We start from the raw sequence: 72,089 nt of genomic DNA, 5'->3' as shown, positions 1-72,089 counted from the left end.
TCCCCGGCGAACGAAAGCTCTGCGATTCCGTCTTCTCCGATAATCCATCGATCTCCGCAATCATCTTCAGCAACCTCGCTCGATCGGTGGTGATCCAACTCCTCACCTTCGCCGACGCGATGGTATTAACTCGGCGATCTGCGGAGAAGCTTTTCAAATACCTCGACATGTACGAGGCTCTCCGCGATCTAATTCCGGCGATCAACGAATCTTGCTCAAAAGATAGCGGCTGCGAACTAAGCTCCGAAATCTCCGCCGCCGCCAATCGGATCGGCGAAGCCGCGGTGTACATATTCTGCGACCTCGAAAACTCGATCAAAGGCGACGCCTCGAAAACACCAGTCCCCGGTGGCGCAGTACACCCACTGACTCGCTACGTCATGAATTATCTAAAATACACCTGTGAGTACAAAGACACACTAGAACAGATCTTCAAAAAGAACAAGACTCTCGTCCGAACCGTCTCGTTAGCCAAATCTGACGGTCCAAAAGATAAACAAAGCTCAACTAACAATAATCAAACGGCTGGCAACGAATCATCACCGTTCGCAGTACAGCTAATGACCGTGGTCGAGCTCTTAGACGAAAATCTGGACGCCAAGTCAAAACTCTACAAGGACCCATCTTTACGGTACGTATTTTTAATGAACAACGGTCGATACATACTCCAAAAGATCAAAGGGTCCAGCGAAATCCTCGAATTGGTGGGTGACACGTGGTATAGGATGAGGTCCACTGTGGTGAGGCAGTACCATAAGAATTACCAAAGAGAAACGTGGGGTAAAGTGCTGCACTGTCTGGGACATGAAGGGTTGCAAGTGAATAGTGGGAAGGTTCAAAAGCAAGTTCTTAAAGAGAGGTTTAAGAATTTTAGTATGTTGTTTGATGAAATTCATAAGACGCAGAGCACATGGGTTGTGAGTGATGATCAGCTTCAGTCTGAGCTGAGGGTGTCGGTATCGGCGGTGGTGATACCGGCTTACCGGTCGTTTCTCGGGAGGTTTCGGCACTACTTGGACTCGGGAAGGCCTGAGAAGTACATAAAGTATCAGCCTGAAGATGTTGAGACTTTAATTGAGGGACTGTTTGATGGGAACTCTTCTTCGATGGGTAGGAAGAGAACATAGTGTTTTTATTATGGAAAATGTCTCGTAACTTAAATTTTGTAACTTAAAAGTGGTTTAAATGGTCAAAACGACATCGTTTTGGCCATTTTTATGTTGTTCTGTACTCAAAACGACGTCGTTTTGACCATTTGAGTCATTTTTGAGTCACAAAATTTGAGTTACGTAGCATTGTCGTTTTGTTATTTGGAGATAATGAAGAACAAAGGTGGTGCTGGTTGTGAGGTTTTGTGTGATACTACACGTCATTTGAGATCTTGATTGTTCATTTGTTCATTTTTTATTTTTTATTATTATTTTTTTAATTTGGTGATATAATAATACAGGACAATTTGCTACATATTTATTTGTTTGTTTTGTTTTGTATAGATGTCACTGATTAGCTTTTGAGCATATGATACCCATAAGTGAACCCTTGATCAATTTGATTTCTTTAGTTAAATTTTTAATTGAATCATATTAGAAGTTCATGGCTGAAGCACGCTAGTTAATCATACCCTAAGAAATTTTATGGCATCATTTTGATTTAATTTATCGATATAAAGAAACAATAAAGTATCATTTGATAACGTCGTCTTGTGAATTTTTATTTACCAAAAAATAAGAGATCACTGTAGAGGTCGACAGGGGAGATGCTCACTACTAGAGTTGTACTTCTAGCATTGCTCTTAAAAATATTGATAGAGAATTCATTGAAAATTTTGATTTTATATTATTGTAAGAAACAGACAAAAATTGTTCTAATTTAATGTCATTGGATTCAATATCAACTCTTTAAGTTAAAAAATTATTCAGTAATCCTAAAACATGTTTACATAATACTTTAACAAGTTAGGTTTCAAATCATGTCATTATCAAAAGTTTAAACTTTTTTTTTATTATTTAATTTCCCAAGTTAATCAAAAGAATATTCTTGGAGGTAGAAATTAGCGTATGTTTGGTTTCAACAAAATAAAGTTATTTTTCAAGTATTTGAGTGAAAAACATTTTGATCATTATTTGCACTTATTTATTTATATAATTGAAAAAAAAAAAATTGTTTTTTAACCGAATCTATCCTTATTTTTACATTTTAATGCTTGACATGAGACTAACTTAAGTATTTTTCATCTGTTATTTAGACAACAATTAAGAAAAAGAATAATTTAAATTAATGTATAGAATTTAGGAATGCAATTAAAATTGGACATTAAAAAGAAATCAATGATTTATTTTGGACACCATTTGCATAATTTATCATAAAATCATCAATGGGAGAAAACAAGTTTTATAAAGCAAATTTACCTTAATCATAAGGGAAAATATTAATTTAGTATATATTTACAAAAATAATTACACATTGGTAATAAATTTTATAAATATTAATAATTAAATTTATAAATTTTTTCATTAATTTATAATAATTGTAGAAATACCACTGGGCGGTAATTTCTCCTAATCATAATACTAAACAATACAAGCTACTTGTTAGCCTTTGTTGATTTAGAGCAATTCTAAGGCCTCTTTGAGAACTTTCTATTTTAACGAAAAAGCTAAAAAATTAGTCAAAAGGCCAACAATCCATATCAAAAAGTCAAAGATTCTCTTTTTTTTTTACTTTTTGCACATCTTTTCATAAAAAGTCAAAAAGTCATCCCAAACATATTAGTTTTTTTTAGCTTATATTTTAGCCAAATAATCAAAAAATTACTAAATTAATCTGTCCCCAAACGAGGCCTAATTATACTTTTCATTTTTTAGTAGTTAAAGTATGAAAAATATACATTCTTTACTTTATTTAACTAGTTTTTTTTTTTTTTTTTTTTTTGGTTCAACACCACTTTTTATTTTACATATTTATTCACATAAAATAATTTAAATAATCTTTCAAAACTCTCCAAGATGGTCTGAAATATCTAATTAAAATAACTATATCAATAATTAGTCCGTGGAAAAAAATAAGGCCTTGTTTATCATGTACTAAAAAAGTCAAAAAGTCATTATCCTATCACATCATCTTATTCAAGTCATATCACATCTCTACCATGTCACTTTAAACCCAACCCAAACCCTATCTATATTTCATAAAAAGTCAAAAAGTACACTTATTTAGAACATCTCAAACCACCACCCCAACTATAAGAACTATGCTCTTATAAAGCAAGCTTGACCAAATCTAGTGGGCCTTAGAACAAGGAATTCGGATCTTCGGTCGCCCTTTCCTGCGGCCGTCCCTGCCGCGCATAAAAACAACGTCGTTTTAAAATTTTTTTTTTTTCACCTCTTATTTTTCAGCCCTTTTTCGTTGTGACCTAGCCCCTCTGATAGATAAAGACGAACAAAGCTGGACAGATCGAACGGGAGAGGCAACGAACGCGAGGGCGAGAGATGAAGACAGAGAGGCGATGGACGAACACACATTTGGTTTGACGAGGTTCATTTAAACTCTCTCTCTCTTCCCTTCTTCTATGATTCATCCAAAAAGAGCCTTCAAACTACCAAATTTTGTTGACTTTTGTGAAATTGTGGTTGTTCGGTTGAATTGAGTCAGTTATTCCACAGGTTTAGAAGCATAATTTTGTGATGTGTTGATTTTTGTGAATTTTTGTGTTGATTTGGCCGTTATGTGTTGATTTTTGTGGGCTATTATCAAAGTGCTCTTCGGCCTTTCGAATTCATAACAGTTGGTGTAGTATAATCTTACTGCTACCATCACCAACATTGCCTTAGTCACTGATTATTGTCACGACCCAAACCCGGCCCTATGGGTTTAGCACCGTAACCGGCCAGTAATCCGAGATTACCGAAGGCCTGCAGAACAGTAATACAGTAAAACAGAGTACAGGGCCTGGCGGAAGCCAATACAGTAATTAAACAATGCCCAATGAGCTGTGACAGTCTGTATGCCAAAAAGATTTTTTTCATGCATTCATACATATACAGTACAGAACAGTATACACAATATTTACAATCATTCAGACTAGGGACTCGACCCTATATAACCGTACAGAAAACATTCCGTCTGTACAAACAGTACGGTCTATACAAAACAGTGGAACAGTACAGAAGGGGGAATTCTTAAACACCCCTAAGCCTTAGCAGATAGGCTCGGAACCTCGCAGTGAGGCACAAAGGCTGGCTTGACAAAACTGGAGTTACCCTGACGCTCCTAGCTCCGATCTGGTGCCTGTACACCTACATATATATATGAGCAGTGAGCTAAAGCCCAGTGAATAACATAAAGCGTAAAGGGGTTTAGAATGAATGTCCTTACCGTAATGAAAACAGTCCAATTCAAACAGTATTTCAGTTGTTCAGTACAGTAAACAGTCATATGTGGTACATCCATTAGCATAACAGTAACAGTAGGTCTTAAAAGACCGAACAGTAATGATGGCCATCAGTCAGTAAACAGTAGTGGTTCCAACAAGGGAACCGACAGAGATTTCTGTCACAGTAACAGTAAACAGTAGGTGCTAAGGATGCCACAATACAATTCAGAATATAGGACATACATTCATTCAGTTAACAGTAATCAGTTCAGAAAACAGTACAGTTCAGTTGTTCAGAAGATAATCATTTGTGAACATATCTTTACACAATCGTTACTCACAGAGTTCGGGCTACAGTATGCTAGAGCGTGTCTCTCCAGTCGCCAACCCTACACAGTTAACAGATTGAACACACTAAGCTACACAGTTGGGAAATCTCATAACTTAATCCCTAATTTGCCTTGGTGTGTTCTACAACGATATCCTCATCTAAATGTCTTAAACTAGGCCTAAGAATGCCTAGGATGGGATGAGGATGGAAAAAAATGTACATTTAAAAGTATTTTCAGGATTTTCAGAAAAACAGAGTCCCGCTCGAGCGCAGGTTTCCCCGCTCGAGCGTACAGGCAAACAAAGATACACGCTCGAGCGTAAACTTTCCCGCTCGAGCGTACTGTAAAAGTACTGGATGGGTGAAATCCCCGCTCGACGCCCGCTCGAGCTTGAGACAAGACTCCGCTCGAGCGCCCAATCCTCCGCTCGAGCGGACGGCCAAACAGTGCAGAGAGATGCTGGTTGCTCGAATTCTACGCTCGAGCGGCACTTCCTCCGCTCGAGCGGAAGTGCGAAATCTGGAAAACCCAGATTCGAGCTCCAGGTTCAAAACCAAGCTCAAAAGCATCAAAACCAATCCTCTTGGGCCCATTTTCTGGAAAACATTTATAAACACATAGAATATCAGGTTTCAAAGCTCAATTTGAGAAATCAAAGCCCAAGGGTGTTTAATTCAAACCCAATTTCAAACCAATTTCAAATCATTTTCAAGAACAATCTTCAAACATGACATGCATGATCTTAAGTCATTTTCAAAGCTTCAATGCTGTTTCAAAAGAGCTCAAACCTTCAAAAACAAGATGAACTCATGGACTTAGACATAGTTGTGAACATGCATGTAACATTTTGCCATGACTCAACTCCAAATTCAACCAAGAACACATGCATGCAAGAATTGAGCTTCATTTAACAACAATGGACCAAAACATGACTTAGTTCTACAATGAAGCATGAATCATGCAAGAACTAGTTCAAACACATCAATAAAGGTTGAGTTCTCTTACCTAGAGCCTCAATTACAAGTGTAGGACCACAAAGCAACAATCAACCTTCAATTCTCTTCAAATTCTAAGCAATATTGAAATGAACTCAAGACTCTCACTTCCTCTCTCTCTAAATTCGGCTAGAACAAGAAGAAATGGCTGAGCAAATGTGTTTTGATTCAAGTATAAGGCTCAAGTGTGTGTATTTGAGATAGTGGCCCACTCAAGGGCATAACGGTAAATAAGTCCAACTCTTCAATTAGCTTATTTTAATCTAATTTAATCATACCTAAACAGTTTTCAGGTAAATATACCGTAAAATCACATAAATTACGATGATCATTAAACATCAATCAGTTTCTAATTCGGCAGCCGATAAGGCCTTCAATTAGCAGTTTAAACATATAAGTATGAACAGATAATCATACAATCAAACAGATAGAATGCAATTTAACTAACATATACTCAATCAATTCGGTTTCCAGTTTCAGTCAGTCAGTTCAGTGCTTTTAATCAGTTCAATTATCAGTCAGTTATCAGTCATTATCAGTCTCGTTTAACAGTAATCGGTGATCAATCGGTCATTAATCAGTAAACAGTATGAGGGTTGTTACAGTCTCCCCTCCTTATAAAGAGTTTAGTCCTCTAAACTCGAGTTACCTTCATTCTGGAAGAAAACAGGATTCAGTGGAAACAGTTCAGGATATCTTTTGGCCATGTCATCTTCCCTTTCCCAAGTGGCATACACACCACCATGGTTCTGCCAGTCAACTTTCACTAGCGGGATCTCTTTGTTTCTCAATTTCTTGATCCGTCTGTTAACAATCTGTATAGGCCGTTCCTCGTAAGTGTAGTCATCACTCAGCACTACACGAGTAGGCTCTATTACATGGAAAGGATCCCGAAGATAGTCTCTCAACATAGAGATGTGGAAGACGTTATGCATATGCTCCATTTCAGGAGGAAGCGCAACTTGATACGCCACCGGATTGATTTTCTCAATGATCTCATATGGTCCGACGTATCTCGGTGCTAACTTGCCTTTGACTCCAAAACGAGTCTGGCCTTTCATTGGTGTCACTTTCACAAAAACGTGATCACCCACTTCATATTCTCTGTCTCGTCTTCTGACGTCAGCATAACTCTTTTGTCGGCTCTGTGCAGTTTTCAATCTCTGTTGTATCAGTTTCACTTTCTCAGTTGTCTCATAAACAATCTCGGGCCCAAGTAAAGGCCCATCTCCAACTTCTGCCCAGCAAATTGGAGATCTACATTTTCTGCCATACAATGCCTCGAAGGGCGCTATACCAATACTCGAATGGTAGCTATTATTGTAGGCGAATTCAACTAATGGCAGATGACTTTCCCAGTCTCCCTGAAAATCAAGGACACACATTCTCAGTAAATCCTCCAGAGTTTGGATGGTCCTTTCTGACTGTCCATCTGTCTGGGGATGATAGGCACTACTCAGCCTCAATTCAGTACCCAATGCAGTCTGTAGACTCTGCCAAAACCTCGATGTAAACTTCGGATCCCTGTCAGAAACAATAGACACAGGCACTCCATGCAGTCTCACAATTTCATCAATATAGATAACAGCCAATTTATCCGCATTATAGATTGTCTTGACAGGTAAGAAGTGAGCAGATTTGGTTAGTCTATCAACAATAACCCAAATTGAATCCATACCTTTTCTGGAGCGAGGTAACCCCACGATAAAATCCATCGTAATATGCTCCCATTTCCACTCTGGTATAGGTAAGGGTTGCAATAATCCGGCAGGTCGTTGATGTTCAGCTTTGACCTGTTGACAATGAAGACATTTGGATACAAAATCAGCAATTTCTTTCTTCATTCCCGGCCACCAGAAATTCTGTTTCAGATCTTGGTACATTTTCGTATTCCCGGGATGGATAGACAATTTCGAATTGTGGCCTTCTTGCAGAACTCTTCTTTTCAGTTCAGTATCATTTGGTACACACAGTCTTTCTTGAAATTTCAGTACATTATTCTCAAATTTGAATCCCGGTCTCGGTTTGGATTCTCTTTCCTCGATGATCTTCTTCAAGAAATCATCCAGTTGCTGTTTCTCTTTAATCTCTTCAATCAGTGCCGGTTGAGCAGAAATAGCAGCTAAGGTTCCACCTTGTTCTCGTAAAACAATTTCGATTTCAGATTTTTCAAGGTCACAAAGCAACTCTTTCTGTCCTGTAAGCAAACAGGCTAAGTTTCTAATCGATTTCCGGCTCAATGCATCGGCAACGGTATTGGCTTTTCCCGGATGGTACAATATCTGTAGGTCATAGTCTTTAATCAGTTCTAGCCATCTCCGCTGTCTCATGTTCAGTTCTTTCTGTGTGAAGAAATATTTCAAACTCTTGTGGTCGGTATATACTTCACACGTTACCCCGTATAGGTAGTGACGCCAGATTTTCAGTGCAAATACTACTGCAGCAAGTTCCAGATCATGGGTCGGGTAGTTCTTTTCATGTGGTCTCAGTTGTCGGGAAGCATAAGCAATAACTCTCCCATTCTGCATTAAAACACATCCCAAACCCTTATGAGAAGCATCACTAAACACAGTATAACCATCCGTACCTGAAGGTAAGGTCAGAACAGGTGCAGTCACTAATCGAGTTTTCAACTCCTGGAAAGCAGATTCTCTTTGGTCAGTCCAGTCAAATGATGTCCCCTTCTGAGTTAACTGAGTCAATGGTAGAGCAATTTTGGAGAAATCTTTGACAAATCTTCTGTAATATCCAGCCAATCCCAAAAAGCTTCGGACTTCAGTCACATTTGTTGGTCTAGGCCAGTTCACCACAGCTTCAATTTTCTGCGGATCAACAGAAATCCCGTCTTTGCTAACAACATGCCCCAGAAACATAACATGGTCAAGCCAAAATTCACATTTAGACAGTTTAGCATACAGTTTCTGTTCTCTCAAGGTTTGTAGGGCAAGTCTCAGATGATGTTCATGTTCTTCTATACTCTTGGAGTAAATCAATATGTCATCAATAAATACAACAATAAAGTTGTCAAGGTATGGTTTAAAGATTCTGTTCATGAGGTCCATAAATGCAGCTGGTGCATTCGTGACTCCAAAAGGCATAACTAAAAATTCGTAATGTCCATACCTCGTTCTAAAAGCAGTTTTATCAATGTCTTCCGGCTTAACCTTCAGTTGATGATATCCGGATCTAAGATCAATCTTGGAAAATACTTTAGCACCCTGTAACTGATCAAACAGGTCATCAATACGCGGTAACGGGTATTTATTCTTTACAGTTACCTTGTTCAATTCACGGTAGTCAATGCACAGTCTCAGTGAGCCGTCTTTCTTCTTTACAAACAAAACCGGTGCACCCCATGGTGAGGTACTGGGTCTAATAAACTTCTTGTCTAACAGTTCTTGCAACTGCGCCTTCAATTCTTTCAGTTCAGTTGGAGCCATTCGGTAGGGAGCTTTAGAAACTGGCTGTGTTCCGGGAATCACGTCCACGGTGAATTCAATCTCCCTGTCAATCAAATCCCCTGGCAAATTGTCTGGAAAAACATCTGGGAATTCTCTGACTATAGGAATACAGTTCACATTAGCATTATCATCAGTAGATACAGTCAGTACAGAACACAGATATCCTTTACACCCCTTTCTAATTAATTTAACAGCTTTCACTGACGAAATCAAATACGGAGGAGGTACTACTCCACTCCCATTAAACACGAATTCAGGCAAACCAGGTGGACGGAAAACAACTTGCTTGGTCACACAGTCAATAGTGGCATGATATTTTTGTAACCAATCCATCCCCAATATTATGTCAAAATGATCAATGTTCAATGGCAGTAAATCAATAAACAGATGCATATCCCCAACAATAATTTCACATGCGGGGTACATATAAGCACATGTCATGGATCCCCCTACAGGTGATGATACAGCTAGCAGATAGTTCATAGGTTCTAAGGGTCTATTCAATTTCCGTGAGAAAGCATGCGATACATAAGAATGTGTAGACCCCGAATCAATTAATACATATGCATTTTGTGCACAAATAGAAAGAATACCTGACACAACGGTCTCGGTATTCTGCACATCTCCCGGTACTAGTGCGAACACTCGGCCTTGCCTCACAGGCTCTTTCCCGGTAGCTTTAGGGTTAGGCTTTAGTGGAGCATTTGATACTGCGCCGCTGGCTGCAGCTTTGCTATTGCCCTGAGGAGCAGAAGGGCAATCTTTAACCATGTGGCCCACCTTGCCACACCTGTAACAGGCTCCAGATAATTTGTGACAAACCCCTTTGTGCCTGTTGCCACATACAGAACAGGGCGGAATGAACCCACTCCCCTGGCTGGGGCTAGTTGTCGACCCCGTATTCTGTTTCTTGTTGGCTGGGTTGTGCTTGCCTTTCTTGAATTTGAAACCCTGCCTTTTACCATGCCATTCAGTTGTTGGTGTTTCAGATTGTTTCACCGCTGCAATGTTCGACTCGGCCATCAATGCCCGGTCGAGAACACCCACAAAAGTCGGTAATTTCAAAACATTTATCCGGTCAAGTATTGCCACATTAAGGCCACCTTCAAATTTCCTGGCCTTCTTATATTCAGTATCCACCATATGCGGTGCATATCGGGCAAGTTCGGTAAATTTCGTCTCATATTCTGCAACGGACATTGTGCCCTGCTTCAGCTGTTCGAATTCAGTCACTTTCCTATCCCTGACACACTGAGGGAAATACTTTTCAAAGAAGGACTCCTTGAACTGAGCCCAAGTCATAACAGTATTTGCGTCGCGGATCAACATCCACCACCTTCTAGCCTCTTCTTGTAGGGTGAAGGTAGCTAACAATACTTTATTCGCTTCTGAGCACGGAAACACTTCAAATAGTTTTTCTGTTTCAAGCACCCAAGCTTCAGCCTTTAATGGTTCGAGGCCTCCCTGAAAGGATGGCGGTTTCATCTTGCTGAATTTATGGGTGAGAGCAATAATATCCCCATCATTCACATTCACATTAGGCTCCGGCTGTACCGGAGGAGGAGGAGGAGGAGGTGGGGGCTGTTGGTTCTGTTGTTGTTCCAGTCTAGCAGTTATCAGTTCTATCATTCTTTCCATTCTTTCCATTCTTGCCTCAGTAGATGAGGACTCAGGTTCATTTGCGTTGTCCATTTCACTATAAGCAGTTATAACAGTTTTAAACATAGGCAGTCATTTGTTTAACAGTTTACCACATTAGCATGTATTCAGTCATGACATAACCACACACTTTTCAAGTTCATGAAATGCCCTAATCACTTTTCTAGGACACCCTATAGCTCATTTGGACACGTGTGTGCGGTATAACTCGTGGTAAGTATCGCTCTGATACCACTCTGTCACGACCCAAACCCGGCCCTATGGGTTTAGCACCGTAACCGGCCAGTAATCCGAGATTACCGAAGGCCTGCAGAACAGTAATACAGTAAAACAGAGTACAGGGCCTGGCGGAAGCCAATACAGTAATTAAACAATGCCCAATGAGCTGTGACAGTCTGTATGCCAAAAAGATTTTTTTCATGCATTCATACATATACAGTACAGAACAGTATACACAATATTTACAATCATTCAGACTAGGGACTCGACCCTATATAACCGTACAGAAAACATTCCGTCTGTACAAACAGTACGGTCTATACAAAACAGTGGAACAGTACAGAAGGGGGAATTCTTAAACACCCCTAAGCCTTAGCAGATAGGCTCGGAACCTCGCAGTGAGGCACAAAGGCTGGCTTGACAAAACTGGAGTTACCCTGACGCTCCTAGCTCCGATCTGGTGCCTGTACACCTACATATATATATGAGCAGTGAGCTAAAGCCCAGTGAATAACATAAAGCGTAAAGGGGTTTAGAATGAATGTCCTTACCGTAATGAAAACAGTCCAATTCAAACAGTATTTCAGTTGTTCAGTACAGTAAACAGTCATATGTGGTACATCCATTAGCATAACAGTAACAGTAGGTCTTAAAAGACCGAACAGTAATGATGGCCATCAGTCAGTAAACAGTAGTGGTTCCAACAAGGGAACCGACAGAGATTTCTGTCACAGTAACAGTAAACAGTAGGTGCTAAGGATGCCACAATACAATTCAGAATATAGGACATACATTCATTCAGTTAACAGTAATCAGTTCAGAAAACAGTACAGTTCAGTTGTTCAGAAGATAATCATTTGTGAACATATCTTTACACAATCGTTACTCACAGAGTTCGGGCTACAGTATGCTAGAGCGTGTCTCTCCAGTCGCCAACCCTACACAGTTAACAGATTGAACACACTAAGCTACACAGTTGGGAAATCTCATAACTTAATCCCTAATTTGCCTTGGTGTGTTCTACAACGATATCCTCATCTAAATGTCTTAAACTAGGCCTAAGAATGCCTAGGATGGGATGAGGATGGAAAAAAATGTACATTTAAAAGTATTTTCAGGATTTTCAGAAAAACAGAGTCCCGCTCGAGCGCAGGTTTCCCCGCTTGAGCGTACAGGCAAACAAAGATACACGCTCGAGCGTAAACTTTCCCGCTCGAGCGTACTGTAAAAGTACTGGATGGGTGAAATCCCCGCTCGACGCCCGCTCGAGCTTGAGACAAGACTCCGCTCGAGCGCCCAATCCTCCGCTCGAGCGGACGGCCAAACAGTGCAGAGAGATGCTGGTTGCTCGAATTCTACGCTCGAGCGGCACTTCCTCCGCTCGAGCGGAAGTGCGAAATCTGGAAAACCCAGATTCGAGCTCCAGGTTCAAAACCAAGCTCAAAAGCATCAAAACCAATCCTCTTGGGCCCATTTTCTGGAAAACATTTATAAACACATAGAATATCAGGTTTCAAAGCTCAATTTGAGAAATCAAAGCCCAAGGGTGTTTAATTCAAACCCAATTTCAAACCAATTTCAAATCATTTTCAAGAACAATCTTCAAACATGACATGCATGATCTTAAGTCATTTTCAAAGCTTCAATGCTGTTTCAAAAGAGCTCAAACCTTCAAAAACAAGATGAACTTATGGACTTAGACATAGTTGTGAACATGCATGTAACATTTTGCCATGACTCAACTCCAAATTCAACCAAGAACACATGCATGCAAGAATTGAGCTTCATTTAACAACAATGGACCAAAACATGACTTAGTTCTACAATGAAGCATGAATCATGCAAGAACTAGTTCAAACACATCAATAAAGGTTGAGTTCTCTTACCTAGAGCCTCAATTACAAGTGTAGGACCACAAAGCAACAATCAACCTTCAATTCTCTTCAAATTCTAAGCAATATTGAAATGAACTCAAGACTCTCACTTCCTCTCTCTCTAAATTCGGCTAGAACAAGAAGAAATGGCTGAGCAAATGTGTTTTGATTCAAGTATAAGGCTCAAGTGTGTGTATTTGAGATAGTGGCCCACTCAAGGGCATAACGGTAAATAAGTCCAACTCTTCAATTAGCTTATTTTAATCTAATTTAATCATACCTAAACAGTTTTCAGGTAAATATACCGTAAAATCACATAAATTACGATGATCATTAAACATCAATCAGTTTCTAATTCGGCAGCCGATAAGGCCTTCAATTAGCAGTTTAAACATATAAGTATGAACAGATAATCATACAATCAAACAGATAGAATGCAATTTAACTAACATATACTCAATCAATTCGGTTTCCAGTTTCAGTCAGTCAGTTCAGTGCTTTTAATCAGTTCAATTATCAGTCAGTTATCAGTCATTATCAGTCTCGTTTAACAGTAATCGGTGATCAATCGGTCATTAATCAGTAAACAGTATGAGGGTTGTTACAATTATGATCAAAGTTGAGGAATGTAATATAACATGATTGAGATAGAAAGGAACCATGGTGTATATTGTTAGCAGTTTAGTACCATTGCTTCCTAAGTTGCATAGATTTTACTTTTGGTAAACAATGTTAAAACCTTTGTGAAGAGAATTAATATGGATTAGAAGCTTTTAGCAAAAGTTCACAGAACTCTACAGTTCACAAAATGATGAATTATGAATTGAAATTTGTTCAAAACCTTGAGAAACAAAGAAAGACCTCCAATGTTAGAGCTTTGAAGGTCAAAAGATGATTCTACTAAATTTTGTATCCATTGAAGTCTTCATTTTAGTTGATATGATATATGAGTTATTAAAGCATGCTAAGAACATCTCTGACTTCAAAAATATTTCCATTAAATGGTATTTTTATGCTAAAAACTATGAAGAAACTTGAAGGAAACTTCAATCCTCCCTTGTTTCAATTGAAACTAATCACGCACGAGTCACTTTTGCTTCAGTTGGATATAAACATATGATAATCTTGAGATCACTTTTGTCACCATTTATACATTTGATAAAAATTAATATTGATGAAAACTTATGAAAATTGGAGTTGGTAGTCTAATATTAAAAATACATGACAGTCTATGTTTAGGAAATCCAAAACTAAAGGAGTATGCTTATGAAAGCTGATGTTAATGAAAACTGATGGCTAGTAATATGATCTTATGAACTGATGTTGGCTGAAGTGAGTATGCTTGTCTGCAACTTATGCTTGTTTGCTAGTTAAGTAATATGAACTTATGAACTGAAGTTGGCTGAAGTGAGTAGGATTAACATCAACTTATGAACTTATGTTGACTGGACTGTCTACGTACTTGTTACCTACATCTCTTAACTTCAACTGTGGTTAGATCTGTGTTGCATTTGAAATTGACTTTTGTGTTTACTTGTAATTAGGATTGACATGTCAACGAGTTCAAACAATGATGCTGGATTCTTTCAAAATAAAAAATGCAAATGTGGGAAAAAAAAGGAGTGTACATATCAGAATCAGAGAACAATTCAGGGAAGTGTAGACACCCCATTTTTTACCGTCCTCAAGACTTGGACGTCATCATTTGAACACTCGATGATCATTCCTGTTCGTGTTCGTCTTGAGTTCTCGGAGGTTTCGGCTACGCGCCTTGCCTCAAAACCTCTCGACTTGTTTGTTTTGTGTTTGGTTTTACATCAAACACTTATTGTTTTACTTCTGAGGGTGGGAAATAGCTTGTAGGCCATCCCCACACCTCACCGGTCATGGCTTGAGGCCACCGGCCTTGTTTCCTTTCCACCGGCCACTGGTGATGGCCGATCGGCATTGTTGATGGTCGGTCGGCATATTTTGTGGTCGGTTGGCCAACTTTGTTGGCCAATTAGCCACTTTTTCTGGCCGAAACCTTTTCTTGAGGGGGGTTTGAACCTTTTGAATCCCTTGTTTTAGCTTCTTGAGGAAGCTTGAACCTTGTGAACTCTTGGTTTTAGCTTCTTGAGGAAGCTTGACCTTTTGAACCCTTTTTAGCTTCTCTAAGAAGCTTGACCCTTTTTTTTAGCTTCTCCAAGAAGCTTGATCCTTTTTTAGCTTCTCCAAGAAGCTTGAACCTTTTGACCCTTTTTAGCTTCTCTAAGAAGCTTGACCCTTTTTTTAGCTTCTCCAAGAAGCTTGATCCTTTTTTAGCTTCTTGAAGAAGCTTGAACCGCTTGACCCGTTTTGCCTAGCTTCTCCAAGAAGCTTGACCCTTTTGCTCAAAGCTTCTAAGAGAAGCTTGGCCTTTTTGCTCAAAGCTTCTAAGAGAAGCTTTGCCCCCTTGGTTTCTCTATAAAAAGAGGGCCTCTCCTCCCCTTTAGAGAGTTAGAAAAAATCTGATATATATCATATATATATCACTCCCTCTCTATATCTCCCTCTCTCTCTACATTTGTGTGGGTTAGAAGGTGCAAAAGGGTCTAGTTCTTGGCCATTTGAACTACACCTCCTAGCACAACACCTCCATCATCAACCTAAGGAGCTTGGAGGTCATTTTCAGAGGCTAAGGGACTGTTTTTTTGGACCAAGAGGCTACTGTCCCCTTTTGGCTACAAAGGTAACTCATTTTCCCTCTTTATTCTCCATTTTTGCACACACTTTTAGCCTATCTTGCTTGCTGTTTTGAGCTTTGTGTATAACATAAAAAAGTTCTATTTTTTTGTGTTTAAGATACTTCATTAAGGTCACTTTTGTATTTGGGGTCGTTTACCCCCTCTTAGGTCTTGTTTGGCCTCATTTTTGTGTGTTTTTGGTGAGGATGGTGGTTTAAGGTCCTAAGAATGAGAGGGGTCATCCCCTCTCCTTGTTGTCTTCAAAAAGTGTCATTTTAGCCTCATGTGTGAGCACCATTTTTAAGTTCATGTTGGCTATGTCTTAAGTGTTATTTGTGCTTATTTTTCCATGATATAGCACTGTTTTTACTTGGTTTAGACACACCATGCTTGCCTTGCATACTTGTCTTGTAATGCCATGAATTGACTTAACATGTTCCTAGCATTTAGACCACTATGCTTACTTGTTTTGACCTAGCTTTGTGAAGCTTTTATGCTTGTTTTAGCATGCTTAAGGTCTGTTTTTGGTTGCTTAGGCCATCCATGGCTTGCTTTGTATAGCTACCATATAACCCCCCCCCTTGGCTTGCCTTGAGTTTTAGACCATTGTTGCATGCTTAGCTTGTCTTGTTTACTTGGTTTTGCACCTTCTATACTATGATTTCAGAGCTTTCTATGCATGCCATGTATCCATGTTTATCCTCTCTTAAGTGTGCTTAAAAGTTGCTCTTTGGTGCCTAAGTGTTGGACCTTGTGTGCATGCATGCTTGTATGTGTTTTGGCCCTCATTTCCATGGCATTGGGCCACTGATTTGGGCCTATTTGAGAGCTGCCCATTTTGATTTAAGACCATTCCCACATGTCGTTGCATGCTCATACATCTTGCATGCTCGTTAGTTTGCATAACTTGCATGCTTGTATGTTTACATTGCTTGTTCACATGCTTATATTGCATGCTTAGCTTCCATGCCTAGGTTGCATAACATTAAGCATACATCTCTTGCCTCTTGAATTGATTATGATGGAGGTTGGGGCCCATTGTTTGTTTTGTGCATTTCATTCCATACTGAAATTGCACACTTTGACTCTTTGGGCCATCACGCATTGAAATGCGCGATTGGTGGTCCGAGAATCAAGGAACATACCCCTTTGAGTCACAAACATGATAAGGGATGTGTTGGTGCACACATTTGCTTGAAATACATTGCCATGCCTTGTTTTTCCCTCTGCTGCTGTCAAATAGGTTTCTACAGGAAGTCTTGGCTGGCCGGCCATATATAATGCCGACCGACCAAATATATTTGGCCGAGAGCTCAATGGACGGTTGATGACCACTTCAAAATGACCGGTGGTGTTCTGTCTTAGCCGGCGGTGTTCCATAGTATCCATAGAGTGCTCCCTGGGACTTGTGCAATTTTCAGAGGAGCAGAGCAGGGAAAACAGAGGCAAACTTGTGCATGGTGTAGGCGTCCCTGAACGCCCCGGGAGGAACGAGCTCCCGTTCTGTTCATTTTGGGGTCACTACAGCTCAGGACTCTCAAATTTGTCACGGTTCTAAGTCTGAACCAAAGAGTCCAAATCCGGCAAATCGTTTTGAGAAAAACAGATTTTTAGAAAATAAGTGCCAAACATGGACTGCTTTGCCAGATACAGAGTCGCCACCTAAATATTTTTTAATGGGAAATTTAGGAAACCCTGACTCGGTGCCAAAGGCCACGTGTCCGTCATCACCAAAGTTGCCTCGGCTCGGGAACTTGGGTACGATTGGGGAAGGTCACTTCGTGAGCACCCCCGCTCGCCCGATCAAAGATCGGCCTCTACTAACCATGATATCTATTTTTAAAAACTTTGTGTGTTCTTATTCCGGATATTAGCCTAGATTACTATGTGATGCGCACAGCATACAAGTATAGACTGGATCGCCTGAATTGGAACAAAACATTTCATGTTTGTTTTTGTTTGAAAATGGTTTGATAGTGCTACTCGCAAGTAGGCTAAGTCGTGAATTTGTCACCCTCGGGTGGGCTTAGAAAACAATGGTTTTGCCACTATCTAGTGGGCTTAAAACTCACAGTCAATGATTTGTTCCAATTTAAACAGCCCAACCTTCACCCACAGGCATTCAGGCAGTTATATCACATAAGCATATTGCCTCATGGTAAGCATGCTATTCATGGCAGCACTCACACGCATGCAAGGATGCTAAAGCATAAAACTCACCAAGTACTCCAAGCCAAAACAAAGACTACATTAGAAATCATGCATGATCCTAAGTATACAGAAATGTCTAATGCAACACATGCAAAAATGCAACTATAGCAGGCTCGGCTATTCTAAACATGGCATATGAAATGCTACAGCTAACATGTATTCAATTTGGAATTGAAATACAAATGCAGTTAGTATGATGCGCCGAGCCCGGTGCATGCAAAACAAATGAATGAATGCAAATATGCTATCATACTGTATGCTAATTGAAATATGCCCTAATCTAACCATCATAAGCGGATAAATAAAAGGGAGAAAGACGTGGGGTTGGAAGACATACAACACACACACGCACACTTATTATAGTTGTACCCTCGCGCGGAGGGTCTAAATAAATATACAGTCCCGAATAAAAGAATATTACAGTCCAAATATTACAGTCCGAATAATATACAAATTCCTAATTAATTAATCAAATTAACTAAGAAAGCTGTAAAACTGGCGTGCAAGCTAGGGACTGCCTTGCTTCTGACGAATGATGTATGCCTGGGCTGCCTTGCGCGGAAATCCACTGGGATGCCCCAATTAGCCTCTGTTTACACTTGTTCTTGAAATGCGTGCCAAGCTCCAAAAAGTTGTCGATTCTTCATTTTGCTGCAACAGAGAGCAGGAGAGGGGCATGGCAGTGTATTTTCACAGATATATGCATGCCTCGATCCTCGCGCCACCAATCACGCATACCGATGCATGATGGCCGAGGAGTCGAAATGTGCAACTCAATATAGAATGAATGCACGTGTAAACACAACAAGAACCTAGCTCCATCATGGATGATCCGGAGTGTCGGTGACTTGGAATTGAGACACGTTCCGTCACTCGGAGTACGGAACGCACCTCGTTTCCCGTGCCCGGGCTAACTCCTATCCCGAACACGATGCAATATGCATGATATGCATGAGATGCAATTAAGATACAATCCTAACATACATAATGTTATGGAAATGAGATGTCTCGAAATGCGTGCACACGAGCACGCAAACCGAGGAAAATGACTGAATGCGATCTAAGATACAACCTAGTATGCACTATGCTGTAAAAATGAGATGCCTCGAAATGCGTGCACACGGGCACGCAAACCGAGAAAATGACATACGCAATGCAAATGACATGAAAATCTGATATGGGCTTACACTAACATGAGAGAGCCTCAGCCACACTCACATAAGAGGCCGATGGATGAAAATGAAGTGCCTCAAAATGCGTGCACACGGGCATGCAAACCGAGGCAATGGCATACGCAATGCAATATGGCTAAAATGGCATATAGAATGCAACATGGACTTATACTAACATGAGAGAGCCTCAGCCACACTCACATAAGAGGCCGATGGATGAAAATGAAGTGCCTCGAAATGTGTGCACACGGGCACGCAAACCGAGGTAATGGCATACGCAATGCAATATGGCTAAAATGGCATGGAAGATGATATGCGAACATGCTAATGGAATTTCAGCACTGAAATGTGGGGGAAAACAGCCCCGAAATGAGGCGAAAGTACGCCCGAAGCATGGAATAGTCCCGAAACATGAATTTTGGCACCCGAAATGGCCTATAGCTATACCAAACATGCACAATATGGACATGCAATGAATAGACAGTAGCAAGGAAGCCCCAAAATAAGCATTTTTCCAGTTCAAAGCATGGCCAAACAGCAAACAAAGATAGGGCAAAACTAGCATGCAAAAATGGCCCTAAATGTGAGATAATGAAGCAACTCACAGTTTCTGACCCCAAACAGGTTAGGGCCCTTCAACAACATTGAAGAGGGGCCCAAAATATGACACTTTACAGAACTGTAAAAACCCCAAAAACAAACATAGATATGGCTAAGCTCTTATGCAAGAAAATGGGCCAAAAGGTGGCCAAAGAAGCAAGTGGTATATACAAAGCCCAAAATGAAAAATTCCCTTCTAAAACATTTAAGAGGGACCAAAAATATGCACATTTAAAGTTTATGGAAACCCCAAAATCGGTACACAAACATGCTAGAAATGCAATGCAAAATGAGGCTCAAAAGTGGCTATAACATGAGGTATACAAAGAATTCACCAAACGAGCAAAGACCCTTAATAAAACATGTTAATAAGGTCAAAATAAGGCCACTTTCAGTTCTGATCATGGTCCAAAAATAGAAAAATGATAGGCTAGTGAAGCATGCAAGAATATTGACATACAAGGAGATATTGAAGCAAGTGCAATATGGGGGCCTCAAACAGTGTTGAGCCCTTAAGCAAAAGTGAAAAAGAGCTCAAAAGAAGGCCACTTTCAGTTAGGTCCGGAGCTCAAAACAGTAGGCATATATGGCTAAGAAATGGTGCAAAAATGAGCTAGAAAAAAGGGAAAGTGGACTTACCCTTGAAGACCAATTCTTTTGTTGCTTCTTGGACCAGATTTGATGATTCTAAGCTGCTGGAATCCCTTCCTTTACTGCTGGAATGGAGTGGTGATGGTAGAGCTTGAAGATGATGAAGAAATGGAGCTCAAAACTTGAAGGAAATGGAGTGATATGTATGTATATCTTCAAAGCAATTCTTCTAACCCTTTCTCTTGAGTTGGGAGGCCAACTATATAGGCAAGAGAGGGAGAGAAGAGTCTAGGCAAAAGTGGAGGGAAATGAGGCTTCTTTTTCCTCCAAAAGGGTCCCCCGGATGTAGATATTTTTGGGGGAAAACCAAGGCACAGCTGGAATGCACTCAACCTGAAGAAGCAGGCCGACCAACTTTTTGAGCTGCAGGTGGCCGGCCGGCCACCTCCCCTAGCCGGCCGGCCAAGGGTCAAAAGGGCCAAGTTGAGTTAGTGGCCGGCCACCACATATTGATGTCCTCCCATGCTTCCTCATCACAACCCTGTGGTTCAAAATTACAAATTGTAAAACAGGAGAGAGAATATGCCATTTTTAAGAGGGGTTCAAAAGGGTCAAATGGAATTTCTGGCCGGCCATATGATATTAGGATCCTCCCATGTGTGTACAACACAAATATGTGGTTTGGGTTTGAAGAAAGTGGCTCCAAGGTGTTCAACATTGGCTCGGAAGTGAGAAAAACGGGTGCCGGAGGGCGAAAATGGAATATAACTGGTTGCCAAGATAATTGCTAGCCTCCCACCCTCCAGTGACCTTCCTGGTGATAAAACAGAGGTACCTGCCAAAAGTAAACGAAAACCGATGCAAAACGAATGCTCGGGGGCCAAAACACACAGTTCGGGGTCCCGAAAATGGGCTGCTAAGCACCGAAAGTGGCGTTCGGCTACGAAGTGGGTTTCTTAGACCCCAGTGTCCCTTGAAAGGGAGAAAATAAGATGTATGCCAAAAATCAGAGCAAATGGAGATGGTTAAGCGATCCCGAACCGAGGCACACGGCCTGACGATTCCGAAAATCGGGAGCCGGACTCCGAAATGGGAAAAATGGCCTACAGCCACAAAATGTAGCCCACGGCCACTGAGAGATGGTCTACGGGACCTCTCCCTCCCCTCAGGAAAAGAAACAGAGAAAACCGAGTCTGATTCGCAAACTGAGGCAAGGCACAGAAGAGGGTTCAGAAATCCGGAGACAGGGCTCACGGCCGCGACTCTGAGACTTCTGAACGAGCACGATATGCAACATCACCGAGCGCTCAATCGGTGATGTCTGAGTCTTAAGGTCGGTCAAAAATGGGGTGTCTACACATGGCAATGGATTTCTAGGCAAAGCCAATCTGAGCACACATACATCGGACCCTCTTCCCGAGGCTGTTTATTGCTTTCTACTAGTTAGTTGGTCTGTAATAATTAATTAGTTTGTAGGTTAATGAATTTGTATATTCTTTTGGTCCCTCCGAGCGAGGGCGAATTTGTAATAAGTGTTGGTGCGTGTGTGTATGTCTTCCAACCCCCACTTCTTTCTCCCTTTTACTTACCTGCTTTTGATGGTTAGTATTAGGTCATATTTAATTTAGCATACCTTATACTATGCATGCGTGCATCCATACATTTGTCTTGCATGTACCGGGTTCGATGCATCATACTAACTGCATTGTATTTCAATTCCAAGTTAAATACGTGTTAGTTGTAGCATCATCATATGTCATCTATAGATTAGCCGAGCCTATTGTAGCTGCATCTTGCGTGTGTCGCATTAGCCATTTTAACATGAACTAGGATCATGCATATAATTACTAACTAGTTTCTGTTTTGGCTTGGAGTACTCGGTAAGCATTTATGTTTTAGCATGCCACATGTGTGTGAATGTTGCCATGATAACATAATTACCATGATGCTAGCTGCTTATGTGATATAACTGCTTGGATGCCTGTGGGTGGAGGTTGAATTACCTAAATTGGAATAATGCATTAAAACTGTGAGTTTTAAGCCCACTAGATAGTGGCAAAACCATCTTTTCTAAAGCCCACTTAAGGGTGGCAAAACTTGCATTTTAGCCTACTTGCGAGTAGCAAACCATTTTCAAAACAAACATGCAATGTTTTGTTCTAATTTAGGCGATTTGGTCTATACTTGTTTGCTGTGCGCATCACATAGTAAATCTAGGCTAATAACCGGAATAAGAACGCATAATGTTTTCAAAAATAAGATATCATGATTAGTAGAGGCCGATCTTCGGATCGGGCGAGAGGGGGTGCTCATAGCTGACCTTCCCTAATCGTACCCAAGTTCCCGAGCCGAGGCAACTTTGGTGATGACGGACACGTGGCCTTTGGCACCGAGTCAGGGTTTCCTAAATTTCCCAAAATAAAATATTTAGGTGGCGACTCTGTATCTGGCAAAATAGTCCATGTTTGGCACTTCTTTTCTAAAAATCTGTTTTCCAAAATGATTTGCCGGATTTGGACTCTTTGGTTCAGATTAAGAACCATGACGATTTGAGAGTCCGAATTGTAGGGAGCCCAAAACGAACAGAACTGGACTCATCCTCTCGGGGCGTTCGGGGACTTATTACAGGAAGTTGTATTTCAAGTGTGAAAATAAGGGTTGTGACTACTTTGCGTGGGGAGTGCCTCCTACTGGGAATGGATCAAATATCCAAAAGAGCGGGTATGATTATGATTTTGCGAGAAACAATGAAGTTGTGAATATCTTGGAATGACTTGACGCAAAGCAACGAGAACGACTTGAAGCTATCAAATTCATGATGTTGACAACCATAGTGATGGTTGGTTTTATCATGCTAGTGGTGCTGCTCAAGTGAACTTGTATTTGTACTGATTGTAAACCACTACTTGTAAAACTTGTATTTAGTTTTGAAACTTTTATATGTACATGTAAAATCCAAACAATATTTAATTAATCACGTATAATGAATAGTACTTAATTAACTAAGAGGATTTGAAATTTATTTGCCGAGTATCATAATTTAATTTGGGATTTATGAGAATTGTGGGATCTGAATCGTATATGATTCTATTAAAGATTTATTTTGGAATTAGAAATTAAGGGTGCAAATGGCTTAAGGAAGTGAAGTTAAGAAGTTGAATCAATTTAATCTTAATTATGGACCCATTTGGGAGTTTAATTAAATATTCGTTTCAGTTTAGTAAAATTAAGGTTTGATTAATTAGATCCTAGTTGGAGTTGATCAAGTTAATTAAATTATGAGGATTGAGAATTGTGATTATTATGAATTAAATCCATTTATGGGAGGTCCAATTTGAATATGTAATTTATTGACAAAGATTTGGTGTCTGGTCAAAAGGCCTAAATGATTTGGGGAATCAAAATTGTGAATGAAAATAAGTTTAATTTAATATTTGAAACTTTTAGGAGTTTGATTAAAAATCTGATTCGGATTGACAAAATTAAATATATTTAATTGGGCTCTAATGGAAGTCAATTAGACTAATTAAAATTATGTGGGATTTGAGATTAGTTATAATTAACTAATTTTGTGTTAATTAAATTTATTAAGATTAAGTGATGCTTAATTAAATTATTCCTAGGCATAAATTGAATTGTGGACTAAATTAGTATGGGGGGTGTAAATGGGTGTGGGTGCATTGAGAAATCTGTGTATGTGTGTGTGCATGTGACGTGTTGGAGATCAAAGGGGAGTGCACGTGTGCCATGTTGAGGTCAAGAAGTGAGATATGTGTGTGTGAGTGAATGTATAACCTGAAACTCAAAACACAAAAAGAAAGAAAGAAAGGAAGCCCTGTTTTGTAGCCGAGAGAGAGAGAGAGAGAGAGGCCGAAGGAGAGAGAGCTGCTGGAAGGAACAAAAAAGAAATGAAGAAAAGAAAGGGGGAAGTAGAGAAGAATCAATTAAAATGTTGAAATTAAAATTTAAGGTATGGATTCATGCTTAATTTTTATAGAATCTTTATATTATATTTGAAATTAAGGATGAAATTGGAATCAATAGTAAGAAGATGAAGAAAAATTAGCTTAAGAATAGGATTATGGAAATTAAATTGAAATGGGTTACATGCATGTGGATGGTTATGGAAAATAAATTAGGAATTAATTATTAGGGGTTTGATGTTGTGATTTTTACATGAAACTAAGCTTCATTGTTACATGCATAAATAAATTTTACAAGTTTAATGCTCTAATGATACATACATCATGAATTTTGAAGGAATTAAAAATAAAGCTTTGTAGATCAATTATGAATTGTTAAGATTTGGGTTTGCATGTAAAAATCAAGTTAGGATCAAAAGTATGAATTATGACTTCTTAAATTTGTTAACTTGAGTTTAATTTCATGTAAGAAGTTAGCAAAATGATGAATAAATTGAGTTATGTTCAATTTATGGAAAATTAGACATTGAGTAGATTTTGATCCCCAACCCATGCATGCAATATAACGAAAGAGTTTTATTCAAAATTTAAATTTGTGTTATGGAACCTCTATGATTATGAATTAAATTGAGGTAAAAATAAATTGAGCTAAGCTTGAGATTAAGGAAATGAGTTTGGAAAAATTTATCAAGTAGGTTTAATTGGTGTTATTCCTCATGAATTTGGACTTCATCTTTACATGCATCAATGAATCCTTATGGAATTAGTCTCATAAATTTTTGTAAGAGATAAGGTTTTAAGTAAGAAATTAAGGAGGCCCATAGTTGTGGAAATTAATTTGGAAAATTAATTGTTTTGATTTGATTTTGTAGTATTTTCTTGTAATACATGAGTTTTAAGGGAATTGAGCCATTCAGGTTCATATTTTGAAGAGACAAATGAAATGTTTTAAGAAAATCAAGTTTATAGAAATTTGGAATTAATCCTAAAGTTTTGATGTTATAATTAGATTTTTATTTAATCCATGCATGTGATGTAATTTAAGAATTTTATTCAATTTAGATACATTTTAGAACACCCATGATTATAAATTAAGTTTTGGTTGAAAATTGAGTTAAGTTGAATTTCTAATAAATTGATTTGTGTAATTCATAATTAAGTTGATTTTGTTATTAATAATAAAATTGGATCTATTTGTATTACATGCATCATGGAATTTTAAGAGGTTGGGAAGTCTAATTTATATTTTAGAATTGTGGGTTGATATAAAGGAGATGAATTAAAACTAATTTTGGGCAATTGGAGCATGATTTTGAATGAATGTTTTCTAATTAAAAGTGTTTACTAAATCATACAATAGTTCTCTATTTTTGTGTACCAAAAGTACATGTTTTGAGGTTTTGAATACCAAATTTGAACTTCAACTGCAATTTTGGAATTTCAAAATTTATGTTGTCCGCTTGAGCGAGGAAAGTCTCGCTCGAGCGTGAAAATCGAGCTCCCAGTAGTTTTTCAAATTTTATAGTCCGCTCGAGCGACTAAAGTGGCGCTTGAGCGGAGACCCATTTTCAGCATATTTTGAAAAATTGCATTTAGTTCCCATTTTTATTCTCATCTCTTTCCAAGGCATTCTAGACATGATTTATGACTCAATAAAGATTAATAAGCTACCAATCAACATAGATTAGTTAGTTGAAGAATGAATCATTGATCTAGTGGTAATTGTTTAAGAAGCCAAGTACAAGATCAATCTATTTGGAAAAGAAGGGCTTAGTAATGAAAGAATATGTGAAATAAGAACCCGGTAGCATAGTAGAACTTCGGACTGTTTGGACGGAAAAAGACTAGGAGAGTCAAGTTTGATCAATGGAGTAATATTGTATTTCAATGTGTATATGTTATGTGCTTGTGTAGGTCATGCGCCATTGTCTGCCTGATCTATCTAATATGTCCAGTCCGTCTGATTTGCTTCTGCAGCTATCTGTGAGTAATAACTTAGTAAAATTATGTTCCACTGTATTTATTTTTTGTGTGATAAAATGAGATCTGTTTTCTGAAATGATATGTTTTGTACAATGAATGATTGTCCAATTTCTGATATGTATTCGTAACATCCTTAGCATCATGTGATATATGTTGGCTGTTACCTAGTATCGGAAGTTTTTTTATGGAACTTAATCTGTTAGCACTCTGTTACCCGTACCGAAAGCCTCGTCACAGGGGCTCAGCATATTTCTGTTCTGTTCTGTTACCCGGATCCGGAGGTTCCTTTATGGAACTGGTTATTCGTAACCTCACGTGTATACGTTCTGTTCTGTTCTGTTAATGCTAATGGATGTATCACGTATACTTACGTATAACTTATGATTTCTATATATAATTTGGACAAATTATGAATTTGATACGAAACTGAATTACGGTTTCTGAATCTGTACGGACTCATTCATTAAACCCTTTACTTTGTTATTATTCACTGGGCTCTAGCTCAATGTATTATTTATGTATGTAGGTGATCAGGCGCGTGACCAGACTTAGAGGCATCTGCCTAGAATCTGTTTTTGTCAGCCAACCTATGTGCCTCCCGTGGAGGTTCTGGATGTGTCAAGTGATTATGGCTATGCGATTTAAAGTTTAAGTTTTGCTTTCTTGTTTGGTTAAACAAGTCTTGTGTATTTTGTAAATATGGCTAAGTCCCTTTCTGCCTAATCTGTATATATATTATGACCTGAGGGTGATGTGTATATGTGTACATAAAAAGTTTAAAATTTTTCTATCTCATATAAGTCTGCACAACTCAATGGACATTGTATATTGTTATTTGCTTCCGCTAGCCCCTAATATTATGTTAATCTATTTCAGAGGCCTTCGGTAATCCCAGGATTACTGGCCAATTACGATGCTAAACCTATAAGGGCGGGTTCGGGTCGTGATATGGGTGTTATATATATGATGTATGAAGATTAATGCTATAAAAAGAATAAGTGAAATGAAAAAAAATACATACAAAAGATGTCCATCAAGAATATCCAAATCCCACCAAACATTAAAAATACATACAGAAGATGTCCATCAAAAATTTAAAATCCCACCAAACATTAAAATACATACAGAAGATGTCCATCAAAAATTCAAAATCCCACCAAACATTAAATACATACAGAAGATGTCCATCAAAAATATCCAAATCCCACCAAACATAAAAAAATACACCCAAATCCACAAATATTATAACATCATCGTTCGGTGCAAGCCTTCCAGGGATGTCCATCCATATGACTGTCAGCAGGACTATGTGAGGCTTGCGACAGTTGGACACTAATACCTCGAAGCAACTCCTGAAACGATGTGTGTGTGGGATACATTAAATGCATTGAATGAGGCGACATTGAATGAGGCAGCATTGACTGAGGCGTGTTATTTCCCTGTAATAGTGGTACATTTATTAAAATATTTATAGAATCTATACTACCATTTCAATGTAAAGTATGTAAGCACTTACAACTCACATCATATGTAGGATACATGACATCATGAACACTTGTACGACCCATGGCAAAGGGAGGTTGAGATTGGGATTCAGGTCGAGATTGGAATTGAGATTGAGAAATATAGATTCCACGACCGTGACCCTAACGTAAACCAACATAAAGAAAAGAATAAGTAAAATGAAAAAAAAATTAATAATGCATTGTGTGAGTGAATTTTCGATCACACTGCCAACTCAGTAATCAGCTGGAGAGCACTGGCAGAATAGATGGCACCTGCTTGACCTGCAACAGAAGGAGAAGATTCTAGCAGTGGTTCGTCCACCCGGGGGCACTCCGACGATCAAGTCAGTATATCTCTCAAAGATAATCAATAGTGCTAAACTCACTGTTCAGAATATCAATTGCGTACCTTAGACCCATCGGGGGTGCCTTTCTTTTATAGTTACCTCAATCCTAGTCCCCATAGAAGTCTATCTTCAATGGACTTCTGCTCAGTGCTTATCCTGGACTCTCCAATAGATAAAGATAAACTCCCTAAGAGTGTTATCCTTACCTATGCTAAAGTCCTTCCTTATTCTAGGACTCTTGTGCCTTATCCGCTTATCTCGGATTTCGATATCTTCGGAGATAACCTTGGCCTTGCCGAGATAACCTCGGCGTCATGAACAGGACACGTGGCACCTCGGCTGGCACTTCGGTGACACCTTGGCCATGTGTTGGTACTCAGAAAATATATCTCCACAATTGCCCCCTAGGTTCTATTACCTCGGCATTCTGAGGTGATGGAACCTATACCAGAACTTCCTGCCAATACATCGGTTTAAAGTCTCTCAGCCGAGATCATCATATAAGCCAACATGTCTCTTCAAGGTTAAAAGTTTCCAAGATCTCCTTCACGCGTATGAGCTGTCATGCAAAATAACTCAACCGTTTCAGCCACGCGTCTTCCTTTTACTGGATCGTACTCCGTATGCGCTTGCAAGTCGTCTAGCGCCTACATGCGCCATCTGACGCATTCGTTGTTCCAGGCGCATTTATTGCCCTTTTTTGTCGCCGTTTCAAGTTTTGACAAAACTTGTATCCTTTCTCTTCGTTTCTTCACTTTTTCACTTTCGCGTCTGAAGCTTTTTTCTTTTTCTAACTTTTCCCTTCAAGATTCTCCATTGCTCAAACTTCCAAAGCTCTGCAACTTTGCTCCGTCCATTTCCTCCGGCGAGGTTCTTGCCAATTTGTTCCGCTACTGCCGTTCTTCTGACTTCGGCGATCTCAACATCGGCTTCTTTTCTCTGGTAAGTCACCATTCCTCTTGGTTTTAGTTCTTATTGTGCTCCAAGAAATTTTGCTTTATCATTTAGTCGCCATTGCTGCTTTACTCAAATATTTGATTCATGAATCATGCATATGAGCGTACTTACTTTACGATTTTGTTCTTTGCCCATGTCTTGAACACTCCCATTGCTCACAACTTTTCTGCACTTTTGCCACAGTTCTTGACCTTATACCCTTCGTACTTACAATGTTCTTGATAGCCCATCTTTGTTCTTGATTCTGAAGCGCGTTCTTGCTTTTCTGTTTTCCAGATTCGTGCCTTCAATCTTCGTTTCCATAGATCTAGGCTTGAGATTTGTTTGTAGAACTCAAAACAATTGTTAGGGAAAATTAAAACGATTCCCCACAGATTCTGTGTATCTTCAAGCTTTAGCCAAGGTCCATAAAACCCTTTAGAAACATAACCTTCTGAAATCCAACCCCTTCAGTTAAGCCGATATCATGGGTATATGGAAGCATAGGGTAGACACCCCGACAAAATTAGAATACTTTAGGTGAGAGTTTTCCATCCCTGCTGACGTCCATCTGAGGTTGGCTGGGGATGACGACTCCATCATGCCCACCACTGATTCTATGCCCTTCCCTGTAGTGGCTTTCATCGAGTGCGAACTTCGGCTCCCATTCAATATCCTTTTTCGTGAGATCATTCACTACTATAAGTTGAACCCAATGCAACTTGCCATCAACTCCTACCGAGTTATTAATGGCATCATAGCCTTAGCCAAACAAGAAAACGTTAGGGTTACCTTAGCCGATATCCAATTTTGCTATACCATGTGTGGCCTCAAAAAAGATACGAGCTACGTTTACTACCTCAAGCTGAGATCTACAGAGTATAAAATCGTAGCCGACCTCCCAGACTCCAACAAGGGAGCTGGAGACGACTACTTCATTACCTCGGAGAACTGGGAGTTCGCTCCAGATGAGGACCTCCATCTTTACCCTCTTCCTCGAACAGTTTTTGTAGAGGGCAATGGTAAGAGCCCTGTGTCCATATTAACCTTGGTGAGGAAATCAAAGGAGGCTGCTGGGACCAAGTCCCCTTCTCTGAATGAGCAAGTCCTGGACTTGACTCAAGATGAGGAGGGTGAGGAGGTTCTCAAAGATGCTACAGCTGAGAAGGCATCAGCCGACGTGTTTCTTGCCAACAAGAGCCTTAACGAAACCCTTCAAGAAATTGATGCTAAGCTTGCGGTGGAAAAGGTTGCCGAGGTGTGTTCCCTGCAGTCGTCCGAAATTCAGACCCAACCATCTGTCGTTGCCGAAGAGTCTTGTCTTTGATGTCTTTTTCCTTTGTATTTTGTACTTTGTTTTTCTTTTTGAAGTAATGTAAACTCTTTACATCGCCAATGTGCCTTTAATTCAACTCTTTTGTTTTGAATGCTTGCATGTTTGCCTCGTATGCTTCTATACTTAGAATATTTTGTATATCTTTAATATATACTTCAATCTTCTGCAACCTTCTCGGGGTGACACACCTCACGATTTATCTCGGCAAGTACCCAAGTACCTTTCTTGGTGCGACCTTGGTTTCAACTTGTAAAATTTTCATAAAATTTCAACAAGTGCTTAACCTTAGTCTAACTTTGACTTGTAAACTTGTTAAGTTTCAACAAGTGTTAAGCATAATCACGGTTTAACTTCAACTTGTAAAGTTTTCTCAAGTTTCAACAAGTGTTAAACATTATCTCGGTTTAACTTCAACTTGTAAACTTTTCAAGTTTCAACAAGTGTTAAACATCATCTCGGTTTAACTTTAACTTGTAAATTTTTCTTAAGTTTCAACAAGTGTTAAACATCATCTCGGTTTAACTTCAACTTGTAAACTTTTTAAGTTTCAACAAGTGTTAAATATAATCTTGGTTTCACTTCAACTTGTAAACTTTTTAAGTTTCAACAAATGTTAAATATCATCTCGGTTTAATTTCAACTTGTAAACTTTTCTCAAATTTCAACAAGTGTTAAACATAATCTCGATTTAACTTTAACTTGTAAACTTTTTAAGTTTCAACAAGCGTTAAACATCATTTTTCTTCTTTCTGCCCCTAATGTGAACCTAAGTTCCGCTTGGGTTCTCATTATACATGTATTCCAGAAACAACATTATGTATCTTTATCAGTCATAAGTAAATAGATCGAGCTAAAACTTTATTTATTTACTTTGGCAAATGACAAAAAAGAAAAACTTTATTTATTTACTTCGGCAAATGACAAAAAAGCAATACTTTATTTATTTACTTTGGCAAACACCTCAGTATTTGCTCTCAGGAACGCTTCTAACTTTTTTCCTCTTCGCCGGCTAAGCTCGAGCCGAGAAGAAAGAAGTGTTCTTCATCCCCCTCCTAGACGAGGATTTTCTTTAGTGCTTCTTCACTCTTCTCGGCTGGTTCTTTGCCGATATCCTCTAGGACCTCCACGTCCTCGCCTTCGATCTATGCCTTCTCTGATTCTCGTATGCTGCAGGTGGATTTCATTGCTGCCATGGAGCAATTCTTTGCTTGCAGTTGATCTCCTTTGATCTCATCTATTCCATGTTCTGTTGGGAACCGCAACAGTTGATGTAATGTTGAGGGAACAGCCTCCGTCGCATGCAACCACGGCCTTTTCAAGATGATATTGTAAGGAGAGGGTGTGTCGATTATGGTGAATTCTATCTTTATCTTCTTGGTGCCAGCCTGCACCTCCAAGCTCGTCGTTCCCAGTGGCCATGTCGGCGTTCCATTGAACCCAACCATTAGGCTATTGGATTACTCCATATCATCTGGGTGAAAGCCAAGCTCCTTATAACGTCTGACATACATGATGTCACAAGAGCTGCCTTGGTCGGTTAAGATGCGCTTCACTTGGCATTCCTCAACCTGGAGGGATATTACCCAGGCATCGTTATGTGGATGCTGCACCATCTCAAGGTCGGTATCAGTAAAGGACACTACTGGTCCTTGGCACTCTTCTGCCCGATGTCTCTTCTCCCCAACTTAGTAGACATGTTGTAGGTGTTTTACCTTCTGGGTCTCCCCTCGAATCTCGTTTTCGTTGACCTTTGAGTAAATTACATTAATTACCCGAGGTCCTCCTGCTTGAGGTTGCTGTGCTGGGGGAGGTGGAGCAGCTGTCGCCTGAGGCAGTCTTGCCTGTTCTTCCCTTGTCCTGGCCTCATCGGCAAGGTCTCTCAGATGGCCTTGCCTCACCAAGTTTTCTAAGTGTGTTTTCAAGGCTCTACAACCCTGAGTCATGTGCCCAACTTCATTGTGGTAAGCACAATGTCTGCCGAGGTTTCTTCCCAGAAACGCTCCTGGTGCCCTCATTGGCGCTCTGAAATAGGGTTGGCTCCGAATTTTGTCAAGGACTTTGTGAATCAGGATTCGAAACACAGTTGTAACTGCTTGTGTAGCCCCCAGTCCTACCTCTTGCTTGCTGGATCCATTGTTACGTCGGTCTCGCTTCGGCGAGCTATTTTCTTTTTCTTGTTTTGTCTCCTTTGTCCCCGACGTATCTTCCTCAGCTCTGGCATACTTCTCAATTCTAGCCATGAGCTCTTCCATGCTTTTCGGCAATGTCTTTGCCAATGACTTCCGCAGAGCGCAATCATCTTTCAGGCCTTTCTTAAAAGACACGACCGCCACCTCTTGGTTGCATTCGGGTATTCGGAAACCTTAATAGCTGCAGCTTGTTTGTCACGAACCTAGCCACGAACATCTCGGCCAGGCCTTCTCAGGTCTTCACGTTTCTCTTCGGTAGTTTGTGAAACCAATCTGATGTAATCTCCCCGAAGGATGAGAGGAACACTTTGCAGAGCAACGGCTCGTTTCCACTATACAATGCCATTGAGTTCAAGTATAATCCAACGTGGAAGTTGGGGTCTGACTTACCATCGTATATTTGGAACCTCGACATACTGAATCTCTTCGGCGCCTCAAATTTGTCAAATTCTACCGAGAATGATGTTCTCGGCTTAACAGGTGAAGTTACTTCGGCATCAACATTATGTTGTTTCCTCTTGAGGTAATCTCTCAGGTCTTCCTTGCTCCGCCTAGGAGCTCGGCTATCTCCCGACTTCAGTCTTTTCAGCATATTACTCTCAGCTTCGTTGTGGGCCCTTTTCAACCTTTCTCCATGAGTTGTGTCGAAGCACAACTCCTGCCTTTGAACATGCCGATGTTCTTTGGGCTCTATTTCTTTAGTTTGATGCGTCCTTCGTGACTCTCCTCGCCCGACCTCCTTGGAAGGGCGGTGAGAGTGTTTTTCACTTCTAGTGTGCTGAGGGGCTATTGGGATTAGCTTCTGCCCTCCCTTCTAGGCATTGGCCGCTGGAATTGGCGTGTCCTACAACGGGTATGGTGGCTGCATGACATTACTTTGCATCATAAAATTAACGACCGATTGTAGGCCTGTCGACTTGTTTGCCATCTCTTTCACCTCTTCGTCCCTCCGCAGGCATCTATCCTTCCATACTTGGAGGTCATTCTCGTTGTAGTATCCGCTTTGATCTGGTTTCTTTGGCACGTCGCCATCCTGGCCGACGTCTTTCTTGCCGTGATTCTAGTTCTGAGTCTCCTCATTGCGACCATCTTCTTCTACGTTTGGGTCAACGTGTTTTCCACTTCCAGCAGGGATTTCGTCCCCAACCTTATCCTTCTGTCCGTCACTGGCCATCTATTCTCCTTTCTTTCCCACAAACGGTGCCAAATTGTGTGAGTGAATTTTCGATCACACTGCCAACTCAGTAATCAGCTGGAGAGTACTGGCAGAATAGATGGTACCTGCCTGACCTGCAACAGAAAGAGAAGATTCCAGCAATGGTTCGTCCACCAAGGGGCACTCCGATGATCAAGTCAGTATATCTCTCAAAGATAATCAATAGTACTAAACTCATTGTTCAAAATATAAATTGCGTACCTTAGACCCATCGGGGGTGCCTTTCTTTTATAGTTACCTCAATCCTAGTCCCCATAGAAGCCTAGCTTCAATGGACTTCTGCTCAGTGCTTATCCTGGACTCTTCAATAGATAAAGATAAACTCCCTAAGAGTGTTATCCTTACCCATGCTAAAGTCCTTCCTTATTCTAGGACTCTTGTGCCTTATCCGCTTATCTCGGATTTTGATATCTTCGAAGATAACCTCGGCCTTGCCAAGATAACCTCAGCGTCATGACCAGGACACGTGGCACCTCGACTGGCACTTCGGTGACACCTCAGCCATGTGTTGGTACTCAGAAAATATATCCCCACATGCATTTTCATTTTAAAAAACCAACAATATGATATATTACCTCAATATAATTACTACCCATGGCAAAATGAGGTTGAGATTGACCTTGTATAGTGTAAACACCCTAAAGTAAACCAACATAAAAAACAAAATAAGTGAAATGAAAAAAATTTAATAATGCATTTTCATTTTAAAAAACAAACAATATGATTTATTACCTCAACATAATTACTACCCATGGTGAAAGGAGGTCGAGATTGACCTTGTGCAGTATAAACACCCTAAAGTAAACCACCATAAAGAAAAGAATAAATGAAATGAAAAAAATTAATAATGCATTTTCATTTTAACAACCAAACAATACGATATATTATCTCAACATAATTACTACCTATGGCGAAAGGAGGTCGAGATTGACCTTGTGTAGTGTAAACAACCTAAACTAAACCAACATAAAGAAAAGAATAAGTGAAATGAAAAAAAATTAATAATGCATTTTCATTTTAAAAACCAAACAATACGATATATTATCTCAACATAATTACTACCCATGGCGAAAAGAGGTCGAGATTGACCTTACGGAGTATAAACAGTGACATCCTATACAACCAATGCACGAAAAAAAAAAAAATTCACATGAGGTTCAATTTCCGTATGAGGTTCAATTTTCCTAAGGTCTATGCATGTCAAAAGTTGCATACAAAATTAAATATTACCTGTATTGAATGATTACCCAATGATAAAGAAGGTTGAGATTGACCTTGAGAAGCAGAAAAAGAACCACCCTACATGTATCACAAAAGACCCAAAATAATAAATTTCACGCTACTAGTTGCAAAAATAACCAATCCAACAAGATTGATACAAAGTTTCATACAATAGTAAATATTACCTGACTAGAAATATTACCCATGGCGACAGGAGGCTCAGATTGACCTTCAAGAGTACAAAAACCATCACCCTACAAACAACCAATTTATTTAATTTATTATTTTCCAAACACACATAACACAAAATTGATAACACCTATCACATAACGAAATTAATTACCTGATTAGATTGCATTCTTTTCTTCTTTGCAATAGATTTTTCCATCCCGCCCTTGATCCTCCTTCTTCCCTTACTAGTTGCTTGTATTTTCTTTAGTCCCTTAGCTTGGATTGGACAATCTACTTCATCACTCTGTGGGCATGTGTTACTTGAGGAATTTCTCAATTCAATGACATCCACTTGACCACAAGTGTGCACACTTAATTTGTCTTCAACCATTACACTCAATTGTTTACCTTTTGCAAGTGACAAATGATAAGTTTCTTCATTTATAGCGGCTCTACTTGCTATTGCTCTAAACATATTCAGCAATGACCTATATCGATCGCTTTGATGTAGTTTCACATCGGCTTTGACGTCATATCCACGGCTATCTTTCACACTTTCAGCCCTTGCTTTTTTAGTCTATCGTTTCAATATGTATTGTGCAGGAAGGTCCGTTGCATTAAATATATCTCTAAGCACCTTCAAACAATGTCGACACACTATGCCCTTCACTTCAAACTTCTTGCAACTACAACTCAAAGAACCATCTGTATCCATTATCACTTTCTTATCTTTTCTTCCATCTACTATCGTTCGAATTGTGAATATGGTACTTTCACCATCATTACGAGTGCCTACAATGGATGTTTCAATGGACTGTACATACTTATTTTGGAATTCCTTAAAAATTGTTTTCGTGTAAATATTTGCCATTTGCTTTAACATCAAAGTTGGAATGGAAACCCTTGGCAATTTTTGGGACAAATTATATTCGGCTTCCAATTCTTTATACCTCTTGTCATAGAGCACCCTCTTAAAATGCGTGAAAAATTCTATCAAGTTATGATCATAATTGAGATAATCCTTTAAACATGCATTGAATGATTCACTTAGTTAAGTAGTACTCATTCCAGCTACCCAAGAATTCATAATATATGGCCATCCCCATTTGTCCTTCACACCAAAAGTTTGCTTTAACTAATGATTGTTGTGTGCATCATACCTATCAAGCATTTGGTCCCATTGTATTCTGAATTCTTCTTCATCATCAATTTCATGCATAAATTTTGAAAACACACCCTTCACCCCTACATCTCCAAAAAGAGAACTTACATGCTTCACAGCATTTTGCATCAAATGCCATGTGCAAAGTCAGTGGTTTGTATTAGGCATGACAATTGGAATAGCCTTAGCCATCGCAGCATCTTGATCTGTGCAAATAGTTTTTGGAGCTTTGTTTGACATTGCCTCAAAAAAAATCTAAAACAACCATGTGAATGATTCGGCAGTTTTATCATACATCAATGTTGCACCGAATATAACTGTTTCTCGATGATGATTAAATCCAACAAAGATCCCAAAAGGTCTATGCTCGTTATTTAATTTGTAAGTAGTGTCAAAGGTCACTATATCACCAAATTGAGCATAGTCCATTATCATTTGAGCATCGGTCCAAAATATATTAGTTATCTGTTCTTTACAATCTAATTGGACTGCATAATAAAAGGATGGATTTTCCACGGTTTTCTTACGAAAGTATTGTAACACACTACCCGTTTCTCCATATTCCAAATCTTTTTGTCTCTTCGATCTCAAATAATTTTTTTGGTCCAATTTGGTGAAGCCAAGTGATGCTCTTCCACTAGATTCCCTACCCAATAGCTCATAAGCAGACCTAAGAGGAATTCTAGATTCTAAAGGCAATTCTACTTCAATTGCTTGGGTGGTAGATATTTTTCTTTGGGATGACAACATATGAATGCACTCTTGATGCACAAGGTCATGATTATGATGTTCAACAAAATCAATTGTAACATATTTTCCTAAATTTCTATCTAACTTGATACTCATTTGGGCACCACAACCACATCTCACCTCTTGGCTCGAAAATTTTACTAGTGGATCTTGCTTGTCAATACCCCGACTTCCCTCTTTATAACATACAAAAGTCCGTAAAGTTATTTCCTTAGGTTGTTTGTTCTTGTGTGCATACGACTTCCTAATACTAAAGCCCACCTTTCCGCCATAGTTATTGTAAAAGTCATACGCAGATTGTTCAGAGTTCAATGGCATGCCCAATTTCAGCTTCCAACCACAACTACCTAACTCATCAACAACATTATTTTCTTCCATTACCTACAATTGAGTACCATACAACTAATAAAATAAGCTAATTCCCTAAAATTGATGGATAGGATTTTTTAGAAGCGGGCCTCCAAATAAATCTTGTAAATTTGTGTCCTAGTAGTATTTGCTTTCTGTCTTATGTTTGTAGCCACATTCAGATAATTGACACTCAAGTATATCAAAAGAGCTCATCAGAAATAGAGCTAAAGCATAGTAAAATAGAGCTCAAGCATATCACAAACGCTACTTAGTAATTCCAGAAATGAAAAGAGCTATATTTTAGTTCTGTTTGACTTTGTATAACATAATTAATATCTTATTCTTCTATTAATTATTCTTCCATTTATTTGAATATTATTATGTTTTAGTACTGTTTTACTTTGTATAACAAAGCTCAAGCATAATTAATATATTATTCTTCTATTAATTATTCTTCCATTTAATTGAATATTATTACATTTTAGTTTTGTTTTACGTTGTATAACAGAGCTCAAGCATAATTAATATATTATTTGAATATTATTAATAAATCCTACCCACCTCTTGAGCATAATTAATAAATTTATTGCACAAATCAAATGTTATTTGAATATTATTATAGTATTAAAATAATGGAGTATATGCATAATTATATATATATATGCTTGAGCTCTGTTTTTTTCGGTGGATAACTGTGCAAGTAGTGTATGGTTTATTTTTTTTTAGGCTTAATTCAAATGGGAAATCACAATATAATCAAACAATACCCAGTCATGAATCATGAATGGCGATCACAAAGAACACAAAAATGCACACATAGCTTCGAAAATTTTAGAAATTTCCGACAACAAAGACAAATATATATATATATGTATATATCAGCGATAAAAATCTGAAATGATGATCGTGATTAATGTCACTTATTTTCTATTGCTTATTTTACCTCGTCATGGCCGCAATATCGCCTCGTCGTGCCGTCGCGTCCCTCCGCCATTCTCCGTCCTTCGCCATGGCCGTCATCTCCTCCCTCCGCCATCCTTCGTCCTTCGCCGTCGCGCCCCTCTACCATCCTTCGTCCTTCGCCGTGGCTGTCGCCGTCGCGCCCGTCCACCATCTCTCTCTCTCTCTCTCTTCATCTACCGTCTCTCTCTCAGTTTGTTAGGGCTAAACAAAACAAAACATAGAGCTGTTGGGTGAAGATGATAGTCAAAGAAGCGTGAAATTCAATTTTTGGGGAAGAAATTAAAAAAAAAAAAAAAAGCTAACCAAAACGACGTTGTCTTGCAAAGGGCCGCAGGGAGGGCCGCAGAAAATGACAACCAAGGATCTGAATTCTTAGAACAAGAGTAGTTTGCCTTATTTGACATATATTAAAAAAAGTTAAAAAATTAAAAAGTCACTATGCTATTTAAGTTATATCATCTTATTTAAATCATATCGCCTCTCTACCACATCACTTCAAATCTAATCCATACACAATTTACATTTCATAAAAAGTTAAAAATATAGTTATTTAGTACATTCTAAATTATTCCTGAGTAAAAATCGTCACACGTATGAGAGAGAGAGAGAGGGACAGAGGGAGAGAGAGAGCGCATGCTACGCAGGATGAGATAAAGTGAAGGAGAGGCAAGACAGAAAAGGAGAGGCTTAAAAATAAAGAAAAGTGGATGTGGTCGGATCAACCCGTTAGAGAGAGAGAGAGAGAGAGAGAGGGTGCATGGATTGGCTTGGCTCCACATATTTCGCCGGTACACGCCGTTGGCCGTACCCTGCTGCCCGCAAAAACCAGGTTGGAGTGAGCCGCCAATTTAAAACCCCTCAAATGGGGCAGCGCAGCGCAGCGCAGCGCACGCCCGACCTTTTGTCTCATGGAAACCTGCCACCCATTGCCTCCTCTTTAGGTCGACATGTCAACAGGTCCACCCTAAATTTTCTTTTCTTTTCTTTTCTTTTCTTTTTGTTTTGTTATTTTCTCTAGTTTGTTCTTCTTCGCTTTGCATGATTCCACTGCATTACTACGTAACACAGTACATATATACAACCAAGCTGGATTAATAATAGCAGGCAAGCACTGAAAAGCTCTTCCCTTTCCTCCTGCAAAGTCAGCCATCACAGTTCATCAAAAAAGAAATCCCCCATCAAATCTCTCTCTACTCTTCCACGAAAAAGTCATCTTTGATGTGTCTCCTTCACATAAAGCTTTCAACTATTAAAATAATGTGATGGTATTTATAAAATAAAATTATTTACTTAAATGGTGGTGGATCTTTGATTTGAAAAAAAGAAAACCATAAAAAGCAGAAACATTTTTATATGATGAGACCCATTTCACGTAAAAGTGTATGTGATCAGTTTACTTATTCTTACACTTTTTATCTCAGAATTGAAGTCGAAAAAGTGGTCTGAAAATGTGAAGACCGTTTGACCAATGGTCAAGGAATTGAATTGAAAGACATGCTGCAGCAGAGTCAGGAGTTGGGGAAGACCCAACAACATGCGCATTATAAGGTAGCTCAAATATGAGTTTGTTTAAAATCGCCTTAATTTTGGTTTATCGGTTGTGCAGCCGATCGAAGTTTCGGTTGTGTAGCCGATCATAACAATCTTAGTTGACGATGATGAAAATCGTAATGGACAAGTGTTTCACTGGTCATTTAGAGAGTTAATTGACAAGTATAAATCAAGATTTTCAAACAAACTCAAATTTGAATTATCAATTATTTTTCTGACCAAAAAACAGTCTTAAATTCGAAGCAATAAAATTAAAATAAAAATAACTTTTACTTTAATTTCCATAGCAGATATACAGAAGCAAAAGTATTGAAGCAGAGGCCCGACAACAAGGACGGAGACAGCCGTCTACTTGTGAGCCAGTTTTCCATGTCTCTCATATTAATGGTCAAAATTTTGAATCACGTTTTTTTTGGGTGAATAATTTTGAATCATGTTAAGATGATCATATTCTTATATATTACATTCAGCATTATATTGATTTACAAATCTGATCAATTACGATAATTCAAATAATAACAAAATGTGATAAAAATGTGTTAACATAATATTATTTTAAAATTTGCCAACGCTTGCTGGATCTCTTCCATCTTCTGTTCTGTATTTTTTTTTTGAAATCACTTATTCATTTTATTTTTTGAAATATCACGGCCTTTTTTTTAACTTATAAAATATCAGTCTCGTTCATTTGTCAACCAATATTTTATTGATTAGCAAAAAATTGGTAATGCCAAAATATTAAACATTTCAAAATACTAATCAGTGTGTTTGGTTTGAATTCTCTGAATTAAATTTTTTAAAAATTGAGTTTTTTATTTTTTGTGTTTTTTTTTTTATTTTTAGTGAATATTTTTAAAATTTTAATCATTTTTTTACTTTTATAGATGTATCTTACTTAGGTGTATCTAAAAAATAAAATATTTTGTGAAAAAATATTTTAAAAAATTAATAAATACAAAAAAATATGAAAAATATACCAAATTAATAACTTATACACTGTTTAGTCCTAAAAGTTTTTTTATAGACTGAAAGGTCCCATTACAATGTTTCAAACATCAGATTAATGTTTCGAACATTAGATTCCAAACATCAGATTAATGTTTCGAACATTAGATTGATGTGCAAATGGGACTAAATGGAACATAAGAAAATTTTTAGGACTAAATGGTTTAACTTTTCAGAAACTAGGACTGATGGGTAAATTTTCCTTTTTTTAATATATTTTTGATATTTAGTGATTTTTTAAAAAAAAAATTCACAAAAATTATATTTTTTAAGTATATTTATGTTAGGTGTATCTAAAAAGTAAAAAAAAAATTACTTAAAATATTAAAAAATTTAATAAAAATAAAAAAATACGAAAAGATAAAATCGGCTATTTTAACCACAACAAACAAAACATCACACCCAATTCAAATATCACATCCAATTCATAATCATTACACTCTTCTCTCACAAAAAAAGTCATAAAAATCAAAAAGCTCTTCTCAAACTAAAATTTTTAGTCCAAACTAAAATAATTAAAAAAATTAAAAAGTTAACTCACTTCCCAAACGGAGCCACGATAGCTATTATGATAATTTCACAATTTCGACAAATGGAGTTAGCTAGTAGGGGGTGGCACGTAATTTCAAAAAATAATGAGGTTGACGATAATTTCAAAATTATTTAGGAATGTCTCTGTAATTGACCTTCTCTTTTTAGTTGTGTTGTGCCTTCGACGTACTCACTAGAGTAGACAAATGCAATAAAGCCACCTTCCACATCTGACACCTTTGTCTCCCCAAACAAACAAAAGTCTCACATTCGAGCAATTCAATCCATTGTTCTTTATAACAAGTCTGTTTGTGCAATTATTCATTTTTCAATCCCTTTTAAAGCAAAAACTACGTAGACTCTCTCTCTCTCTCTCTCTCTCTCTCTCTCTCTCTCTCCGCACGCGTTCCGACAGCTACAGACAAAACTCTCCTAATTTACACAAACACCCCCAAACACATTCCCTATTTAAACCCACCCCACCTTCTTCACCATTCATTTTAAACTCCCCCACTTCCTCACCACACTTTCCCTCATTTTGTCTCACTTTCTTTCATTTTCTCTCACAATGCATTACCAGGCAGAGACAAGACGGGGTGGTTGTTACTATGTGGGTCCGGTGAGGCAGACCATGATGGTGGATCCATTAGAGAGGGTGGCGAGGCTGGCGGCGGAGAGCGCGGTGGTGATATTCAGTGTGAGCACGTGTTGCATGTGCCACGCTGTGAAGAGGCTGTTCTGTGGAATGGGTGTGCACCCAACTGTTCATGAGTTGGACCAAGACCCCAGGGGGAAGGAGATGGAGAGGGCACTCATGAGGCTGCTCGGAAACTCCGCCGCCGTGCCGGTGGTGTTCATTGGAGGGAAGCTGGTCGGTGCTATGGATAGAGTCATGGCTTCCCATATCAATGGCACTCTTGTCCCACTTCTCAAGGAAGCTGGAGCTCTTTGGCTCTGACTCTGACTCTGACTCCGACTCCGACTCTAATAATTTCATCTGATGACCATAAATCTATTAACTTTTTAACAATTGCAGTTGTTTTGAAACGGAATTCTCAAACTCAAACAGTTTTAAATTTATTTCTTAAACTCAAGTTGCTTCATAAAACACGTATTCGACTGTGGTGAAACTGCTTAAGTTTGAGAAATAAATTTTAAACTGCTTGGATTTGAGAATTTTGATTTACAACTACTTGCATTTGGTAAAAGAAAAACCCTAAATTCATAGCTACTAAATATATAAATAGAAGAACTAACTGAGGGAAAGAAGGATAGATGAGAAGTGGGTTTGATAGTTGCCTTAGCTACTGCTTCTTCTTCTTCTTCTTCTTCTTCTTCTTGTTGCTCCATTTTGGGACTCATTAATGGGTGTGATTTGAATCTTGGTGTGTGCAACTGAGAGTGAGAGTTGATATTTCGAGAGCACTTATTTATTCGTGTTTAAGCGGCTGTTAGTAGTAATGTAATTCATCCATCGTTGTATAGTTAGGTAATCAATCAAACAAAGTTTTTCCTTTCCTTACTTGGGTTTCTCTATTTTATTTATTTTAATCTATACTACCAATTGACTGCTTTTGAATGAATTCTATATCTCACACACAGAAACAGAAAGGTAACTTTCGTATATCCATGTAATTTACTTTACTTAGATATGAGCATATAAGTCCCTCATGTTCAGACGTGTTTCACACATTTGTTGTTAATGTAGATAGAATATTGGACGATACACGTCAATTAATAAATCACAAGAGATATGTTTTTGTTTCAAAATAATAGATATTGCACATGAAATAAATCCTACAAAGTATAAAATAAACTTTGACCAACATAATATGTAGATTAAAAAAAAAAATCATATGTAACCCTTAATAAAAATTACAAAAATGTTTAAGAATACTAAAAGTAAAGCTTTGCAATGAGCTCCACTCATGAATGATTTGATGTATGTGTTTTGTTTTGTTTTGTTTTTTTTTGTTCCATGTCACATCATTAGAGTCATTGTTAAAGTTTCAAATTTAAAATTATGAATGATTGCTCTAAAAATTATAAGTCCACTTAAAAAATAAAACTGAGCTGGGCTGGGCTTCCTTATTTCAAATTTCTCAACTCAAATCCAAGCAGTTGGACAATTTTCTAATGGCAAGCTTCCCCCTTTTTGGGGTCATGCTTTTTTTTTATTTTGTCCTTTTTTTTTTGGGCCTGGGGGGTGATTGTTGATGATGCCCTCTAGGCCTTCAAGTTCTAGTTCGCACAGATAGGAGGGCTGGGCCCGAGCCCAGCAAAAAAGACTAGGCCCATAAAATATCCATTCACTTAGCAGAGGTCAATTAGTGTAGTATATAAAAATGAAAAGGGAAATTTGGTCAAGACTCATTCATTAGATTTTTATTTAGTGAAAAAGACAAAAGTAATTTATTTCACTTGATAAACCCTTAAGGAGAAGGTGCCTAATTGAGTAAGAACAAAGTATAATATCTTTTTTTTTTCTCTTGAACGATATTGACAGAGTAACATGTTACTGTTTACATCAATTTCGACAGTAAAAACTTCTTTTTTTTCTATTTATTTTAAGAATTTCATAGTTAACATGGATCTTATTTAATAAATCTTGATAAGAGGATTATAAAAATATTAATTTAAAATTGGGATTTTTTTTTAAGGTCCCTGGTATTAACATTTTCTAGCATAAAGGACACCAAATATTTTCATAATGTCTAAGGTCCCTCAGGTTGATCCAGAGAAAATTGGTCCAAAGAAAATTAGTCCAGAGAAATTTGGTCCAGAGAAAATTGATCCAGAGAAATTTCATCCAGCGAAATTCTAAATTTCTCTAGATTCAACCCAGAGAAAATTCAAATTTCTCTGGGAATTGTGAATATATATGTATACATATATATAACTATGACTGCCAATTAGGTGGAAGGGGAGAAAAGGGAAGGCAAGGGAGAAGGTATGGAGGAAACTGCTGTGAGGAGGAGAGGGAAAGAAAAGGGATTCTGTTTCTCTGGACTCCCCAAACCCAAAGAAATTATCAGACATACATTTTCAGAGATTCTCCCACCCAGAGAATTTCTCTGGACTCCACAATCCAGAGAAAATTCCCAGCCAGAGAAATTCTCTCAACCCAAAGAATTTCTCTGGGCATGACCAGATGCAATAGCTGCTGTTGCCATAGGCAGACAAGAATCAACTTAAGAATATAGTTGGCTTATTAAATAGAACTACAAATAGTAGCTTAGTCCCTCTACTTCACTGTAGAAGTGGATTTCACCTTAATGTTTGAGGGAGATGCTGATTTTAGTGACTCACATTGGCAGCAAATTGTGTAAAGAAAATTTGTGTGGCTTTGTGTAGTTTTATCCAGAGAAAATTTGTGTGGCTTTGTGTGACTCTATCCAGAGAAAATTGTGTTAGAGAAAATTTGTGTGACTTTGTATGGCTTTATCCAAAAAAAATTTGTGTAGAGAAAATTTGTGTGGCCTTGTGTCGCTCTATCCAGAGAAAATTGTGTAGAAAAAATTTACGTTTTTGATCAAACTAGAGAAAATTGAACAAAAAAACAAAAAAGCAGATATGAAGCTATCCAGAGAAATTTGTGTGGCTCTATCCAGTAACTTCACCAAAGTCACCAACCAAAAATCTTTATGTATAAAAGTCCAAAGACTAAACAATTACATATATAGACCCTTAAACATTTTAACCCAAACATACATCATAAGTAATCTTTCAAATTTCTCCATAAAACCTATGCTGAAAAATCAAAAAAATCGCACAGTTCAAACCTAGAAAAAAGCTATCTCAGGAACTCTTCTTCAAAACTCAATCACAGAGATTATTTTCATAAATCCCCAAATAATAAGATCTTAAAAACCCATCAAAATTTAAGTCTACTTGTACGTGTAGTACTGCTATGTGGTGCTTCTAAGAGTCGAGAAAACAAGCACAGAAGGATCAAAAAAATTTCTTTATAGCATTGGGGTAATGTGGGTCAGAACCCGATTAATCTGAGCCGGGCTTCAAATATGAGCAACGCAATAAGTCAACAACTTTGTTCTGTGGCACTGACGCAGCAACAAGCACAAATGATGGCAGCAAAGCTTATGATAGCACATAGCATATCGAATATGGTGGGTGGGCCTCAATTGACTATAGACAGAATCTCAGGAGCTAGACAGATGCAACAAGAATATGTGAAGCTTCAAGATCTGCTATGAACTCAGATCGGCTTCACCGTGCTCCGCCAACGGTGGTGAAGCTCCGAAGAATGTTGAGGACGAAGAGGAGAGAGAGAGGGGTTGTTTGGTGCAAAAAGAGAGAGGAGAGAGAACGAGAGAGTGAGTGTTATATATGGGTATGGGTGAGGGAGGACCTTAGACTACAAAAGAATAGATTGTGGACTTAATCTATTACTAAAAGTTGGATAGGGACCTTAGACCGATTTTCCCTTTAAAATTAATATTTAAATCAAAAGTTATATTATTTTAAAATTTAAATATTTTGGTAATAATAATATATATTGGACTTTTCAAGAAATTTTTTTTATACTTACCTTTAATGTATTAAAATTTTATTATAAGTTAATTTTGACCAAATCCCCTAAACAAAAACACTTGGAACAGATTGGAGCAACTCCATGATGATGAAAGTTAAATTATGTTTTAACTTCTCAATGAAAATATTATTTTTTAACTATATTACTTCAATAGTTCTCATATTATCTTGGCACAATCAATTTCCATATCAACTTTTAACTATTAAATCTTTTACTTAAAAATATGTTGTAATCATAATAGCTTTGTGACATTTTAGCTCAATATTTGACACTCCATTACAGATAAAATTATTCATAGGAATATACCCAAAAATAATTTTAGTATAAGGATTTCGCACACTATTAGAAAGGGACATGAATGTCATAAAACTTATTGGATTAAGAACTTGTAAGCTAATCAAGGACTCAAGCCCCTTAATTTTGTCGCTTGATCCTCGGAGTTATACTCGTAAGTAATAGTCGACAGCAAACGGGTACACCCTGTACACTCATAACATTCAGGGGATGCATCACTAAAAGACATTAAAGAACACAACTAGTCTAAAAGCATCACAATCCCACAACCAATAAACATCAAACAATTCCAATCAAATATAGCCTCACAAATCAATCCATACTACCCGTGACTCCATTCTCTCTCTCTCTCTCTCTCTCTAGACTTCACCCACAATCTGCCAAAAGGGTTCTTCACATGTCTTTGTTTGTAGTGAATGGAGGAGAAAAACCTTTTTCAAAAATACAGTTGGTCCTAACACCAACCTATCATATGCATACACACAACCAATTCAATTGTCTTCTCATCATAGTCATATATATAAAGATATATTTAATAATTCTTACTAGATATGCTTTTTCTGTTGAAGCTTCTCTTCTCTTCTCTTCCATGAATCCAATTATGTCTTTCTTTGTTGTTGTTCTTGCATCTTTGGTTGCTCAGCCACTTGTACTGGTGGCTCAGCCTTCAAAACCCACCTCTGACATCACTGTAGTTGGTGCTGTATATTGTGATACATGTTATCACAACACTTTCTCAAGCCAGAGCTATTTCTTGCCAGGTAACAATGTGAACTCTTAAATCTATTAAAAACGTTGGGTCTGTTTGATTCTGTTTCTATGTTCTTTGATTTCATTTATTGCGTTTTCAAAAAACAAAAACAATGTTTAAAAAAACATCTATGGTTTTTTTTTTTTTTTTTGGGTGCAAAAACAACTTTCTAGTATATTTTAGAAGGCAAATGCTAACAAGTAGCACTGGGACTACGATGAAAACTGTCCTGAAAATAGGTGAAATGGTCAAAAACATATTCTGAATTAAGTTGATTTTAATATTAAAAAAAAAAAATGCTTCATTTTCTTCACTTTTTTCAGTCCTTTTTCTTAGGCCCTTCTTAAAAAGTGGCTTGTTTTCAGGGAATTTTCTTTAAAATAATTTTCCTAAAAAATGATTTATTTTCAGAAAATTTTCTCAAAAATAGCTTTCTTAAACATTTTGCCAAATGAAAACAGAAAACAAAAATGCAACCAAACAAGAAGATTGGTTGGTGTTCTAATACTGTGTTTTCTTGCTGATTTAGGGGTCGACGTTCACGTAGAATGTAAATTCAAAGCAAATTCACCCAAAACCACGGAACAGATTACTTTCTCAGTAAACAGAACAACAAACAGATATGGAGTGTACAAGTTGGAAATACCGTCTGTGGAAGGGGTTGATTGCGTCGAAGGTCCAGAAATCCAATCATTCTGCGAATCAAGCTTGATACAGAGCACATCTCCAACCTGTAATGTTCCAGGTTTGAAAAGCACAACTAATGAGGTAACAGTGAAATCAAAACAAACCAATCTCTGTATTTACAGCTTAAGTGCTTTGAGTTTCAGACCACAAGAGAAAAACATTACCTTGTGTGAGAAACAAACAGAGGAACTGGAATTCCCACTCCCAACTTCTTTGAATTCCTCTAAGTTTTTCCTTCCTTATTTCCCACCTTATGGTTTCCCTTGGCCTCCTTTGCCGCAATTTCCTCCTTTACCCCCATTACCACCCTTGCCTCAATTACCGCCTTTTCCAAAATTACCCTTTCCTCCTTTGCCACCTTTACCATCTTTGCCCTTCCCTCCATTGCCATTTCCGAATCCCTCATCATCTCCATTTCCATTCCCTCCTCTCCCTCGGCTCCCTCCTTTCCCTCCATCACTGGTTTCTCCACCACCATGGCTACCACCTCCACCGAGAACTTGGATACCTAAAATCCCTTTTCTCTCTCCTCCTCCCCCGCCGCCACCTGCATTTAATTTAAGAGATCCAAAAACTTGGTTTCCTAATAACCCTTCTCTCTATCCTCCTCCGCCTCCCGCGTTTAATTTAAGAGATCCAAGAACTTGGATACCTAATAACCCTTTTCTCGCTCCTCCTCCGCCTCCTGAATTTAATTTAAGAGACCCGAGAACTTGGATACCATATATTCCTCCAACCCCCCCTAGTATCCCTCAGAACCAGCAGCCATGATAATTGCTTCTACTATAACGTAAAAGCTATTCTACCAGAAAATTTATACAAAATAGTTAAAAAGAATGGTATGCCAATGACATTTTTGAAATAAATGTCACTTTGTTGGATCTTGTGATTTAAAATAATAAGATCCAAATGTGATGCATCATTCTACATAAACTTTTTGTATAAATTTTCTATTTGTATATCATTAGTTTTACTATAATTATTGTGAAATATATATATTTCAATTCTTCATTTATGTTGCAATAAGTCTGTGAAATATACTACTCATAATTACAGAACTATGTACAAAACTGCCTTGTAAGCTTGTCATCCCTCACCCCCAGCCAAATAGAACACACTATGCAATCATTCTGTGCTTTAGTTGGCAATCCAATTTATTGGTTTAGCTTCAAGATTGTATACATTTTCCGCAGTATCAATAATGTTGTAAAATTTCTACAATTTGCTGACTCTTTTATGTATCCAAGGAATGCTTATTATCACTTCTTACTTAATTTCATCCATTCACCAATTCGTTCTACTAAACTTAAGAAATGAAACATCAAGTTTGGTGGGAGACTTGTGAAAAAAGATTAGGACTAGGCATAGACAACAATCCTCACATTCCACATATTACAAAAAACATATAAACATTAACCTGTTAAGAACATCCCGAGGCCGAGATGAGTCTACATATTAACAAAACCTCCTAAAAATAATTCCCAGTAACATTCAGTATATACTAAAATATAATTAGCGTGTAAAGGATAACAATTGAGGAAAAACCTCCTACATCTGCACACACCTCTTTGTTGCCCTTTCAGTTAGTTGAGGAAAAAAAATGTGCATCAGTCCATGACTATTCTAAAAGCGTTAATCCTGTGTAGGGAATATATACTATAAGCCACTTTAAATATCGAGGCTGAAGAACTAAGCAGTATGCACTTCAACGCTCAGTTTTGCAACTTGGGATCCTCTTGCTCTCTAGCAGCTTGACCTTGTCGAGTAAATCTTGGATGGTATTCGAAGCATTCTACAGAAAACAAGTATTGTTCATACAAGAAACAACAAGAACAATAGCAAAAGTAATAAGGTGGTGTTTGGATCCTGGATTTCTCGAGAGATTTGTGAAGGGAAAAGAAAAGAATTTTCATCCTCTCTCCACAAATCCCATCACAAATCTAAGAGTCAAACACAGCATAAGGAGGAGAAGAAAAGAAAATTTCCCAAACCTTTAACCTGTTCCTCAAACTCTCCTCCTCAGCTTCTCTCCTGATCCTTTCTTCGGAGAATATGTTAATCAGAGCTTCTTGTTCTCTATCCATCTCCTCAATTTTATTGTTTGCATCCTGAAGCTGATTAGAAAAAAGCATGACATTATTTGCAATGCTGAACCAATTGAAAATCCTTCAGTTCTAAAACACCTTACCAACTGTTATCGAAACATCAAAACTAGCTATGAACTTACTTTAATTTCTAGTGATCTACGTCTCTCTCTTTCAGACTTTAGATCATGATGTAGATCAACCATCATTAATCTGTCTACTTTCTCCAATCTACAAAACAAAAAGATACATTTCACCATGAGGAAAAGTATTATGAGCAAGCATCATGTTGCACTGAGATTAATGCAAAAATATGAAACCACCTTTCACTCGGTTCATGATTTTCTTCCTTTAACTTGGACATACTCCCTGCATTGGAGTTGGCGGATGCATGTTCATCCCCATCAAAATCATCGACCTGTTTGTCAAAAGGGAAAAACAATGGGTATAAATAAAATAAAATAAAATTAGAAAAACGAATGAGAACCTCGGCTGGCATCTTAAAACTATAATCTTAATAAACCTTCACCATTTTTGCAGAGGTCAGTAACCACTAGATGGAAGAGCTCATCAACATTTTTCCAGATAATAGTAACTGGGATTGTGATTGTGTGCATGAATGACAGAGAGAGGAAGTGAGATTTTTTCCTTTCTCAGATTAAAACACCTTTGGTGTATTACAAAATGAAAAATTAAGAAAAAAATTGGTGGAAAAATAATTTACCATTGAATGTGTGTGTCCAGCGATGCAATCGGATTTCCCATTTTGCGTAGTCTCAACATGCGCAGGGGATGCCTTATGATGACTTCTTTTTGGTCTCTCGTGATTCGCAGATTTGATCTCATCTTCGCTTGCATCATCAGCTGCAGCCAACCTGTATTCATTTCTTTTGGTGGACTTCAATTTAGATCCACCATTACAGTAAAGGTGCTCATTTGAATTTGAACGTGTAGAGGATTTGTTTCTTTTATCAGGTATACTTTCTCTATTTGGAGAAACAGACTTCTTTGAATGTCGTCGCTGAGCATAACCAATTTCTTGGCAGTTTGTAGACCTAACAAAAACACATTTCGTGAAAATTGAAACATGGATCAAAGTAGAAAACTAATGAAACCTATAGATGGGGGAAATGAAATAGATATATAAATAAACAAACAGACCAGTAACTCTTCTGCATCACAACTAATCTTGCCTCAAGTCTCGCCAGTGCAGTTGTGCGCTCAAAGCTCTGTTTATCGTGAGCTGGTTCAACAAAATTAGCTTCCAACACACCTAGTGCATGACAGATGTAGAAATGACATGAAATTGGTCAAGCAACAGATGTAGAAATGACATGAAATTGGTCAAGCAGTCCACATAAATAATGTGTTGAAATAAAGAAAATAATACCAGGAATACTCATTGCAATGCAAAAAACAATACCTATAACCCCACGCCCATCACTTCCAGCAGCATTCCAGACCCTCCAAAATGGCTAACAAAGCAACAGTTTCAAAGTCAACAAATACATCAAGGAGACTCCAGCACTGGATCAATAAGGTACAATTCTAGCAAACACTGGCAACCATATGCCATTTCAGTCAAAACCATTGTCGGTAATCTTGCTTCAAAATGTGCATTTCAACCCATCAAAATAGTTTATCAAATAACCAACTAAACACACTGACAATACTTGATTTTAACTGTTAACCATGAGCAAAAAAAACTGTTGAATATCCAAATAGCAGACAGTACACAAGGGAAAACCCATGCTCACACAAACAATAAAAAATAAAAAAAGAAAAAGAGAGGAAAAAGAAAAAGAAATACATCAAAGAATATGACTCACGGGAAGAACCTATCCAGGAATGGGGAAAGGCTGACCCCATTACAATGGGAGATTGTAAACTGGGTCACCCTTTTTATATCTGAGAATATGACCCTTCAGCTTCAAAAATATTGTATGACTACTGCAGTGGTGATAGTATAGGTTGGGAATGGGACAGGGTGGCTTGGAAAAATGGGATTCTGTGGGCTAAATCAATGGAAAGCACAACGCCATGTGAGATTAAGAATTTAGTTTCTTCACTTTGTGAATACGATCATAAGACACAAAGAAATAAAACTAACCTTGATCAGTCGATTCTTATGATAAACATTAAACCCTTGAATATCAATATGATACTTCGCATCTTTTACAAACCCAATAGTCACAACAGCTACCATCTGTCACAACATTAAAACAGGATCAGCTAACTCGTTATATGTAATCAAAGCTTGATAGTTAAAGCATTACATTTGGATCCTTCGGCATCCCATCAGCAATAGCCACTGGTTTATATGTAATCTCCTTAGTTAGCATCAAATCATTAACTAAATTATGATGATCAATATCTTTTCCACGCAGAATAATACGGAAACCAGATGGAATTCTCAGATACAGAATTGATGCATAACTCTGAAAGCAAGAAAGGAAAACATGTTATTAGAAACACATGATAGGAATCCTATATAAGTTAATTTATTGAACAAAATAAATTACAAAATTTTATGGGCTTCGAAAAACATATGCTGATAGCATGCATAGATAAACTAGTACTGAGTGCATTCATAATTCATGCGGGCTTGCATGCATGTCATACATACTGATGTGGATACATGTGTTGGGATTTACAATCTAACTGTCCCCACTGATATGATTAATTTTGCTGATGGCACGGGAATCAATCTACAAGCATGTCTCAAAACACAAGGTGCAGTACCTGCCCTGTCAGTCAGGCAATGCAACAGGGCATGCCTAGACTTTTGATGACTAAAATACAACTTCTCCAAAATTAGCATTTACCCAAGTTAGCAGTGCAACCAACTCGCCTTACAACTCATTACTAATCTATTGATCTCTGATAGAGTTACTGATGATTGACAGAAGTTATCGAAATGCTAAATTCTGTAACATCTTGAATCACAATATAGCCCAGCTGAATATTTAAAGATGTATCTAACAGAGATAAGAATGTAAGGTAAAATACTGATATATTCAAATCCAATCATCATATGTTAACAAAATAGTTGTAACAGAGCCTAACTTCTATGGCTTAAGGAATTTTCTACCAGACATGCCAAATTGAGCCCATCATGACTAATGAATAGAAACAGTTTCAAAAATTTTAAGTATTATAACAAAGGCAATGAAGTTTCATTCTAAAAATATACACTTAGAAAAGGAGGGAGAGATTCCTAGAAAAATGAGGAAAAGTGAAGGAAGAAGAAGAGTAAGGAGAGAAAATATGAAAAAAAGAATTTTAATAGTAAACAATTCATGTAATAAAATTTTGTAAGAATAGTGAAAAGGAATTTAATTGTTGAAAAAAACATAATATACCCTCAATGAATGCCGATAAGTTAAAAAGTGTCTCGAGTTCGGGTAATTTTTTGCCATCTCTATCTTCTTCTCATCTCGATTCACCCCTCTAATTTGAATGTCCTGTCATTTGAAACCCAAAATTAAAAAAAAGAGAAGAAAAAGAAGAATCATTGTTATTAAAATCACATGTAATCATAAGGTGCCAAAAAAAAAAAAGGATAATGAATGTAAGGGCATCGAAAGCATACATTTTGATCTGTGTCAAAATCAAGTTCCAGCTGTCCTTGGTCATCCTCCCAAAGATTGTATATTATGATGCGTGTACCTTGCTCTTTTAATGTATTGAACTACAGAGTGACACAGCAATAACATTAGCTGACATGACAAATGGAAAGCAGAAGGAAATTGAAAGGAAAAAAAAAAAAAAAGGAGGCGGCACGGAATCTAAATGTAGATCTAACATGACTAAAGACCACCTCGGAAAGTAAAATAATCAGAGAAACCCCATAAACTTCTGAGGTTTAAGAACAATACACTTTGTACTGAGTGTGCAACTAGTTAACTCAATGAAGAAAAAATTATAATTTTAGTAACTAAAAAAGGATTTTGTTAACAAGCTTAAAACTATGAAAATTAGTTCCATAAAAAATGTACAACAATTTCAAGACTCTTAACATGTACCCTTAGGGCACACATTAACAAGACCCATATAAAAAATAAATCAACACTACGCTTATTTAATCCAATAAATAGATATATTATAGAGTTTTCATCCACATCTTGGAAGAGCAAACACTAAAATCATATTATCCTATTGTTCCTAGGGCTTCACAACAAAGATCGATTGTTGAAACATTCTTGACTTGCAAAGTACTCTATTTTTTAAAGGCTCCTCTTAGTCATACTTAGATTTTATAAAACAAAATGTAAGGTGCAGTACTTGTATTTTGCCTCAATAAACCATTCATCAAAAAAATTTAATAGACATCATCTCTTTGTCATGCTACTGTGAGACTTATGCTATGGTTAAGATGGGGTTTACATCACATTGATGAGTTTGTATTTACTTTTCTTTTTTCTTTTTTTTCTTTTTAAAAAAAAATAAGAATCCCATCCCTAGAATCTTATAGTTAGTCTATTTTTTATTGTATAATTCTTTATTTATTATAAGGCATAGTATAGAAACCATAATTATAATACAAAAATTAAAGTGATAATGCACCACAAGAATGATTGCCATCATATAAGATATAAAATGCTAAAAGTAATTTTTCATGTGACCAACAAGAAAACAAACCTGCTGAAGAAGATCTTCTTCGCTTGCATATGGTGACCACTTCAAAATAGTTTCTAAGTTTCTACTCCAGTCATTAAGTGAAGATCGTGTCAACTTCTTCCAATCTTGTCCTTCTCTCTCATAATCAATCTTATAATTCCAAATGAAGATAAAAAGAGTAATAAATTAAAGAAAGGAGGACCAATAAGGCATACCCCAACATTTAAGTATAAGAAAACTAATAACATACTTCTAGCTATAGCACCAAGATAAAACCAAAATAACGTAGCTCCCGACTCTATAAATCTCATTTTCAATATTCTCTTTTTAAATAACTTTCATCATTTATGATAGAAAAAACCCCATTTTATGCACAAATAGTTTTGTAGCATACAGCTCTACATAAAAAATAAAATAATAATAAATCTTTTATTTATTTTCTTTTTCAAGGTACATAAGCTGAAACTGAACCTACAACATACTAACCTCAATACAAACCTTCTAAATTTCAATCAAAAACCTTCTCTAAATACAGTAGTCATGTAAAGTTGCAAAAGAGTACCAGAGTCACTAGCTCAATGAATGGAAGTGCAAGCATGCACACATGCACCAAGTGTTCTTACCATGGGAACCACAATATCTTCCTTGCCTGTTCTCCTCAAGAATGTGTAAGACAGCATTCCAATACTTTGTGTTGGGCTGAAGAAATGAAAATACTTAAATTAGTTTTCACAATGGAAACTCGATTGAGTGGTCAAGAAATCTATAGTAATAATTATACATCCTTCGGTTATTTTTTATTTATTTTTTTATTTTTTATTTTTCAGCATGTCACTTTTGACAAGTAATTATTATGAACCTAAAAGTATTTATCTCATTTTTTTTTTTTTTTGGTTATATTGATATCCTTCATTAATGAAAATAATTGCAACATATTAGCAAATAAAAAAAAATAAACCCAATAATTACTGCATTGATTTAGTACCCTACCTCCTACCATGACTACCCGGACAACGTGAAAATACAATAACATCTGCACCAAGCCTCATAGTACTAGTCTTAAAACCATTTCCATCTGGGAAAAGTAGAACATAAAATGACCGTTAACAATTATTCACAATATCATAACATACTATGTTATCTATAGATTCAGTAAAGCAACACATGAACGATATCAGGAGTTTTTTCCTCTATGGTTTGGGAAAATGGAGGGGGAAAAAAGAGAGCAACTCACATTGACCAATAGTGTTCGCCATTTTGCATTTTACAGAATACCCAAGAGACATGCACCAGCGCATTTTATCAGGAGTCATTCCCCCACCATTATCTGCAGTCAGACATTTAACTAGTCATCTGAGGAAGGATACAAGTACCAAAGTGTTATACTTCTATGATTATCGGATCAGATCTAATGATAGTGATCCCATGAGGTAAGGAGCATATTGCATGCCAATCTTCTAGTCGCAAAAAAAATCTTCCATAAAAATAAGCCTTCATAATACTAATACCCCGGCAAAGAAAAATGGAGCTACATACCTTCAGCTAGTAACATTTTATTTTTATCTTTCTCGTTTATCAGCATATCTACACGGACATAAGTAGCTCCATAACAGACCTGATTAAAATAAAAACAGTCTAGTGTTAAACGAACAAAAAAAGTGCACGTCATGCATAACTAGGGGCATATAGAAACACAAATACCTCATCCAAAGAATTATCAAGAAGCTCCGCAAAAGCTGGATAGTAGAAGTCACTATTAGTAAAATTCAAATACTATTTTTTCTTCTCTAGATAGTAATAATTCAACATTTAAATTTCCATGACACTGTTTACCTCCCAGAGCCCATTTATGGCTGGTAGCATTGGAATGTAAAAATCTTGGATGAACCCTGACATGATCCATGCCAACTGCAAGAATAAAGTAAAGAAACTGGATATTAACTTCAAAGAAAAATCATGAGTGAATAAAAACTTAAAACTCATTCTCCATCAGAAAATGGTAACACAACATCATGATTTAAAAACCAAACTACTTTTTTCATTTACAAGAATGTTCTATTTTCTTCCACATTATGATTAAAGTACTAAGCTGCAAGCTCTAATTGATTTGAAAGCCAATTGAATTCTAAGGATGAGAACCAAGAAACGCAATGTGTTAATGTATTCTTCATTAGAAATTTTCATAAAGTCAAAACATGTTTCAATATTAATGTTGAACATTCCCAATACAAAACAGCTGAATACGAATGTCTTGAACAATGTTTCAATGTTCCTGCATAAAATTTTAAATCCTAAAATTGATTTCAGTTCTAGTTCCTGCAAAAAGCATAATAACGCACTGCTATATGTACCACAGTTATGCAGCCTAATTCGATAACATCTTCAAAACCACGCTCAAAAAGCTTAAAATTCATACACAAACAGATAGGAACATAAAGAAAAATATTACTAGCAACATTATGGAAAACAATGCAAACACAAGGAACAGAACAAATCATACAAACAAATAATAAAAAAATCAAATCTCAAATTCAGTACCAGAAAACGAAGAAGAATCAATGCCATTGTCCCCTTCATAATCTCCTGCTTTCCAAAACTGCTTACAGCTCTGAACAACCGCACTAGATTGCGGAGAACTAGAATTTGCAACAGCCGCCTTTGTATGCGACGCCGATTCTTCCGGAGAAAGACCATGATTCTTATTCGCGGCGACAATCGTCATTCGTTCTTCCGGAGGAGGAGGAAGAGGATCGAGAAACCCAACCGGCAATGCGAGGTCGAGTTTTCTCTTCTTTCTCAGAAGTCCTTCGACGTCCGAGTCATCCGTATCGTCAGATTCGGAGTTCGAATCAGAGTCAGTGCTACTAATGTCGATCACCCTAGCCGGTGAAGAAGTTCGATTTATCTCTGGAAATTCGTTTTGTTCGACGATTTCCTTCTTGATTTCAACTCCAAGAATTTCCTTCTTGATTTCGACGTCCATGGCGTCGAGAAAACAGAATCAACAAGTTTTAGAGAGAGATATGAACGTTTTTGTGATTGACTTCAATCCACAGTTGTGTGAAAACAGGTAGGGTTTCGAGAGAGAGAGAGAGTTCCCTCCGTTTTGTTCATTCATTCATATATACGAATTGTAACCGCTACACGGCATTGCAGAAAGTGGGAGGAATGTGTAATGTACACTCGACTACACGGTAAACCAGTGGTACTGGCTAAGCTACACTTGACGCGTGTCGATTTTTTTTTTTGGGGGGTGGTTATGCTATTTTTAATTTTAAATTGAAGAAAAAAAATGTATTATAATTTTATCATTTTGCTAAAAAATCCTTTTACAAATTTAATTTCAAAATATAAAAGTAAAATGAATGAATTTCTAGAAAAATCATAACTAGCAATTAATAAGTGTGATACATGATATAAAAGAATTTTTTGAAGAAAATATTTTAATTAAATAATTTGTGTATATATGTGTGTAGCATGTGTAATGTAAAATAATAATGTTAGCTTTATCGTGTTGTCAAATTATAATTTAAATAAATATGTGTGTATATCTTATGTAGAACAAGAGTTTTATAATTTTTATATTTGTTATTTTGGAATTAGATTTTAATTTTGCAATTCCATAAGATTTTTAGTTATTCTCGTAGGTTTCATTGATTTAAATTTTCTAATTTATTTTAGAGTTACTTATTGAGAAAGTTTGAAATTGAAAGGTGAGACATACATAGGAGTGGCTATTGGGTGCTCCTGGAGTATGGTCACGTGATACTCCAAAGCATTGTAATTAGTGGAGAAGGTAGAACCTATAATTTTGCAATAATACTAGGGATCATGAAAAAAATATCATGAAATGTATCATGATATATTTTCTGAGTACCAATACGTGGCAAGGTGACGCCGACGTGTCAGCCGAGGTGCCACGTGTCCTGGTCGTGACGCCGAGGTCATCTAGGCTAGGCCGAGGTTGCCTCCGAAGATATCGGAATTCGAGATAAGCGGATAAGGGACAAGAGTCCTAGAATGAAGAGGGAACTCAACTTGGATATGGACAAGAGTCCTAGATTGGGAGAAGACTTCAGTTTGGGTAAAGATAAGACTCTTAGAGAGTTTATCGTAATCCCACTGGGAGTCCCAGATTAGCAATAATCCTAAGTCCATTAGGGCCAGGCTCTTTTTGGGACTAGGATTGTATTGGCTATAAAAGAGAGGCACCCCCATGGGTCTAAGGTATGTTTTTTATACTCAAGCTTGTGAGTTTAGTACTTGATTTATCTTTGAGAAATATACTGACTTGATCGTCGGAGTGCCCCGGGTGGTCGAAACCACCGCGGGATTCTTATATTTCTGTTGCAGGTCAGTCATGTGCCATCTATTCTGCCAGTGCTCTCCAGCTGGTTACTAAGTGGGCAGTGTGGTCGGAAAATAACCCACACAATTTGGCGCCGTCTATGGGAAAGAAAGAAGAATAGATGGCCAATGACGGACAAAAGGATCAGATTAGAGACAACGCTCTTGCTGGGAGTGGGAGACCTATCGATCTCGACGTTGAAGGGGACGACCGCAACACAGAAACTCGTGACCAGAGTCACAGAGTGAAAGACGCCAGCCAGGAAGGTGACGCACTAAAGACAACAGATCGAAACAGATACTACAACGAAGATGACCTCCAGGTATGGAATGATAGATACCTATGGAGGAACGAAGACCCTTCCAGAAGGGATGCAAAGACAGGGGGCATGAGCGCTCCCAAGGAGATAACATTCAAGTATAGAAGAGCTCAACCTGAGTGACCAAATCCCAGATCCCAGAAGACATGATCTCGGCCTAGATGAGTAGGTTCGAGGAAAGAAGAGCTCAACCTGATGAGCAGATCCAAGATTCCAGAAGATAAGACCTCGGCACCTGAGTCCGAGAAGAGAAGAGCATAATGAGCAGATCTCAGATCCCAGAAGATAAAAAGGAAACACACAAGATCAGACTAAAGTTGGCCAGAATTGAGAAGTATGCTAGGGCCGAGGAGGACATGCCGGGATTAAAGGCGTCGGAACGAGAAAAGAGAAACGGCTCGCCGATGCGAGGCCGAAAATCAAACTCAGGTTGGAGCCAAATAGAGAAACCAAGGCCGACAACCTCGGCTTGAATTCAACCTCGGCGACAAGGTCGGAGCTACATGTATGATGAGACCCAAGTGGATTTTAAGTTCACACTGGGGGGCAGAGAGAAGAAGAATGCGTTTACCACTTGTTGAAATTTGTAGCAATTTACAAGTTAGTTAAACTAATATGATGTTTAACCGAAGTTAAGCAGAGATAATACTTAACCAAAGTTAAGCCGAGATGATGCTTAGTTGAAATTAAGCTGAGATGGTTCCTTATCTTCACTTGTTGAAATTTGTAGCAATTTACAAAGTTGAAGTTAAGCTGATATGGTTCCTTATCTTCACTTGTTGAAATTTGTAGCAATTTACAAGTTGAAGTTAAGCTCAGATGGTTCCTTACCTTCACTTGTTGAAATTTGTAGCAATTTACAAGTTGAAGTTAAGCTGAGATGGTTCCTTATCTTCACTTGTTGAAATTTGTAGCAATTTACAAGTTGAAGTTAAGCCGAGATGGTTCCTTATCTTCACTTGTTGAAATTTGCAGCAATTTACAAGTTGAAGTTAAGCCGAGATGATGCTTAACCGATGTTAAGCCGAGATGATACTTAACCGAAGTTAAGCCGAAAATGATGTTTAATCGAAGTTAAGCCGAGATGATGCTTAACCGAAATTAAGCCGAAGATGATGTTTAACCGAAGTTAAACTGAGGTAATGCTTAACCCAAGTTAAAGTCGAGATGATGTTAAAACTTGAGAAAAGTTTACAAGTTAGGTTAAACCGAGAAGATGCTTAACACTTGTTGAAATTTGTAGCAATTTACAAGATAACGTTAAGCCGACATATGATCATCTGTTGAAATTTGCAGCAATTTACAGGTTGAGGAAAAAGCTAAGTATGTTGTTTAAACACTTGTTGAAATTCGTAGTAATTTACAAATAGATTATTGTTTAAAACTTGTTATGTTAATCCTTATTGATCCCTGTTACAGTATATGTTAATCCTTGTTGAAATTTGTAGCAATTTACAAGTAGGCTAGACCGAGATCACCGTTTAAACACTTGTTGAAACTTGAGTAAAAGTTTGCAAAGTTAACATTGAGTAGTATATGTTTCACACTTGTTAGAATTTATGAAAAGTTTACAGGTCAGTATCTTGCCAAAGTAAAAGTTTTGTAGCTATTATACCCGAGGTATGTAACCCCGAGAAGATTGCACAAAGGAGGCAAAGTATGAAAGGCATGCAAAATATTCTAAGTATAGAATCATGCAAGAGCAGTTAGAAGAAGATCAAGACAGAATTCATGGTGATTGACACGCCCTCACCATACAATATCATCTTGGGAAGATCATGGTTGCATGCAATGAGGGCAGTTTCCTCAACATTGCATCAACTACTGTAGTTCCCAACAGAACATGGGGTTGAAGAAGTCAGAGGGGATCAACTGCAGGCAGAGAATTGCTCCATGGCAGTAATGAAATCCACCTGTAGCATTCGAAAATCAGAGAAGGCAGAGATTGAAAACGAGGACATAGAGGTACTAGATGATGTCGGCAAGGAGCCAGTTGAGAGATGTGAAGAGGCACTGAAAATCCTCGTCCAGGAGGGGGATAAAGAACGCTTCTTTTTTCTCGGCTTAGGCTTAGCCGAAGCAGAAGAAAGGGAATTGGAAGCTTTTTTGAGAGCAAACATTGAGGTATTTGCTTGGACACCTTATGAAATGCCTGGCATTGACCCCGAGGTCACATGCCACAAATTGAACGTCGAAAGGTCGGCCAAACCTGTAATCCAATGAGCAAGAGGGCCAACGTTGATGCACTCTGAAGCAGTAGAGGAAGAAGTAGACAGACTTCTGGAGCTCAGGGAAATCCGAGAAGTCAATTACTCGACATGACTATCAAATACAGTGGAAGAAGAAATGATAATCAAGGAGCAAGGGATATTAACATCGGCCAACAACAGACATTTTTCAGAAGCAAAAAAGTGGTTCAGCATTGGCAGTCAGCTGGGAAGAGCTTCTTTACCATTATCTCGGCAACAAGTTCAAGAAGGGACGTGGTTCTAAGACTATGCAGAAAACAGAAACGAAAGCAAGAATCTGGAAAAAGACACAGAAAACAGTAACAAGAATGTAATTCGTAATCAAGAATGGTGATGAAGCTATCAGGAAATCAAGACAAAAAGATTGCACAAGTGTGTCAAGCTAAGAACAGTGGCAGAAATCAACAGATGTATGAACAGTATGTATTCAAGAAGATGATTTGGAAACAACGGGTAAAACAGCAATGGTGATTAACAATGAAACAGAGCTTCTTGGAAAGCAACAAGAAATAAAACCATGAGGAACAGTGGCTTACCAGAAAGAGAGAAGCCGGAATGAGAATCGCCGAAGTCTGACGACAATGACAGAATGACATAAAGCTTCACCGGAGGAAAGAAACGAAGACAGTTGCAGAAGCTTGAAAGCTTGGAACAAATGAAGTATTTAAGCAAAAGAGCTAGAAAGAGAAGAAGCCGGAGGATTAAATGAGAAAAGAGAAAAATAGTCAAGAAGATGACAAAGTTCAAAGAATAAAGCCAAGTGCACAGGCACTAAGTAAGTATGTGAAGAACAAGAAAGTAATGAACCAGACATGGTGCTAGCAACAGAAAGCGGATATGACAAGAACAGTGCCAGGCATTCAAACAATTCAAAACTTAAAGATAGATGAAAATAGAAGGCAACAGATGGCAAGTAAACAGATTCAGAAGAGTTATGAAAGATTGAGCTTAATAGCAAGTAAAGAGTTTATGAACCTACCAAGTGAAATGAACGCCGATATGAAAATTACCAGGGTCAAATAGATGACTGGAAATCGGGAACTCACCAGAGAGTGTGAGTGGAGTAGTTGCAAAGCTCTTGGAGTTTACAAATTAATGGAACCAGAACCTCGGCTAGGAGGTGCGATTTCAAGCAGCTTGGAAAGCATGAAACTTGATTCCTGACACCAGTGGACAGTAAAGTCCAGAGAACTTTGAGGTCGGCGAATATGATCTCAGACAGAGGGGCACAGATGAACGAACAGTGTAGGTTCCATCACCTCAGAATGTCGAGGTAATAGAACCTAGGGGGCAGTTGTGGGGATATATTTTCTGAGTACCAACACGTGGCAAGGTGACGCCGACGTGTCAGCCGAGGTGCCACGTGTCCTGGTCTTGACGCCGAGGTCATCTAGGCTAGGCCGAGGTTGCCTCTAAAGATATCGGAATCCGAGATAAGCGGATAAGGGACAAGAGTCCTAGAATGAAAAGGGAACTCAACTTGGATATGGACAAGAGTCCTAGATTGGGAGAAGACTTCAGTTTGGGTAAAGATAAGACTCTTAGAGAGTTTATCCTAATCCCACTGGGAGTCCCAGATTAGCAGTAATCCTAAGTCCATTAGGGCCAGGCTCCTTTTGGGACTAGGATTATATTGGCTATAAAAGAGAGGCACCCCCATGGGTCTAAGTTATGCTTTTGATACTCAAGCTTGTGAGTTTAGTACTTGATTTATCTTTGAGAAATATACTGACTTAATCATCGGAGTGCCCCCAGGTGGTCGAAAACCACCGCGGGATTCTTATATTTCTGTTGCAGGTCAGTCATTTGCCATCTATTCTGCTAGTGCTCTCCAGTTGGTTACTAAGCGGGCAGTGTGGTCGGAAAATAACCCACACAAGTGGAGAAGGTAGAACCTATAATTTTGCAATAATACTAGGGATCATGAAAAAAATATCATGAAATGTATCATGAAATTTTTTTATCCGTTGATTAGTGTGTGATATTTTATTGTATGTGTAATCTAAAGGTGGAGAATATTTCATGATCATTTTCATGATATTTTTTTCATGATTCCTAACAGTATTCATAATTTTATGTCGGATAATTGAGAAATATAAGAAACATAATATATGATGATTAGTAAAAGAATTTGAATAGTTTTCCCCTATATAGGGTGTATTATTGTAAAATTGTTAGGCATTAGTTATTGTTCCTGTCTTTGCATTTATTCAATTGTCAATTCTGATGTACATTTTTTAGTATAAATATTTGCACTTACAAATTTTTGAGAAATTCTTACATCTGTATTCATTTTTCATCGTTGAATCTTGCATTGATTAGTTGTTGGTCAAGGTTTGTGGCCTTATTGGATTTTTTCTAGAGAAGTGTGATCAAGTTTAGCCTTCATTTGGCATAAGTTAAAATGGGATTTTTTGGCTAAAATAATCACAAAAAGTCAAAATATATTTTTTAGCTCAATAAGAAAAAATGTCACAATCAAACTATAATCATTTCATTTTTTTCTCACAAAAGTCAAAAAAATCAAAAAGTCAAAAAGTCTATTCCAAACGAGACTTTTTAACCTCAGTTTTAGATAACCAAAAAGTCAAAAAGTCAAAAAACTAACCCACAACCCAAACGAACCCTTAATTCATGTCATGATTTTAAAGCAGCATGGCATTTCACAATTTTGAAAGTGAAATTTGTACCTTATTGAAAGAGTGAAAGTTCACATTTTCACTATTTTAAAGTGTGAAATTTGACAAAAGGAGATTTCGTTATGTTGGAAATTTTGTTCTTTGTGAATAATGGAGAATAATTTCAATGGAGTTATTTGAGATTTGATTTTCTAACTGTGGTTAGTGAGATTTAGGTCCTGTTTGACAACTAAATGTTTTAGTCAAAAAGTCACTATAAGTTATTGCATTATACTTTCTACTTTTCTGCACACCTTTTCATAAAAAGACAAAAAGTTACCAAAATTGCTTATTCCCAAACGAGGCCTTAATTTTGTAAACTTAAATAATGCAATTTGATGTTTTGATCATAATTAGTGAAATTTGATTTTGTAACCATATTTAGTGCAATATATATAAGTTTCAAGTATTTTTTTGGCAACCTCAAGAGGTTGGCGCAATGCTCTTGAAGCCTAGGGCTTAGAGGTTCGTTTCCTCTAGGTCTCAAGTCCATAAGAAAACTTGTTTCGAAAGGCTTATTTGAATCGTTTCCAACAATTAGAAAAACTCAAAACATTTACTTGGACAAATGTAGAATGCTTGAATGTGTCAGGTTGATTTGTGTTGGAATTTACATTTGACAGAGTGATCAAAACATATCAAGCAACAGTTTATATTTTTAATCATTGCGGGCTTTGTGAAAACAGGATGAAGAGAAATGGTATGCAAGAAGATCAGAGATTATGAATAGGAAAGGTTGTTGAAGGAGAATTAGAAGAAGCTCGCCGACATCAAATTGGGCATTAAATAAGCACAAGGTGCATGTGATTTCTTAGATTTGCAAATGTAATTTTGCATGAGTACCATGTCTTTGCAAATTAATTTCATGACGACTCAATGATGAGCTTCTAGAATGGGTTGTGATTCTTGTCAATAGTTTCCCAATAACCAGCTGTATTGTATTGACAATGTTTATGATTCGTTCAAAAAAAAAAAAATAATAATAATAATAATAATACATAAATTTTTACATGGTATCAGAGCAAGGTTAAGACCTTAGTATTTCTCGCTTCACCGGCGGGCGGCAACCTCGCCTTGGCCGCCCGCCGGACCTCAACCTATTCCGCTTATTTTCTACACATACCTTGACTTCTTCAACATTTTCTTACACCCCTCCTCCGCTATGTCGGCGGCGGCACCCGCATCATCGTCTAGCCTCTATCGCCGTTCACCTCGCCTCTCACATATCCGTGGTTGTACTCTTACTCGTCGTCGTCGTTGGCGTTTCTGGCGCTGCTTTTCTGCTCGTCACTGCTGTTTTTTTTTCCCGATTTGCTTTCTCTCTCTTAGCCATGGATTGGGGTGTGGGGTGTAGAGCTGTGGCTCTGTTGTTGGTAGCCATGTTTGCTGGCTTGAAGGTTTCAATGGCAGCAGTGTACAAGGTTGGGGACTCCGCTGGTTGAACCATCATTGGGAATATTGATTACAAGGCCTGGGCTGCTTCCAAGACGTTTCATGTTGGAGATGTCATCATTTTCGAATACAATTTTCAATGTCACGTGTTGCAAGTGCCCCACAAAGAATACCAAGCCTGCAGAAGTGTAAGACAGTAACATGCATCTTCACATACAGCTTGGGTAATGTGTAACTATCAAAAGCACAAGCTTCTTGGACATCCCTCTCTCTCTCTCTCTCTTCATGGACCCAACATCATCATCATGCACCCACTCTATCTCCCTCTCTCTCATCTTTTCCCACTTTCAAACCCACTTTAATCATATCTCTCCTTTCTCTTAATTTATTTCATCCACGTTCTTTCACCCTTTTCTTTTATTTTAATATATATATATATATTTTATTATAATATATTTTCCCTATCCCTTGTTAGTAAGCATCACCCGTTTTCCATTCTCTTATTATTATTTATTTTATATTCCACCAAAAAAAAAAAAAAAAAAAAATTCACACTGCTGTTTTTCTTATCACCCATCCACAAATATTTTTCTCTATTTTCTTTATCCATTATTTTCTTTTATTTTATTTTTCTTATTAAACAAAACAACACCACAAAATAACACCAACAACATTCCACAACCTTGTCATTTTATTCATATCAGGGGATCAACCTCGATCACACTTTTACATCAAAAAAAAAAAAAAAAACCCACACAAACAAAAACAAAACTACCACACCCACAGTGGGATTTTTCTTCTCTACTCAGCCGCCGGTCTTTTCTTCTTGCCTCCGTCCTAGGTGGTCCTTGCCGGTGTTGCCTCCGTGCTTCCTAGACCACCAAGCAAGTTGCCTCCTCCCTGCTCCTCCACTACAGCATACGGTGGACCTCCAAATCGGAACATCACGGTGGCCTTCCGCTTCAGCTCCTTATTTTCCGCCTTTAGCACACTTAACTCTGCTCGCGCATCCTTATACATGCGTTGGAGCAGAGCCAGTTGGGCGTTTAACTGCTGCACCTCATTTGTCCTACTCTGCAGCCGGTTCGACAAATTTGTAACCGCAGTCATGGTTTCCACACATGACTTCAATGTATACTGATTGGCCTCCACATCCGACTGCACTGCCATTCTTTGCTCCACCGACCGCATCGGAAAGTTCAACGGAGCAAAACCAGAGGTGTTTGGTTGAGGTTCACGGGCCTCTGCACCAGTTATCTCTCTTGTTGACTCGTTGAGGTCGGGAAAGAGAGTGAGTAGACCACGGGATGAAGAGGCCATATTCTGGGTAGCTGAACGGGAAGAAGAGGCCATGTTTTTTGGGTTGCTGAGTGTTTCAGCGAAATAGCAATTTCAGACTGATAATGTTCGGAAGGGGAGTGTTTCAAGATTTGCAGCTCTTAGAGGCAATCTCTCAGAAAAACGAATATCTCTCTCACAAAATGAAGAGTTTTTCAGAAGTTTTTTCCCAGGTTTTTTTGTCTTCGCTTCTGCCTCAAGTGCAGCCTCCGCCTCAGTTTATAAAAACCCTGACGAAGAGGCAGACATGCGCATCATGCGCCGCTCGGCGCTCGACGACAACATGGGCGCGCCTTTTGATGGCCCGTCTTTTGATGGCACGCCTTTTGATGGCACGCCTTTTTATGGATTGGGCACGTCTTTTGATGGCACGCCTTTTTTGACAGATTGAGCACACCTTTTGAGGGCGCACTATATATATCCATATATATATATATTTGGGCAGCCTATATACACCATCATACAGTGTATTTTTTAAGGGTCCGACAAGACTCTGTAAACTGTCCCGACATTGATTCCGGTTAGCTCCTTCAAGGGTCCGACAAGACTCTGTAAACTGTCCCGACGTTGATTCCGGTTAGCTCCTTCAAGGGTCCGACAAGACTCTGTAAACTGTCCCGACGTTGATTCCGGTTAGCTCCTTCAAGGGTCCGACAAGACTCTGTAAACTGTCCCGACATTGATTCCGGTTAGCTCCTTCATGGGTCCGACAAGACTCTGTAAACTGTCCCGACATTGATTTCGGTTAGTTTCTAAAAGGGTCCAGCAAGACTCCGTAAACTGTCACAACAACTATCACAACATTGTCTGCTACAACGGTCCGACATGACCCCATAAATTGTCTTCTACATCGGTCTGACACCGCCATCCAGTGTCCTCTACACCGTTATGACACCACCATACAGTGTCCTCTACATGGTTATGACACCCCCATACAGTGTCCTCTACAACGTTATGACACCACCATCCAGTGTCTTCACCAATGGTCTGACACGACCATACAGTGTCTCTTATCCTCTTTTATTTTTATGTATTTTCTTGTTTTGTTACTCTCTCCAAACTCAAGTTGGTTAGTTCCTATCCCCCCTTGAGTTTGCGGGGGGCTGTTAAAATCCACCTACTCTCCACCTACTTCACCCACTTAAACCTACTCCACTAAACCTAACCCACTACACTACTACCACCTCACCTACTCCACTAAACCTAACCCACTACACTACTACCACCTCCACTTCACCTACTCCTTACCTACTGCACACTCACCCTCTTCTATATATAGGAATCATGAATCATTGTAATAGATATTAACATTATATCAATCAATAATACATAAATTTTTACAGTATCCAGTACACAAAAACTGACTGAAGATACTATGCATAACAACAAACAAACAAAAAAAGAGTACTTTTGTGAGATCCTGAATTTTATATTTTAGAGAGAGATATTGATTGCAATTTGGTTGTGAGATTTTTAGATGAGAACCTAACTTATTTCTTTATCTTTATTTTATCTCTTTTTATCTTCACCTCATTGATATTCATCTTCTTGTGAAATAAATTTACTTTTCTTCCTCAGTAAGCAAAATCATTTTTATTTTACTCTCTCTCCAAGTTACTTTCTCTCAAAGGAAACTTCCTTTTCTTTTTCCCCAAGTACACTCCTTTCTTGCCCACCAAGTAAACTTTATTTATTATTTTATATTTTATTTCTTTTGCCTCAAGTATCCTTGCTCTATAAATTGTGCCTTTCATATCTCTTAATTTCATCCCTTCAAAGCTCTCTCTTTCTTCTCTACTTTCGACTCTCTCTCTCTCTCTCTCACTCTCTATTTGTGATTGTAGCTCATGAATCGATAACCGACCGACCGACCAACTGACCGATCGTATTTGAAAGCCCACTATGAGTAACATTCTTGTAAAGATATGTTTGTATAAATTATGTTCAAAACGTTATATGATAAGATATGATTTACTAAACTGTTATTTTGTTATGTAAACGAATGTCCTATTTGCAAATCTACTATAGCATCCACAAATAGTCCTAAGTCATGGGAGACAGTATGTAAATGCGGGTCCATGGCATATGTGTGATTACGAGATCTCGTTAACCACTTCATTGTGGTGATATGTATTTAATCGGTATCTAGAACTGATTACTTTAATCGGAATACGATATGATATATTGTATAGGATGTACCATTATTATGTTATGATATGACCGATATGTATGATCTATTTTCTGTATATGATATGGCTTGGAATTCGTTCACTAACCTCTTTACATTAATGTTATTTATTAGGCTTTAGCTCATTGTTTTATATATATGTATAGGTGCATCATAGAGAACTAGCTTAGGGAGAAAGTCGAGCCACCCTTTAAAGCCCTACGAGTTTTGGTGCCTCCGAGTTGAGGCTAGGTCGAGAAGACCTTTGTATAGTCTATGATCTTATTGCCGGACTTTTGTTTATATATATATGTCCATGAATGATGTTTTTGTATGTATGTATTATACAGTGGGTAAATTAACGTTTATATATATCTGAATTTGTATATATAGTAGATACACAACTCAATGGACTATTTGTTGTCTTTATATTATAAGCTTTCGCTAACCCCGTTTATGTTGATTTGTACAGGAAGGCCTTTGATAATCACGGATTACTAGCCGGTCACTTCACCGACCCTTACGGGGCGGGGTTCAGGTCATGACAACTTTTGGTAATTTATTATCACAAAGGACTTATTTATTGGGTTGATAGAAAATAATCCTAGTATTGTATAAATTCATGTATGCAATTGATGGTTAAAAAGCCCAATTATAAATAAATACATGATACATAACAAGAATTTTAGAATTTTTATATTTTATTTTTATTATTTTGAAATTAGATTTTGACTATAATTTTGTTAAAGATCCTAGAATATTTAGTTTCCTACTCTTTTAAGTGTTCAGTTTTCTAGTTTGTTTTGATTTAAGTTTATTAGTTTATTTTAGAATTACTTATTCTACAAGTATTAGATTTATTTATTTTTTTTATAAATACATGTAATGAAAAATTTTCATTCAATCAATATTATGTTCAAAAATTTGGAAAAATTACTCATAAATCCTATTTTGATAAATATTGCTCTAGTTAGTCCTAAGTGTTTTTTCTTAAACCATTTAGTCCTTTTTATTTTTGATATAATATACATTTTTGATATATTATGTATGGAGTTTATATTTTTACCCATAAAATGTGCTATATGATTAGGCCCCAACATTATCAACATCAGTGATATGGTCAACATCATCACAACATCACAACTCCATGATCAACATTAGCGCCTCCACACCAATCTCTCTCTACTTTCTCTGTGTCTAGATCCTCCGCCGATCCACACCAATCCAGTACCACCGTCGTGAGACCGTGAGAGCCGTCGCTTCGCCACCGCTCGTCTGCAACGTTTGTTCAATGGTTCGCAATCATCTGCAACGTTTGTTCGATCCGACGTTAATCAAGTAACAATGTTTGTTCTGAATGTTCTTGATGTTTGTGGGTGTTTCATGATGATGTTCAAAATTTACACACTACTGTCACCAGCAGAACATCATCAAAACATCATCAAAAAATCGACACACAGTTGAACATCAGATTCTTTGTTCGGCATGTTTGTGGGTGTTTGTAATGATGATGGTAAAAAATGAACAACAACAATAATCTGATGTTTGTGGGTGTCACTTGAATCTAATGTTGATAATCTGATGTTCATTTAAAACAAACATTGTTACACAAAAAATCAAAACATCAGATTCATGCTGTTTGTGGCTGTTTGTGGGTGTTCTTGATGTTTGCGGGTGTTTAGTGGTTCGAACATCCGATTTATGCTGTTTAGTGGTTCGAACATCAGATTCATGCTGGGCTGAAACAATAATGAATCAGATGTTAGATTAATTAATCTGATATTTGAATATGATGTTTAAATGAATCTAATGTTTTGATGATGTTGCCGATTTTTTGATGATGTTTTGATGATGGTAAATTTTTTTAAAATGAATCTGATGTTTTGATGTTGCTGTTGTTCACAATGATGTTTGATGATTATTTGATGATGTTGCCGATTTTTGATAATGTTCTGATTATGGTTAAATTTTTTTAAATGAGTCTGATGTTTGAAACACCCACAAACAACAAAAACATCAGATGTTTGGAAAAGGAGGGGAATCTAAAAAAGGTCTATAGTAAGCTTTTTGGACAATTCGGTAAATTACACATAAACACCAATCCAAAATTACCCCCTCAATTACTGACCCAGACGCGTAAAAAAAATGGGTACTAATGTCTTTACACATAAAATAGGACCTATTAGTCCAACAAAAAAACATCGGGACTAAATGGGTTAACATTTCCAAATTAGAGATTTAGGCCAAGTTTGGGAACTTGTAAAAAAGTCAAAAAGTTACTCAAAAAGTTAAAAAGTTAACACTATTCACCAAAAGTCAACAATTACGGCTGCACAACTCCCAATTCGAATTTTTCCCTATAAATCAATTTTTATAATTTTTTATTACACATTTTTCCATAAAAAGTGAAAAATTTAACCCAAACATTCATATTTTTAATCTCAATTTTTTAGTCTAAAAAGACAAAAAATATATTTATTTAAGACACCCCAGACAACCCTTAATGATGCTTTCCCCCAAAAATTTCTCTTACTTTTCTTGTGCATTTAAGATTGTTCAGGTGGATTCAAGATTGCTCTTGGGAATTCAAGAGTCTCGTCTACGGTAATGATAATCTGTTTTCTCCATTTTCGCTCTACAATATGACTTAAAATAATCTTGACTCTCGTGAAATATATAAGATGATTTTATATAATGTTAAACAGTCTGATAATTTTATATGATATTAAATTATAACATGATAAAAAATAAAAATTAATTAACTTATATGTAATTAATTAGTTAATTAATATTACTATTTAAATAAATTTTAAATATGTAAGGGCATCAGTACAAGTGTGAATAAGGGGTGTAAACGTGTCGAGTCAAGTCAAGTAATAGTTTACCGAAACTTGACTTGAAAATTTAACTAATTTCAAAATGTGTGTGAAGTAATTTGTTTAGCTTTTGAGTTGAACTCAAACAAGATTTTAATCTACTTAAACTCAAGTAGCTTGGCCAATAATTGTAACTTCACTTTATTGTATTTATCTCAAAAAAGTAGACGAGAAATGTGTTTTTTTAAACAACAATGCTAGAGGGTCACAATTTTTGTGGCTACAATGGCTAAAAACTGCCAAAACGACGTTGTTTTGACATGTTTTGCACCCAAGACGACGTCATTGTGACAGTTTTGAGCCATTGTAGCCACAAAAATTGTGGCCCTCAAACATTTTCCTTTTTTAAAATAGATTTTTTTTTTTTTTAAACAAACATGATATAATAAAGAGATTATGA

The 72,089-nt window shown here is 37.6% G+C and overlaps 5 protein-coding genes across 5 annotated transcripts in view; 3 read left to right on the top strand and 2 right to left on the bottom strand.

The window, feature by feature from the left end:
• LOC114278854 (exocyst complex component EXO70C1) overlaps window positions 1–1,481 on the top strand; it is a 2,964-nt gene extending 1,483 nt beyond the window's left edge. The window contains exon 1 of the mRNA XM_028220990.2: window positions 1–1,481. This exon is cut by the window's left edge and continues 1,483 nt beyond it. Within this exon, the coding sequence (XP_028076791.2) occupies window positions 1–1,127 (1,127 nt within the window). The 3' untranslated portion in view covers window positions 1,128–1,481.
• Window positions 1,482–36,438: 34,957 nt separating this feature from the next.
• LOC114278845 (protein FAR1-RELATED SEQUENCE 5-like) lies at window positions 36,439–38,320 on the bottom strand. The gene is made up of 2 exons (XM_028220984.1): window positions 38,228–38,320; window positions 36,439–37,314 (listed from the first exon to the last, which is right to left on the bottom strand). Exons 1-2 carry the CDS (start codon window positions 38,318–38,320, stop codon window positions 36,439–36,441), a joined length of 969 nt encoding a protein of 322 aa, XP_028076785.1.
• A 3,582-nt stretch (window positions 38,321–41,902) lies between these two features.
• Window positions 41,903–42,292, top strand: LOC114278856 (glutaredoxin-C1). The gene has a single exon (XM_028220991.2). The coding sequence runs from the start codon at window positions 41,903–41,905 to the stop codon at window positions 42,290–42,292; it is 390 nt and encodes a 129-aa protein (XP_028076792.1).
• A 3,966-nt stretch (window positions 42,293–46,258) lies between these two features.
• On the top strand, window positions 46,259–48,880 carry LOC114278871 (uncharacterized). The gene is made up of 2 exons (XM_028221031.2): window positions 46,259–46,941; window positions 47,461–48,880. The coding sequence occupies exons 1-2, from the start codon at window positions 46,578–46,580 to the stop codon at window positions 48,387–48,389; spliced, it is 1,293 nt and encodes a 430-aa protein (XP_028076832.1). The 5' UTR covers window positions 46,259–46,577; the 3' UTR covers window positions 48,390–48,880.
• Window positions 48,881–48,944: 64 nt separating this feature from the next.
• Window positions 48,945–57,422, bottom strand: LOC114278870 (protein MICRORCHIDIA 7). The gene is made up of 19 exons (XM_028221029.2): window positions 56,861–57,422; window positions 56,156–56,230; window positions 56,024–56,058; window positions 55,859–55,937; window positions 55,557–55,649; window positions 55,313–55,397; window positions 54,946–55,021; window positions 54,344–54,472; window positions 53,295–53,393; window positions 53,065–53,166; window positions 51,979–52,140; window positions 51,813–51,908; window positions 51,126–51,177; window positions 50,864–50,975; window positions 50,427–50,757; window positions 50,026–50,120; window positions 49,846–49,933; window positions 49,610–49,732; window positions 48,945–49,410 (listed from the first exon to the last, which is right to left on the bottom strand). The coding sequence occupies exons 1-19, from the start codon at window positions 57,303–57,305 to the stop codon at window positions 49,324–49,326; spliced, it is 2,364 nt and encodes a 787-aa protein (XP_028076830.1). The 5' UTR covers window positions 57,306–57,422; the 3' UTR covers window positions 48,945–49,323.
• Window positions 57,423–72,089: the final 14,667 nt, after the last annotated feature.

The sequence above is a fragment of the Camellia sinensis genome, chromosome 5 (genome assembly GCF_055761805.1).
Source record: "Camellia sinensis isolate YWXY chromosome 5, ASM5576180v1, whole genome shotgun sequence".
Classification (NCBI taxonomy): domain Eukaryota; kingdom Viridiplantae; phylum Streptophyta; class Magnoliopsida; order Ericales; family Theaceae; genus Camellia; species Camellia sinensis.
Note: the sequence above shows the minus strand (reverse complement) of the source record. Positions and strands in the feature narration are given on the sequence as shown.

Excerpts from the sequence above, each read along its gene's own strand:
- LOC114278870 (XM_028221029.2), bottom strand. The coding sequence starts at position 57,305 with ATGGACGTCGAAATCAAGAAGGAAATTCTTGGAGTTGAAATCAAGAAG. Across the intron at positions 54,473-54,945 it reads AAGATATTGTGGTTCCCATG|ATTGATTATGAGAGAGAAGG; the intron begins GTAAGAACACTT and ends TGGAATTATAAG. Across the intron at positions 49,733-49,845 it reads GTAGATCACTAGAAATTAAA|CTTCAGGATGCAAACAATAA; the intron begins GTAAGTTCATAG and ends TTTTCTAATCAG.
- LOC114278856 (XM_028220991.2), top strand. The coding sequence starts at position 41,903 with ATGCATTACCAGGCAGAGACAAGACGGGGTGGTTGTTACTATGTGGGT.
- LOC114278871 (XM_028221031.2), top strand. The coding sequence starts at position 46,578 with ATGTCTTTGTTTGTAGTGAATGGAGGAGAAAAACCTTTTTCAAAAATA. Across the intron at positions 46,942-47,460 it reads CCAGAGCTATTTCTTGCCAG|GGGTCGACGTTCACGTAGAA; the intron begins GTAACAATGTGA and ends TTGCTGATTTAG.
- LOC114278845 (XM_028220984.1), bottom strand. The coding sequence starts at position 38,320 with ATGGCGGAGGGAGGAGATGACGGCCATGGCGAAGGACGGAGAATGGCG. Across the intron at positions 37,315-38,227 it reads GATATTGCGGCCATGACGAG|GTAATGGAAGAAAATAATGT; the intron begins GTAAAATAAGCA and ends ACTCAATTGTAG.